Genomic DNA, 70722 nt, shown 5'->3' on the forward strand with positions numbered 1-70722 from the left:
AGCCTGCCCTGCACAAAGAGCTGTGATGCCCTCAAAGTGATGCTCCAGAAAGGGTTAAGGCATCTAAAAACTACATCCTCAATAAGCAGCTCACCAAAGTGTCCTGTCCCCAGGGTAGGATCAGTGTATGGGAATCTGCTCGGATCATGTAATGTTTGTAACTCGATTTCCTGCCGGAAAGCTTCAGTGGGGGAGTTTACTGCTGAACCAGACAGAACCAGAACTATTTCCTTCTCCAGATTGCTTGTGCATGTCCAGTCAAGCTCAACTGAATTAATAGCAACCGGCTTGTTTCCCCCACACCCCCCTTCCCATTCATCTCTTGCAGTGGAGATACGGGAAGTATGTGATAATCTCTGCTGCCAGGGCAAGTGCATTCAGGAGATGGGGTGATGCAGTAACCTTGGGCAAGCCCCGTTCTTCCTCTGCACCTCTTGGTCCATCTCTTGTTATATTCTGCAGAAAGGATGTCCTAATGACCAGCTTCCTGCCCTACCAATTTCCTACATGGCCTTTGGAAAGTCACTTAACCTCTGCCTGCCTCCACTTTCCATGGAATAAAGGCTTGCTCACCCTGCTGCCACCAACAGTGTTAAAACAGGGCCCATAAGGACTTAAAGTAAGGATGTCTCCAGTTTAAGATTAAAGACCAGTTGCTGTTGTGCCTTAGAACAGTGCAGAAACGTGGTGGAGCACCAGAAGAACTTCTCCAAGGAAATAAATGTCCTGTTACTCCCATACTCCCAATTGCAAACTGATTTACTCATCCCCTGCATCTGCCATCCCAAGAATCACGAGTTTCCTTCACATCCATCACTGAATGCAACCAAACTCTCTTGGAAAGGCCAGATCCTGCTCCAGGTGCTTGGTTTTCTAGGTTGCACCAAAGTGGTCTAAGCTAACGCCCAGCAAGATGCTTATGTCTATACTATGAGCATCCACACAGGGATGAATGCATTCTTAGCCACGTGAGATCCTAAAGGTCTTGTAGGAGAATGAATCAGAGCTGGGGCCAGAGATCTATCCCATGTACAGCTTCCGGAATCTGTGGCTTTAATAGTGCCAAGTCAAATTATTTGAGGCTCAGCTGGTAATGCAGACACTTCATTACCAAGGTTAGGATGGATGTGGGCAAGCTTCCTTTCCTCAATTGATTTTCAGCAGCACCTTTCAAACATCCTTCGCAGGATAAACAGCAAAAGCACTGCTGTTTTCTTATGGGACCAAGGAGGAATCTCCTCTGAGGTACAGAGACATTTCTGAGCTCCTTGTTTCTCACCCTCTTCCCATTGCTGCCTCCACACCAGCCTGCAAGTCACAATGCTCATCTTTGCTGGACGCCTGGAGCACACCTTTACCCCCAAACCCTGATAGTATCACTTCCTTAGGATGTGTCTACACTCCCAGGTAGAGCTGGTTACACAGAGTAGTCCTTTCCTTAGGCCTGGCTAAGTCTGGAGGCCTGGGTGTGAGATAGAAAGTAGGCAGTGCTCCTTATCATACAAAGAAGATTATGCAAGTATGTCCTCTAATGAGGAAAACGAAGGCTCTTTGAATAGGTATGTGGGATTGGCTCCAGATAACTTCTGGCTGCAAGCAGGGCTCTTGCAGCATGTACCAGCCCAGGTTTTCAGTGCCAGTGGGATAACCAGCCTGGTCCCCCCACCAACCTCCTTCAATCAAATGAGCAATTCACCTTATTTAATACAAAAGGACAGAACTTGAGGGCCATAGCATCACCGAAAGAACTGCCACCAAGACCTAAAACCCAGCATGATTATCTGTTACTCTTACTTCATCTCCTTTCTGATTGCTGGCTTGCAGGCGTGGGAATACAATGTGTATGGTTTTATTTTCCTAATTGCAATCAGTTTGCAGACCACCTTCAGGCATGCCATGGACCACCAGTAGTGCAGGGACCGCATGTGAAGAAGCCCTACCCTAGGAGACCTATCCTGCCTTCCCTGATGTGGTTAAAACACCATTCCATGTTGCAGTGCCTGCAAGGATTTAACCACGTTCTCAGCCCAGATGAAAGCCCTGGACTATGCCATGTGCTTGAGAAAGCAGGCCTGAGCTTCAGCTGTGTAGGAGGGCAAGGAGCCAGGCTATCTGCAGCACTTGTGATCCCTTTAGAGCCTCCCCCATCTCTCTTACATGCAAATGCAACCTTTCAGTCTCTGGGCCCAGCTCTTTCTGTTCTGAAGCCTTTGTTGGCTATTAATACCTGGGGAATCTGTGAAGTAGGCAAACAAGGTTTTGATGAGTGTGGGAAAAAGAAAGGCGTTACCACGTATGAGTGAACTTGAGTTTCACTCATGCTGAATTAGTCAGTGCCTTCGAGTGAATTCCAAGTGCTGGTCCAACTATTCAATGACTCTTCCTAAAGAGGGAAGTGCTCCATTTTGAGCCTCTCCTGGAGAAAAAGCTAACTTAAGGAAATAGAATAAATAAGATCTGAATTAACTATTGCATAGGGTTTGTTTGGGGGGGTTGGTTTTTCTTCTCTCTCCCAGAAAGAAAAGGTATCAATGAAAAGGAAAAGTCAGTTCACAGCAGCTTCTGGGACCTCTACAAGCTGGAGGAACCCAGGTCACTTGTAGTGCAGGTGAATATTAGAATCATAGAAGGTTAGGGTTGGAAAGGACTTTAAGATCACCTAGTTGCAACCCCCTGCCACGGAATGTGATGTCTGTGTCAGGACTGGTGACTGGAAACCTCATGCAGATGCTGAAATCCCAGAGGAACATGATGAGGTAAGTGCTTCACCAAAGGAGAATTACCAGACACAAGCTCCAGTGGCTGACAAAGTCTGTCCAGCTTAAACAGTGGATGGGAAGGAGGCATCAGTGCTGGACCATTAACACTGACATATCAAGAACTCATGTTTCACTTCCTACCCTGGAGGAATGGCTCCTCCTTTAAACTTTCCATCCCAGAATGGCTGCTTTTCTCTTGCTCCCTCTCTAACACAGCAGCAGTGAGAAGTGATATCTGCAGGTGGCAAAAAGGAGAGCAGTTTTTTCCATCAATTCAGTGTTAACGGTGTCCTGGCTTCAAAAGAAAAGCTGCTTTTGGCTGAAATGGAAATGACAGAAGGGGTAGGGGAGGAGCATGGAAAAAACGATGACGAAAACTCACACAAAGCAGGTGTATGGATTGCATTTCCATCATTTCTGTAAACACGAAGGCTGCGTGGGCTTGATCCAGGAAAGTATCCTAGCTGTAACACAAGCGCTTTGACAAACACACATTAAAACATGGCCAGGCTTTCCACTATCACTAAGGCAAACTCAGCCCTCTGGGATTAGCATCCACACACAGGTTTCAATCCTTCCACATTGCTTTTCAAGAGCATTATGCTCAAAAACATGCACAAGGATGGTAACACGCAGAGGAGATTGTCGATATGTGTGCTGAATATCCATTCAAACGCAGGAAATTACAGCTAACGTGATGCCTGTTTGATCCTCTTAAAGCAGTGACCTGATTGTGGAAACATTTCTGTCCTGATTCTCTAAAAGCATAGAATGGTTTGGGTTGGAAAGCACCTTAAGATCATCCAGTTCCAACCCCCCTGAGAAGTGAGGCAGGGCTTGACTGAAGATGGATTCAGGCTTGCCAGGAGACCTGAAGGTGTTCCTCATATCAATTTTTAATGCTTCCATTTTCTCCTCCAGCTAACAATGGACACAACAGAGCTATAAGGATGCTGGGGAGGCACTCTTCATTAGGGATTGTAGTGATAGGACAAGGGGTAATGGGTTAAAACTTAAACAGGGGAAGTTTAGATTGGGTATAAGGAAGAAGTTCTTTACTGTGAGGGTGGTGAGGCACTGGAATGGGTTGCCCAGGGAAGCTGTGAATGCTCCATCCCTGGCAGTGTTCAAGGCCAGGTTGGAGAGAGCCTTGGGTGACATGGTTTAGTGTGAGGCGTCCCTGCCCATGGCAGGGGGTTGGAACTGGATGATCTTAAGGTCCTTTCCAACCCAAACCATTCTATGATTCTAATTTCCCCTACCAAAGAGCAGCAACAAAACTGGTATGAATTTACACCCCAGGCTGAGAAGCTCCTCTCTCAGGCACAGCAAACTTCCATCTTCACCCGTGCAAGAGGGATCAAGCTGGGTTTGACAGCCCTTCTGAGGCGATGTGGTGGAGGCTCATGCTGTTGCCCCTTTTTCTCGTGCCAGAGCTGTCAAGCTGAGATTGTGCTCCATGCGACATTTGAAATGGTAAGCAAAGAACAGCTTGCCAAGCACCGCTCTCAGGTTCTCAGCTAAGCAGAAACAGATCACTGGCATTTGCTGAAACCCAAAGGCGGGTCTATCATATCCGCAAACAGTAAAGGATACAGAACAAACAAACAGATCCCAAATGCAGTTCCCCATCATGCCTGGGAATCCCCATGGAAAGGAAAGGGGTCACGCTCTTCTAACAAGAAAGGGTTTGACCAAAAATACCCAACCAACCAGAGCAGCTGCAAAGTTGTTTTTCCTTTGTGTTGGATTTTATGATGTTTGCTTCTTTCAGTTTTCAGTGGGTTTTGCTTTTAAAGAAAGCATTCACAGGCGGGTTTCTCAGTGGGTCCTACCATCCCCAGCAATAGCAGGAGGACTTCTGCCCTCCAGAGCTTTCACTAAGCTTTGCCAGCCTAATTCTAGCAGCACCGAAAGTCACGCTCTGAGTATTGCATTAGAGACATTGATGTGAATAACAGATAATTTTCTCACTCAGAAAGAAGGAGCAGAGAGGCAAATAGCAAAACCTAAATGTCAATAGCAAGGGAAGTAACAGTTTGCTTTCTGTCTTCAGCAGGCGTCTATTGCAAGGTGTGAATTTGCTGATGTCTAACTTGAGCTTGTGCTATGCCTCTGCCTCAAGAGGCGAAGGGGAAAGAGGGAGGCATGCTGATGGAAATCCCTTGCATCCAGCTGCCTGCTTTCAAACTTGCAGAAATGGAATGTCTCCAATATCCTTTAAATTGGCCAGCAGATGCAGCAGTTTTAGCCAAAGGTCCGTTGTATTTATTTACACATATACACTGGAGTTGCACAAGATCCGTCATGTTAAGAAACCTAAACTTGACTTGTTTCCTTTATTGATTTTGGAGTTTTTTTATGATGAATGAAGAAATTCTGAACCTTTTCCTCCCTTTTTTCCCTCCTCCACTTTTTTTTTTTTTTTTTCCCCTGTTGGAAACACTCACTGTGCCAAATCAGCCTTTCTCATGTTCTGATGGAGGACTTGCTGCAGGTCATGCCAGGTGACCCTTAACCAAAGAGGAGGCCTCCTGGCCCTTTTATAACAGTGTGCTCAGAAGCACAAAGCACTCTCAGATGGTTCTGGTTTAGACGGCACTGTTTTAGTGCCTTTCAGAGCACAGCAAAAAACATCCTTCAAATGCACATCTGATATTCAGCTGCTGCCCTTTCATACCTACATATCTGTGTGTGACTCCTGAGGAATCACCTCATCCCTCTGTGTCTTTCGTCACCCCAAAAGCCCTATCCTACTATTGCTTTAATGGCTGCAAAGCTGTTGGCTGACTCCACAGTGACTCCTGCTAAAAGAGTCCTCAATAAATCAGACATAAATGAAAAGAGGCAGGTGCTGTGCTCCTATTCCTTTGGATTTATGGTCGTTCTTTATGCCACAGCTCTACACAGGGATTTATAGCAGCAAAGGTTGATAACCTGGGGCAAGGAGCTTGGCCAGACAGGCTGAGCAATAGCAGCTCTTGAATCACAACAGACCCCAAGACAGTGACCCCATGGGTGACACTGCTGTGCCCAGCACTGCTCATGGTGAGATGTTAAATACATCCTTTATAGAGCCATAGGAATGAGCAGCTACTCCCTGCACTCAGCCTGGCCAGCACGGGGAAACGGGGTTCCACTGCACCAAGGTTTGTGCAGCCAGCCTGCTCTGCCATAGCCTCTAGGCCTCCTTCCTCACCTTCCTCTTTGTCTTCTTCATCTTACTCCTTGTCATCATCATCTTCTTCATCATATTCTTGTTCTTCTGCATCAGAGAATCACAGAATCATAGAATAGTTAGGGTTGGAAAGGATTCAAAGATCATCTAGTTCCAACCCCCCCTGCCATGGGCATCATCATCTTCTCCTTCATCATCTTCTTGTTCATCATCATCTTCTTCCTCTTCATCCTGCTTTTCTTCTTCCTCCTCCCATTTCCTCCTTCTCTTATTCTTCTTCCTCCCTCTTCTCTTCCTCTTCTCCTTCCCCCTCTTTCCTTCTTCATCATCTTCTTGGTCTTCATCATCACCTTCTTCTTCCTCCTCTTCGTCTTCATCATCCTCTTCATCATCTTTTTCATCATCTTCTCCGTCCTCCTCCTCCTCCCTTCCCTCCCGCTCACCTCACGCCCCCGCCTCCCTGCGCCCCCTCACCTGGCCCCGCCCAACCCCAAATATGGGCAAGACCCGTCTCTAGCCCCGCCCACCGCACAGCTCCGCCCCTCTCTCCACGCCCCTCCCTCCTTTAGCCCCGCCCCTTCACCGGCCCGGCCGTCTCTTCCCTCCCCTCCCTATTGGCTCCGCCGTACCACGTGACGCCGCGGCCGGATCGAGGGGGCGGGGCCGGGGCGGGCAGGGGGCGCGCGCGGGGCTGCAGCAGCTGCATGTGCGGGGCGCGGAGCGGGACGGAACCGAACGGGACGGGAGGGCTCGGAACGGGAACGGGACAGCGCGGAACGGGGCGGCACGGCCGGAGCCGGCGAGCAGGTCAGTGCGCGGGACGGGCGGCGAGGCGGCGGCGTGTGGGGCCGCCCGCGCAACAATGCGGGCGGGAGGGAGCCATGCGCGGAGCGAAGCGTGGGGCCGCACGGCTGCGGGGCGAGCCCTCCTTTCCTTCCTTCCTTCCTTCCTTCCTTCCTTCCTTTCTCCCTCCGCCGGGGAGGCCGGGAGCAGGGCGATCGCGGCGTGCAGGGGGAGGCCGCGCTCGGGTGCGCGATGCGGTGCCCCCCGTGCGCGGGGCGCGGTTACCCCGGTACCAGTCGGAGGGGGGGGGACACCAGGTAGAGCCGTGCGAGGCTCAGGAAGGGCACTGCGCGGTGCAGCGGGGCGGGGGTTGACGGGGACCATGCTGCGGTAGCCCCGGTGGGGAGACCACGTGCGATGCTGCGTTCGCCCCCCTCATTACAGGACAGCACCGGAGCACCCTGAAGAGCCCCGTGTCCCATTGCGATGCGCTCTGGGTGTGCTGCAGGGTGCGCATCATGGGCACTTCCATTCTCCGGGCGGCCTCAGCACGCTCTCAGCGTTTCAAGGGGCCCGGGGTAGGGGGGGGGGGGGAAGCGCAGAATATTCCCTGCTGTCCGGTCGCGCCATCCCAATGGACGTTTCCCACCTCTTTGCAGGGAAACGGCGTTAAACGCATGGGGCTGCTCTCGCTGCAGTTGCAGCAGTGACGGCCTCTCCTGTGCCATATTTGAGCGTGTTTCCGTTGTGCTAATGAGATTTAAGGGGTTTTCGGGAGGCTGGTGGGCCCCGTTGTGAAAGCAGGCGGGTCACAGAGCAGGACACCCCATGCACTGCCTTCCTCTGCCGTAGGTAAGGTGGATTTTGCATGCGACTGGAATTACTAATCCGAGCAATTAGCTGGAATCTGGCAAGTTTGTGCTGCTGCCAGTTTCCAGTTAATTCGGTTACGGCTTCATCCTTCTGCTCAAAGGAGGTGAAATGTAAACGGAGCGGCTGGGGCTGCTGAGTTGTTTTTCTGTACATACATCCTCCTTGCTAAAGGAGGATCAGCAACTGGATTAGGCCTTAATGAAGTTGTGTATTTATTGGAAGCAGTGGAAAATGAGTAGTGTGGATAAATGGGGCTGGTGACTTGTTTGCATGCTAAATCTCACGCGTCTCCCTACCCTGTTGTGAGCTGGATTTGAATTCCGTGGTTATAATGGTTGCTGATTGTTTGGTCATATCATTGCTAGTAGTGTATACTGAAAATGCTGCAGGTGTATTTAAAGCTGGGAGCTTTGTACACCCACCAATACTTACATACATCCAGGAACTTCATAGTGTGTTGTCACTAGGCTTCAGAGTTAACCACCCAGGCGCTGGCTGTTGCTGTGTTGCAGCACAGTTCCCATCATAGCCTCTGTGGGGGACATCAGATGCTAGTAGGGGCTGCCAAATCTGACACGTGGGCAAGTGAAGGAAGAGACTTTTAACCTAGTAAAAGCTCCAACCTGAAATCCATTCCTTTGGGAGGGCAATACTTAAACTTTCATGAGGCTGAAAATAGTCATGTCACTGGAGCGCTACCAACCTTCGTCCCATTGGCACTGCTGAAAGCTTTCATTATGATTGGTTTAGTTTTATTTCTGTGTGTGCTCAAAAATCACTCACTGGCTTCCATTTGAGGTGGTCCCTGATGAGAAGCATCCACTGGGATCAGCCTCTTGGATTTGACGGCAGAAGTGCCTTTAGAAATGTCAAAAAAAACACCCTGGCGTTTAGGCACGTTTCCAGCTTAATCATCCCCTGCAAGCAATGGAAATCAGTGGCTTGAAATCCAGCAGCACTTGATATTAAAATAGCAAACAGTAAACATTGGCTCCTATCAATAACTTTAATTACAGTTTGGGTTTTTGACTGGAATAGGCATAGGTTGCCATAAAGAAATACAGAATTGAGCATCCAGATGCGCTCAGCGGGGTGGTAGCACATCGTTGGACATGGCGCAACGGGTTTTTATAGCACAAATTACAATGAAAGAGGGGGTTTTAGCAGCGTAGCGTGCTGTTGTGTAAGGAAACTGCAAGCTTTTGGGCTGAGGCTGTGTGGTTTCTGGGCATTGTGTGCTGCAGCATGTTGGTGGATGGCGTTCCAAAGCGGCTTCGGACGGGGAGAGCAAGTTTGACCGCTCCAGAGCTGAACCCCATTGGGGTTTTTTGAACCATTAAACAAAATGCAGGGGAAGGTTTGAGTGTGCCACTGACAGACAAACAGAAAGCAAAAATAAACACCAAAAAAAGGGGGGTTTGGGTTTTCTTGTTTGATCAGTGACTGAGAAGGAAAGTGCCAGTCCAGAGGTGGGTGTGAAATCCCATGTTCGCTGTGCTCCAGACCTGGAAACCACAGATCATGGCACATGGTGGGGACACGCACATCTCCCCTGTGCATTTTATGTCTTCTCTTTCCCCCCTCTGACTGTACCCAAAACTAAAGGAGGGATGCAGCTCCCATTGCTCCGTTAAATGCTCATTTTTTGCCCAGTTACGCCACTTTGTGAACACGAGACGTGACCGGATTCCTGTGGCAAGGAGCCCTTAAGATTTCAACAGCTCTACCTATAAATATAGATGCCGTGAAAGGCAATCCGGCTTTAAAAAAAGAAAAACACACTCTTTTTTTAGTCCCACTGTATCTGCCTGACTTTACTGCAATGCAATGCATCTCCGGCCGGGTGGTGAAGACGAGGCAGCGTGAAGCCTTTGAGTGTCTTAATTTCTGATGCGAATTTATCTCAAGAATGGGTGCAAGCAGAGAAAAAGCATCCATTTTCATTGTCCAAAAGATTTTAGGGAACGGGATGGTGAGGTTGTATAGAGCAGCATTTGCAGAGGGATCTTTGCTTGGTCCTGGTAGGTCCCTGGGAGCTGCTGCGCCATAAGGCAATGAAGGATGGGAGAGGAATGAGCATCCTTTGGGTGCGAGCAACATCCCAGGTGAAAACTAAAGCAAATAAGCCCCTAAAATTAAATAAATAAAGAAAAAAGGCAGCTGCCACCTCGCCCTGGAGGTGTCTGGGCTCACCTGCCTGCTCTGATGCAACCAGGGCAGCTCAGGGGCCAGTTTTGGGCATGCCTAGGGTTGCCCAGGGACAGGCTGGTCCCGGGAGCAGGTACAGCGTGTTCTCTGGGTGCTCCTCCACATCAGTGCGACCCCCATCAGCCCCGTGGTGAGGTGATGGCCACTGTGCACATCCTGATGGAGAAAACCCCACTGCCTGCTAGGATATAGGTGGAAAGCCTAAAAGAGAAGGGTGGCTTTGCAGCGTAAGCAGTGCTTTATCTGCGCTTGCATGGCATGAATCCACCTTTGTGGCTGGAGCATCTTTGGCAGGAAGCCCTCAGTCACCTTGCGGTGCTTAAAGCCTGATGGAGGGGTTTAGGTGGAACACGGGGCTGGAAAACGGGTGGGAGTGGGGCGGGAGAACTGCTGCGTGTGCAGTTCGGGAAGTGCTGAGCCTGAGCGGGAGCTGCAGACGGGCTCCTCACGTGACCGTCTGAATTTCTGATGATTGCTGGACCACTTTGCCAACAGCCTCTCGGGCTCATCAGCTGCAATATCGCTTCTCCTCTTTATCCTCTGGGGTTTTATCCCCTTTTCTTCCCCACCCTGCCTTGATTTCCAAGCCGGAAAGCAGGAGGGGGTTGAACACAACACGGAGGGTGGCTGCAGCTGCGCAGGGTCTGCATCCAAATGGTTTCCTGGAAGGCAAGTTTTTATGGCTCTTTTCTTCATCTTAATATTTTTACTGTGAGTCTCTCTCTGTTTGGATGTCAGCTTCAGTTTCCCATGGCATCAAGTGGTCAGAGGAAAGGGGGGTGGGAAAGAAGGGGGTGAATGCATTTCGCATGCAGATCTCTGCAGCCGTATCGATGCTGAATGTGTTCCCTCTCTGATACTTCTCGGAGATTTCCTCTCTTGCGTCACTGCAGTTAATAAGATATTTAACGTGAGAGCTGGGGGCGATGTGGCGTGTTGCAAGGAGAAGGAATGGGGGGGGGGGAATGACAAGTTCCCGCACAGACTTGTGCTGGGGAAGATCCTATCAATGCAACCTTTCAGGCTGGGTTTGGAGTCAAACTGTTGCCTTTCGCCCTTAATGAACCTGACCTGGCTGTGTCTAATTGTTCTTGGTTTATTATGGCAATGATTTTTTCTTCTTCTAATACTGAGCCAAGCAACTCAATCCTCTGTGTCTGCTGCACTGACTGAGTCAAGGGCGCACACCTTTGTTATTTTAAGCAGATTGTACCTGCCTGGACTTTGAGTTTTAGTTTTTCCCTTTATTTTTTGGTCCCCTTTGTACTGCAGAGACTACTTGAGGGCTTTTTTGGGGTGATGTTGGGGTGACAGTGCAGATGCAGTGATTGCAGGGTCTTGTTGACTGTGTGCATTGAGTCCCTGTTGATTATGTCACCGGTTGATTATAGAGTTAATAAAGTGCCACCGTTGAGACCTTGACCAAAAGCTGTGTCCCTCCCTGCCATGGTTTGCAAGGCCAGCTTGTTGAGTTGGTCAATAAACCCTGTGAGCAGCACCCTTGGGAGTTCAGCACTGAAATGGGAACGCCTGTGTCCTTCAGCCCGCTCCTTGCCAAGTTGTTTTCCTTCTCCAGCCTGCCACTCAAACCCTTTCTGCTGTGTTTTTCCACAAGTGTCTTTCAAGCATAACAAGGAGAAGAAAGCCAGTGCAGGGCTGTGGGTGATGAGGGGAGGTTGATGCCTATCAGCCCAACACTTGCCTGTGGCTTTGGGGGCCCCCTGTGTTCCAGGTGACTTGGCTGCATGGTGCAGGTGGGTTGGCATCTGGTAGCAGTTGAGCATGGGGCTGCCTCTACCCACCACCAGAGCCATCCCATCTCTTCCAGGTCTACCATCTCCAGGGTTTGAGTCAGCTCTAAATCTACAAGATGTCCCCGTGTAGGTTTAGAGCAGAGAAGGACTCCATAACCCTCTCAGGACAATGGGATGGACAGGGGAGCACAAAGGTTTTGCAAGAGGAACAACTACAGCTGAGCTGGTGACATCTTCCAGTCTTCAAGCAGGACCTGTCACTCGCAGTCCTATTGCTACTTGGCTTGTCATCAGTGATTTTGCTCAATAACCTTTCCTTTTAGAATAAAATGCTTAAAAAGCAATGTGCCACCAGCAAGTTGGGACATTGGCTTGGTGTTTTGGAGCTCCCAGCTCTACTTTAGGTCTAGGTATGAAGCAGTGCAGTTGAGTGCAGTTTTTAGCCTTCATGGGTAAAGGGTCTTCAAAAATAACCCTTACCACATCCCAGCTAAGCAGGCTCATGCCCTTATTGCTGGATGTAGGAGGTCAGTTGTGGGCCCCTCACTACAAGAGAGACATTGAGGTGCTGGAGCAGGGCCAGAGAAGGGCAATGGAGCTGATGCAGGGCCTGGAGCACAAGTGTGATGGGGAACGGCTGAGGGACCTGGGGGGTTCAGTCTGGAGAAGAGAAGGCTCAGGGGGGACCTGATGGCTCCCTACAACTGCCTGAGAGGAGGATGGAGCCAGGAGGGACTGGGCTCTGCTCCCAAGGAACAAGGGATGGGACAAGAGGAAACGGCCTCAAGCTGCACCAGGGCAGGTTTAGATGGAGCTGAGGAACAATTCCTTCCCCAGAGGGTGCTCAGGCATTGGAACAGGCTGCCCAGGGCAGGGCTGGAGTCACCGTCCCTGCAAGTGTTTACACACTGTGGAGATGAGGCCTCAGTGCCATGGGTTAGTGGTGGCCTTGGCAGTGCTGGGGTAAAGGTTGGGTTCGATGATCTTAAAGGTCTTTTCCAACCTCGTTGATCCTATGATTCTATTTTCTCTTGTTTCTGCCATTCTCCATAGCTGCTCCGTGCTGCCCCCACAAAATGGGGCAAGGGGAAACGCGGGTGCATCTCGAGGCAGTCGCTGGCTCCAGCGCATATTCCAGAGCTGGGCGGTCGCCCAGGGCCCCCTTCATGTGAACGGGGTCAGCAGCTGGGAAATCACAAAGTGCCTCCCTGGTAATTCCCAGCTGCCGTTAAAGCGGCTTTAAAATAAATTCCCTCAAAGAGCAATTCCAAGTATTTGAGGGTTTGAACTCCTCTGGAGAAGGCTTTGGGAGCTGCCGGGTACCGCGCTGCTCGCTGGCAGAATTGCCTTGATTATCCCAACCTCTGGAATCGCTGTTTTAATGTGATTTGTGTATTATTGATTGTGATTTATATTAATGTGATAATATCTTTATTTAGTAGCTCAGTGTGCAACACAGTGGTCAGTGGGTGGGCAGGGGCTGGAGCACCTCCTGTATGGAGATAGGCTGAGAACACTGGGGCTGTTGAGCCTGGAGAAGAGAAGCTGCGTGGAGACCTCAGAGCAGCTTCCAGTGTCTGAAGGGGGCTACAAGGATGCTGGGGAGGGACTCTTCATTAGGGACTGTAGTGATAGGACAAGCGGTAACGGGTTAAAACTTAAACGGGAAGTTTAGATTGGATATAAGGCAGAAGTTCTTTACTGTGAGGGTGCTGAGGCACTGGAATGGGTTGCCCAGGGAAGCTGTGAATGCTCCATCCCTGGTGGTGTCCAAGGCCAGGTTGGACAGAGCCTTGGGTGACATGGTTTAGTGTGAGGTTCCCCCATGGCAGGGGATTGGAACTGGATGATCTTAAGGTCCTTTCCAACCCAAAGCAGTCTGTGGTTCTATGCAGTGGAGCGCTACTGGAAGCAAACCTTCTGTTAAACTGGAAAGCTGGCTCGTTGAGCACTGGGCTTGGTGCCCCTCACCATCCCATCATACCTGGCTATTAGTGCTTACCCAGGGGCACTACCCATCCGGGTGCCCCTCGCTGTGCATTCCTCTGCAGGCTGTGCTTGGTAACGTGGGCACAACAGAAAACAAACTGCAGCAAGCTTTGCTCTCCCAGAGCCCCTGAAGCTTTCTTTAAAGGGAAAAAAAAAGCCACTTTGGAGCAGTGTGGTCTCTTTTTTTTGCCTTCTCATGCTCATGAAAATTCTCATACCAAAGCAGTAACCTCCGCTGCCCCCGGCTCATTATTTCTTAAGGTGGCGTTAAGGGGGCATTTAAGGGAAAGCTTGTCCCAGCCACTGTGTCCCCTCCTTTCCTACACCCCGTCAGTGGCAAATTACAGCTTGCTTGATTGTGTGGCTGGCAGAAAAACGGGGTTTGGAAAACAAGCAGGATAATTTATGGCATGCCTAATTCCCTACCCTGAAAGGCTCTGGATGTCCTTGCGCTGGTGCTCCCCAGGGTGATGGGGGGGATGCATCCCATGGGGTGCAACCTGCTGGTCACAGGGATATCCCCATGAGGCTGGGTGCCCCGAGACAGGGACAGCCAAGCTTTTCCCTATAGGAACAGTGCTGGGCTCCTGCCAGAGTCCCCTCTCTGGGGCCCTGCCACCAGTGCAAGCGCAGCCAGGCTGAAGGCTGGTGATTAAACTCATGATCCAGGTCATCTCCTACCCCTCTCAGTGCCCCAGTGATAGGGATGCTGATAGCAGGGCCGCATCCAGGCAGGGAGCTTGCACTTTCAGAGAGGATGGGGATGAACTGAGCCAGTTTGGGGTAAAACCAACCTAGAAACCTCATGGCAGAGAGCATTTCCTCCCCATTCACCCTTTGTCGCCACTCCCAGCTCAAACTGATTTTGTTCATGGGCTCTCCTTTGCTCTGGCAGCTTCTTAATTAACTTTCTATCATTTTAAATACTATTTCTATCTACTTTAACTGCTGCTTTTTTTGCATGGACGTGATAGAGCTGCTTCCTGAGGTGGGAGACAACACATCTAAAGGGCAGGTGGGGAAACCTGCATGGGTTTGCTGTGGATGGGACAGCAATGGGTGCAGTCCCAGCCCCAAGTCGCACGCACTGGACCACACACTTAGTTCTCTCTCTCTATTTTTCTTTCCCCCTCCAAAATTAATCCCTCCAGCCCCTTAGGCTTCTTTTTTGTTGTTGTTGTTGTTGCTTCTCCCTGAATTCCTCCTAATTTGCAGGCTCACTGCCAGCATACAGCGCGCTATAAAAAGGGGGACTTGTTCTTCAAGCTTCCCTCCGGTACACAGCGCTTGCACAAATAGCAACACGCTTGACGAGTAGGTCTGATTCCTCCTGCTATTATTGAAATGCTCGTAGGGTGCTCGGGGAGTAGAGCCGCTGTCTTAAGATGAGCCAAGTGGAATTTCATGGAGGGCCCTGAGCCCAAATCCCAGCCGGTGTTTAAGCTCCTGTCAGCTGGAAAAATGGAGCTGTGCCTCTTTATTTCCCCTCCCTGTGCAGTTTCCCTTTCTCCTAGATGCTGTTTGCATCCCTCTGTACCCCACCAGCACAGGCGGGATGGAAGCTGTGGCAAAAGGCTCACATCATGATGAAACCCCAAGGCCACCACTGATTTCTGGCTGGTCTAAAGGCTGGTCCCCCCCTCTTCCTGTTACAGGCAGCTGCAATGCAACCCCCCTGCCAGCTTCCTTCTTAAAGCTAATGAGCCGTTTGACCCTGGCAAGTCCTCCGGGAAAGCTGCTGCTAGAGCCTTGCTGCTCACACGGATGCAAACTGCTCTCATTTCCAGCTTAAATTTATTTGTGGATGACTTGTACCCATTTGGCCTTGTTCTTTGTGTACTGGCTTTTAGCTCCGATGGCTTTTTTCCCTGCTCTGGTGTTTATTCTCTGGCAGGCTATACCGAGTGCCCTGGATCTGCCAACCTAAATAACCCCAGTGCTCCTGGTTGAGAATGGGTGTAAGGGCATCTAGGCTTCCCCATCCCTGCAGTGGAGAAGACAGCCCCAGTGACTCCGTTTGCAGCTTGTCCTCCCACAGACAGAGGAAAATCCATGCTGCTCCCTCTGACATCCTCACCAGGCATGGTCCCAACCTGCAGAAGGGACGTGCTGACCACCCTCCATGCTGACACAGGTTCTCAGATTCGAAGCCATCACCTAATTTTGTTAGCATTTGCAATGCAAAAGCCATGTTAGCATAGCAGAGGATGAGGTGTTTTATCCCTAATGCAGCCTTCAGTAACACCCTTCCCTCTCCTTTCATTTGACACCCTTGGGTAGCAGTGTAACCACTCACACTCCAGCCCCGTTAATCTCGTGCTAATCTCAGCCCTGGACTTCTGAAGCAGGAGTTTCCTGTGCGTGGCAGTGCCAGGCCCTTTGCTTGGATTTACAACACTTAAGTTCATCCGAGTAAAACATACACATGTGTATTTTACCACTGATCCCCTTTTGGCTGTGTTGGACCATCGAGGATGCAGTATCTTTTGATTAAAACCCTACCAAGGGGGCTTGAGGCTTGGTGCTGGTTTGCCCATCCCAATTTGGACCCCTACCTTCTCCTTGACAGGCAGAGCTCAGCTGATACCTTTGATGGAAGGAAATCACAGAACCATGGAATAGTTTGGGTTGGAAGGGGCCTTCAAAGCTCATCTAGTCCAACACTCTTTCAATAAGTAGGTACATCTTCATCTAGATCACGTTGCCCAGAACAACATCCAACCTGGCACTGAATGTCTCCAGGGATAGTGCCAAAAATATACTCTGGGTGCCATCATTCACCCGCTCCTTATTTCCTCCAAGTTTTCCTTTCGTTAAGAACCTATATTTGTTCACGTTTTTTTTCACCCTGCCCAATCTCAACTGCATCAGCGCGTGTCCATTTGAGGCAGGATTTGATATTCCCCTGCAGTGTCCTTCCGTCGTGCCATGCCCTTATTAAACCACATGTAAATTGGCATCATTGAGGAGGAGCTGGGCCCTGCGGTTATTAGCAGGATTATTCTCATCTGTCATGGTTTCCAGTGAAGCTGCTTGGCTGGTATAACACACTAACACTTGTCTCCGCTGTCAGGGAGAGCGATGCTAATGCGGTGCTGAGGATCAGCAGCAGATAACTGGGAGGGAATCAGCAGATCCCATCACATCTTGCCATATTAAGTGATTTTTGACCCTGAGCTCCTCTTCTCCAGGCCTTGGTTGTTTAACACATCACATTGGGCATTCACTTCTCATCCTTAGTGTTTTCCAAACAGCCTGTGGGCTCTTTTGCAGCCCCAGCACAGGAGTTCATTGCATCGGTGATATTGCTGGTTTTGCTCTTTGCATTGGGTTTTCTCGCTGCCTAAATCAGCATCCATGGCTTCCAGCACTTATGGTGGGTGCAGCTGGGCATTTTCTCCTTGTAGTCGATCTTCCTCATTCCTCTCGCCTCATTTATTTGATTTCCTGCTGTATTTAAAGCCAGGGGTGGCCAGTGTGTGTGTTTTGCAACCTTCTGCTCCTGTTATTCATTTCTTAGAAATGAAGGGGAAGGAACCACAAGCAATAAAGAGCCTGAGGTTTGAGGACTTGGCTGTTTATTTGTCAAAGCTAGAAATGCAGTGACTGAAGAGGACAGGAGGAAATCCTCAGTGCAAATGGGCCTCAATTAAATTCAGCCTTGCATAAGTCAGAACCCTTTGAGGGGGGCATACCCATAGCAGCTATGGGTATGAGGAGGGGGATTTCCTTCTGCTGCGGTTTCAGATGGAGGCGTCACTGCTGCTATTACTGAAAATAACATCTTAGTTTTGCCTTTTGGACCTTATTTTTCTACCCCTTCAAGCTATCTTTCCTACATCATGCCCAGCCAGCGATAGTGGAGCAGCGGTGCCCATCTCAGTGGTGTCGTGGCACCCTTTGCAGTGGGATTGCATGGGGCTGATGGTAAACCAGCCCCAGGGATGCGAGTGCAAGGAGGCTGAGGCCAGCTATTAACTGCTCTACAGAGGGGATGAGGAGCAGCAGCATGGCTCAGATGCCCAAACCAGTGATACTCGGAAGCCCCAAAGGGACAAAAATAGGTGACTGGATCATCCAAGAGGGTTTTAGGACTTTAAGATCTCCTTCCTCGGAAGCAGCAATTACCAGATGAAAGGGAATGTCTTCAACCAGGCGTTTTGGAGCATCTGGTTTGAATTGTGCACGTTCCTTTGGGGAAGCGGGGAAGGCTCTCATTGGGTTGGTGGCTGGGCAAAGCAGAGGGAGTCCTTCAGGGGATATGGCTGGTTGCTTATGAAACACATTTTGACACCAGGAGCCATTTCCACATCTCTCCTCCTTTTTTGCACTGTGTTGTCAGTAACTTCCCAAAGTGCTAAAGCCGGATTCCTGGGAGGGCAAGGGGCTGTCTCCACACAAAGTGCTGTGTGTGGGGATGCACATGTGGTTTTCTTTCTCCCTTTTGCCCCTCCTCGCTACAGAGGAGGCATTGGCATGTAATTACGGCCGGCTTTAATCCAGCCAGACCAACTGTCTTTCTGGCAAACGCAAATACAATAGGAGCCAAAGGTTATTGCACGCCCTAAATAAAACCATTACAGCCCCAGGGCCTCACCCAAGCCCAGTAAAGCCTCCAGGATCAGCTTGGTTCAGTTTTCCTCAGCCCAAAAGACTTGGTTTGATGGAAATGACCCATAACTTGGTGGGTTTTATCAGTTTCCCCCCTGTAAAGCCACCTGCATGCTTGTGGCCACTGTGGCACCTGCAGGAGCACCACATCTGGCCGATGTTAGTGAGCCCAGTGTAGGATGTGCTTGGTGCAGGGTTTTCATGCCAAAATGTTTGGTGGCTTTAATTGAACCAGGAGTGGGTGAGGGCATAGATGTGCACCACCAGCAGCCCAGCACATGGCTGTAACCAGTGTCTTCATGAGCTGCTCGTGAGATGCAAGCTGATGTCCTGCCCCCTGTGGGATGGATGGAGATGTCAGGTACTCCTGACAAGGTCCTGCTTGGCCTGGAGGAGCCACCCAGGAAGCAATGCATCCCGCTGGGCTTTTATTCCAGCTAGTGGCCTTCTTGGGCCTTGATAGACTGGAGAATTGAGCAGAGAGAAACCTAATGAGGTTCAACAAGGGCAAGTGTATGGAGGAGGAACCCCAAGTACCAGCACAGGCTGGGGCTGACCTACTAGAGAGTTCTTCAGTTGAGAAGGACCTGGGAGTATTGGTAGATAATACTCTACAAGGCTGTTCTGGGGTGCACTGGGAGGAGTGTGGCAGGAGGTTGAGGGAGGTGGTCCTAATGGTGAGGACATGTCTGGAGCACCGTTCTGGGCTCCTTAATACAAGAAAGACAAGGAGCTATTGGAGAGGGTCCAGTGGAGGGCACAGGGATCCTCAGGGGTCTGGAGCATCTCTCTGATGAGGAAGGACTGCTGGAGCTGGGCCTGTTTAGTCTGGAGAAGAGCAGACTGAGAGGGAATCTCATCAATGTAGATCAATATCTCCAAGGTGGGTGCCAAGAGGAGGGCGTCAGACTTTTCAGTGGCGCCCAGTGATGGGATGAGGAGCAGCAGCCATAAACTAAAGTACAAGTTTCACCTCACCAGAGGGGCCCTTCCACCCCTAATGATTCTATGACCCTGTAGTGCTCTGAACTGGGATTTACTCTGAAGCCTGGGGGATTTAACATTCTGTCCATGAGCAAATACAGCCCAAAGTGATGGCAATGCATGACCTCAACCCAAACCCCAAGAAGAGCTAAATATTGCATCCTACTGAGCATGCTGTACCTTTTGCTCCAGTGTCCACTGTGCTGCAGGGACCAGCCAGCTCAGGGTGGAGGTATATGGTGGGAAAGGCTTTCTCCTCACCACCCAGTTTAATTATGGGTGTCTTGGCATTCGCAATGTGATGGTCACTGGTCCTGCCCCCATCCAGGGCTGCTTTGTCCAAGGAGGAGGAATGGTGTTTCACAACCCGTCTTCCCAGGCTCCCACAAGATTACTGGAAGGAGAGGAATGTACCGGGGAAAATATCCCAACTGCTGTTAAAAGGCACAAGCTTTCTCTGCCCCTTTCCGGGTTGGCCATTCCTCCTCATTGGCAGCACCCCCTGGAGCCAGCCCCGTGTCACCTCCTTATGTCACCCTGGGGTGCCTTTGCCCTCCTGTGTGCAAATAATTGCAGTTGTGATAAGCAAGCTCTCGTATGAAGAAACTCTTTGCTTTTCCCTTACGGTGCTCCTAGGACAGAGCTCAGGCAGAGCTTTATATCTGGACAATAAATCTCCAGGCTCTCCAGAACACACCCTCCACGCGAGGCACTAATGCCTCTGAAATAATGGGCCTACCAGATGCTTGTTCTGTCTGGGTGAAGAGCGCGCCAGCCAGAGGCAGCATCTGTAAATCATTTGCCAGGAGAGCCCAGGGAGCCTCAGGCAAATCCCTTTTGGCCAAACCTTTCAAATCACGGGGAAGGTTTCTGGGCTACCTGGAGCGGAAGCATCTGTGAGATGCAGCATCCTGTGGTCCTGCGGTGGAAGTTGCATCCCACATGTGGGAGATCTTCTTCTGAAAGGCATCAAATCCTTGTCAGGCAAAGGCTAAGGTAGCCCATTTTATTGATCTTGCTCTTTGTATCTGCTGGTGCTTCAACATACTGGGAGCATTGGATGGTGAGATGTGGTTCTGCGCAGTGGAGGGCACTGGGGATGCTTGGATTGGTTTTGTATTGGGTTATTTCACCCTGGATGTGGAAAAGGCTGGAAGTGGGGATGGCTTTCTGTGGTGTGCCCTCTCTGTTGAGTCTTCTTTCGGAGCTCCATAACCCCAGTCTGTGTGTTTGCCTCCAGCAAGAATAATATCAGGTTCTCTGCAGAAGATCTTGTTTTATTTAGGGGTGATAGCTGCGCTGTTGCACTCACCCTCATTTCTCTCCCAAGCTAATTACAAGCCTCTTGGACTCTCTCAGGCAGCTTTGGCAGGTGCTTTGCTTTTCTAGCTCCAGTGCCGAGGAGCCACAACCGTGAAGCCTTTCCCCAGCTATTAGAAAGCAGTTACTGTCCTTGTGCATCTTTCCATTGCCGGAAGCTGGTAAGTGGATGGGTCCTACACAAATAAACTTCTCAAGGGCAGGGAGTCAAAATATCCCTGGGCTTGTCTGGTGGAAAAAGGTTAACCAGTGTGAAGCCTGCGAATTGCTGCTGACCTAACTTGTTGACAAAATACAGTGTTATTAACTGGAGTTGCAGGCAAACTGCTTGGGGCTGTTTAGAAGCGGCTTGTCCATCACGAGGACTGAGATCTCCATGGGAGAAGATCTGTCTGGCCTTCGGAGATGCCCCTAAGGTCTTGGCCATGGCTCTGCTTTGGGGGTTTGTTGCTGAGGATGAGCTGTGCCGGGGTCTCAGTCCCCACAGTGACCACATGAGTGTGGGGATAAGCTGGCAGTGGAGCTGTTGCAGAGAAGGACAGGAGGAGCCCTCCCTCCAAGAAGTCAGGTACCAGGTAGCTCCTTGAGAAAGAGCTGAAATGGGCTCTGTTGATGTAGTTGAGCATGTCCCTGCTCATGGCCTGGGGGTTGGAACTAGATTATATTTAAAGGTTCCTTCCCACCCAGACTGAATCGTGTCATGGCTAAGCATCATTGCCTGGGCAGGAGCAACAACTTTATGATGAAGGTGAAGTACAGGAGTGTGACTGTGTTGCTCCGAGCATGATCCTAAATCTCAGCAGCTGCTGACGGCTGCGTTGGCATTGGAGACATAGGTCAATGCAGCAGTTGGGCATATTGTGGTGCCCAGTGACAGAACGAGGAGCAGGGGCCATAAACTAGAACACAACAAGTTTAACCTCAACATGAGGAAGAACTTATTACACTGAGGGTGGCAGAGCACTGGAACAGGCTGCCCAGGGGGGTTGTGGAGTCTCCCTCTCTGCAGACATTCACAACCCTCCTAAGCACATACCTATGTAACCTGCTCTGGGTGGCCCTACCTTGGCAGGGGGGGTTGGACCTGATGACCTTCAGAGGACGAGGCTCATTGAACAGATGATCTGCAGAGGTCCCTTCCAACCCTAATGATTCTGTGACACTGTTGCCCTAGTGTGGGCAACCCTAATGATTCTGTGACACTGTTGCCCTACTGTGGGCAACAAGCCCCAGTGGCTTGTTGTAGTCTGTAGCAGGGCAGTGGTTGGTGCATGGCCATGGGTTCCATCACAGCACTTCACAGAATCATAGAATAGGTTGGGTTGGAAAGGACCTTAAGATCATCCAGTTCCAACGCCCCCTGCCATGGGCAGGGACACCTCACACTAAACCATGTCACCCAAGGCTCTGTCCAATGTGGCCTTGAACACTGCCAAGGATGGAGCATTCACAGCTTCCCTGGGCAACCCATTCCAGTGCCTCAGCACCATCACAGTAAAGAACTTCTTCCTTATCTCCAGCCTGAACTTCCCCTGTTTCAGTGGGAACCCATCACCCGTTGACCTATCACTATAGAGAAGAGCTGCTGTTGTGGTAAGCTCCAGAACCAGCTTCTCCTACCACGGCTGGAAAGCACCAGCAGCTCATGATGAGCTGCTTACTCCCCTTGACCTGGACACGAGCAGAAAGCCCTCACTGGCTCTAACCCAAGACAGAAGCTTTGGGAATGCTCCTTGACAGCACGACAGCAAACACTCATCTTGAGCATCACCAATGCTGGGAGGCTCTTGCCCAACAAGCCCGCAGTGAAGCCCATCCCATTGCAGGAAGAACTTCCCTTGGGCTGCAGAGTTTCCTCACTGGCCTGACTGAGTATGCTGGAAAGCACCCTTGGTGCGTGCCAGGATGGTGGAAATCCATCTGCCCACAAACAGACCTGCCAGTGCGTGTCCCACCATGCTTTAAGGAGGTGGATAGCACCCAGTGGAGGTAGGCAAAGGGGCTGTGCCTCAGTTTTCCTAGAGAGCTGATAATCACCTCCAAGGTAAGGTCAGCCTTGGAGTCACGTTTAGGAGAGGTACTGATAGAGGTGAGAGATGCACCTCAAGGGATGCCAGGTCCCTGTAGCCAAACAGCTGAAGTCCCCTCTCTTGGGATGCTCAGCTTGCCTAACTCAAGTTGTGCTGTGCAAACATGACCTGATGGAGTACTGCATCCAGCTCTGGAGTGCTCAGGACAGGAAAGATATGGACCTGTTGGAGAGGGTCCAGAGGTAGGCCACAGAAATGATCAGAGGGATGGAGCACCTCTCCTATGAGGAAGGCTGAGAGAGATGGGGTTGCTCAGCCTGGAGAAGGCCACTTTATTGTGGCCTTTGAGTACTTAAAAGGGGCCTATGAGAAAGATGGGGAGAGACTTTTAGCAGGGCCTGTTGTGATAGGACGAGGGGTGATGGTCTTAAACTAAAACGGGAGATTCAGCCTGGATGTGATGAAGAAATTCCTTACAATGAGAGTGGTGAAAAACTGGCACAGGTTGCCTGGAGAGGTGCTGGATGCCCCATCCCTGGAGACATTCAAGGTCAGGCTGGATGTGGTTCTTGGCATCCTGATCTAATTGAAGATGTCCCTGCTCATTACATGTGGATTGGACAAAATGAACTTTGGAGGTCCCTTCCAACCCAACCCATTCCATGATTCTGTGATCCATACACGTGTTCCTCTTGTGCAGCTTCTCAGCTGGGGTGAAGTGGCCTCAGGGATGTAGCAGTCCATGGGCAGGAGTTCGGAGCAGCTTGACCATTGCAGAGCAATCATGGCAAGCGGCCCGTGTTTCACAAGTGGGGTTTTCCCATCAGGCTCTCCAGCTGCTATAAATAACAGGAAGTGTTTTGTCATTTTCTGCTCCGGAGAAGGTCAGGAGCTGGATGCTGTGGTCTTTGGAGCTTTAATGAGGTCGAAGATTTATGTGGTATACCCAGAAGTCCCCCTGGGGCAGCCTGCCGGGGGCCATTTGGCTCCTTGGATGGAGGAGCCAGCCTTTGACAGAGTTACCTTAGCCACCCTTTAGATGTCAGGTCCTGCTAAATCCTTCACGTGCTCCTCATCTCTGAGGCTTGATGTTGCAGCAACCAACTCTTGGGTTGCTGCAGAGCCTGCTTACAAGAGGTTTGAACCATTCCCTGTCTGCAGGGAAAGCTTCTACTGTGGATGCCAGGATCGACACAGAGACACCAGCCAGTGGTAGTTGTTGGGAGCTCATCTTGCAGCTTCCCTGACTCCTCAACACTTGGTATATTCCACTTACAGTGGGCAAATGCCTTAAAGTTTCCTTTTGCCTCCTCCATCAGGGAAGCTGGTCCTTCCTGAATCCCCCCGGGGGTGATGGACCAGCTCTTTGACTCTTGGGTGGTTGGTCTCTCATGGCCAGACCATTGTATATACCATTGTCTTCCTGCACAGGGGAACAAAGAGTCCCCAACAAGTGGCACAAGACTTCGAGCAGCCCTCAGTGCAAACTGATTTTCTAGCTTTTATTCAAATGTGAGTATTGGACTTGCAGTATCCCCCCAAACCAAACAGTCAAGCTTTAGGTGAAGCTCTGCCACCTCCATTATTGGGGTATGCTCCTTGTGCTTGTCTCCTTCAGCTGGTAGGATGCTGCCAAAGCTCTTTAAGGTGGTTGCCCTCCATCTTCTTGCCAAGGACTTTGCTTAACACCGTGGTGCCATAGGTGGTTGGAAGGGTCCTAAAGCATGAAAACAGTCTCAGCAGAAACAGATTGAAATGACCTGTTTCCAGTGCAACTAATGTAGGCACACCAAGGAGTTATCCTACCGTACCTCTTAATTTAGGGAGGTGACTGCCCCATGCTTGTGTCAGAGTGAATATAAGGGATGGGGAGATACCTGCAGAAGTTGGTTTGCTCCACACACGTGGAAGCTGCCCTTTCTCTCTGCTGATTAGAGAGGAAACAAAGTGCAAAGCCTGCAGGGTACTTGTCTGGGTCTAGCTGCCATGGAAGAAAGTCATGCACACCTTCTCTGTCTGGTGGCAGCAATGGGTCCCCTTGGGGTCGTGTTATATTCCATGTTATATCCCCACTTCCTCTCCTCATGTTTTGCCTGGCTTTTGCTTGCCACAGGATGGAAACCCAACAGGTAAGTGGGAAGATCCATCCCCAGGACTTTGCTCAGACATCTCAACAGCTTTCCCAGGTCTTGGAGAGCTGCAAGCATCACATCTGTGCCGCCTGTATCCCCCGCAGCCATGCAGGGAGCAGAGCCACTGTCTGCCTCTCTGCTTCCCCAGCAGATGCAGGAATGCTTTGATGTCCCTTCCCTGGCCCTGAGCTCCTAGCACCAGGATTAACCACTAGCCGGACCCCTCCACTGCCTCCAAATACATCTAAACACAGGGAAGCCCCGCTCGGAGGAGTCCCGGCATTCCCCTTTTGTGGAATAGGGGTTAAAAATAGCTTCTCCCCTTGCACCTGCCCTTCCATAGCCAAGACTGATTTATTTTTACAGCCCCTGTGCTTGGCTCCTCTCCTGGGGCACAGAGGACAGGGACGAGTAGATAAATGACCCATATCAATGCTGCAGAGAAGGCAGGCAGCATGGGAAGTCCTCTCACTGCACATGGGTTGCCATTCCCACCCTAACCTCTCCTTCCTCTTTCTTCCCAGGCAACTGGTGGAATCGCCATCCTTGGAAGTGTTCACAAACCATGTAGGTGAGGCCCTCAGTGCCATGGGTTAGTGGTGGCCTTGGCAGTGCTGGGGAACGGTTGGAATTGATGGTCTTAAAGGTCTTTTCCAACCTGGTTGATTCTGTGATTCCATGATTCTTATAACCTCATGCTTCAAATCCAAGACAGAAATGCAGCTGCAGGGATGGCTCTTGGGAAAAATACAGGATTATGCTCCTTTTTGCGTTTTTAGATGCTCCTTCAAGGGACAAGAAGTCTGCAAGCATTGAAAATGGAATTGTGTGAGTGTTACGTCGGTTTCTAAGGGGGTTAGGGTCCAAGTTAGCATCCCCTGTGCAGGTCTGAAGCAGCAAAGGAAGCATGGCTTAGCCCTGTGTTTGTTTTTTACACATTTCATGAGCTTATTTTACTACATTTCAAACTTATTTTAACACGCATGTATTGCTTTTTATACATTTGTCTGAGGGTTTTTTTTTGTTTTTTATACATTTCATGAGCTTTTTTTTACTACATTTCAAGCTTATTTTAACACACATGTATATAAGAGCAGGCTTATTCCTAAGGCAGAATAGCCGCCCTGTGTCCTTACCTGACTTAACTGTCAAGGAAGCAGCTTTTTCTTTACTTTTCACAAGCAGAGTTTAAAATAACCCCCTGTTTTGCTGTGTGCCAGTGAATCTGCCCAAGAGGAGGTCAGGGCAAGGTCTTGTTTTCTGACTGTAAAAAGCTTATTTTGCTTGTTTATGGAGCTTCCTCTTAGCAGCCGTCATTTTAGGTTAATCTGTTAATGACAGCTATAGGTAAAAACAACCTCATTTCTATCCCCCAGAGTGCTGGCAAGGCTGCATTGCCAAAATCCCGAAGTACCCAGGCTTCCCAGCAAACAGCGTTTGGGAACTTTCCATCAGTAAAGCAGGATTTGCTGGGTGACCCATTCAGTCCAGGTTCTTGGCAAGGATTCTGGCTTCCAGTCCTCCAGGGGAATACATGAGAAAGCCTGATCTTGGCATTTTCTGCTTGCCCCAGGGGAAGGATTTCATTCTTTATTCTTGAGTTTAAGCATATGAACTGGCAACGCACCAGCCCCGTGGCAGGGAGGTGAAGCGCACCTTATGATGGTGCTGAAAGGATGCAGGTCGATGTTGAAGTATGATGAGATGTTGGAGAGGGACTCTTCATCAGGGACTGTAGTGATAGGGCAAGGGGTAATGGGTTAAAACTTAAACAGGGGAAGTTTAGATTGGGTATAAGGAAGAAGTTCTTTCCTGTAAGGGTGGTGAGGCACTGCAATGGGTTGCTTTGGGAAGTTGTGAACGCTCCATCCCTGGCAGTGTTCAAGGCCAGGTTGGACAGAGCCTTGGGTGACATGGTTTAGTGTGAGGTGTCCCTGCCCATGGCAGGGGGTTGGAACTGGATGATCTTAAGGTCCTTTCCAACCCAAACCATTCTGTGATTCTATGATCTTAATGGCAGGATGGGGAGGGTGAGGAGAGCCCCAGGGAGCTGCTAATTTGCATGAGAGCAAGGTGAAGCTTCGACTGTAGGACAGAATTCATCTTGCACAAGGCACATGGGTCTGGTGGGTATAAACATGAAGACCTAGGCGGCAGGGGGGTGAGCAGTTGCCATTTATAACCAGGAAGGAGCTGAAGCAGACGTGGGTAAGGGATGAGTTTCCACACGGAGAAGCTGTAAACCAAAACCCTGACCACTGGGGGTTATTTAAAGACTCCCACAGTGTTTCCTGCAATGGGAAGGTGCTTGGCCCATGTTCAAGCTGGGCGACTGCTCCCTGCAAAGCCAAATAAACAGCAGCCACTTGAACTTTCCACTGTGTGGGCTCGGCCAGATGCCTTGTCCCTGGGCTATGACAGTGTGCCATGCCTCAGATGGGCTTTGTGGACAAGGCTTATTGAAGCATTCAGGGCAATGACCATGTCTTGGGGTTAAAAGCTACTTTTTCTGTTGCATGAAGGACCCCAAGGGAAGAGTTTGGTGGTGCTTGGAGCTGAGAAGGGGTATCTGAGAAGGCAGATCTGTGTCTCCAGAATGGGCTGGGATGCCCTATATATGGGTCTGTGTCCTTCAGTGACCCTGGGCAGGGCAAAGACAAAGGAAATTATATCCTTTAATGCTAGACATGTACTTTAGATGCTAAGTTTCCTGAGAGGAGCACAATCCAAGTAGCCAGGACCAGGAATCTTGTCTGTCTATCAAGGCATGTCAGGGACGAGAGAGTGTGGTGATTCATCTACTGGATGTCCATGCAGGTGCCAGGGCATCAATGGTGGGATGCCCATGGTGATGCTTCCATGAAGGTGCCAAGGCATTGATGGTGGGATGTCCATGGTGATGCTTCCATGAAGATGCCAAGGCATCAATGGCAGGATGTCCATGGTGATGCTTCCATGAAGGTGCCAAGGCATCAATGGCGGGATACCCATGGTGATGTTCATTGCCTGGGGAGGTTGAGGTGGTCCTTTCCACCTTCAACCCTTCTGTGACAGTTGGTGTGAGACATTAGGCACTTGCCTATATGTATTTTAGTGCTGTTATTGAGTTGTATTTAATATGGTGCATCTCTCTCCCCATTCCTGACCCTTCCCTGGTGACCTAAGATGTTGCAGCAACTCCCATGAACCCTGCGATGGATGGATGCTCCATCCCCACATCCAGCAGCAACCCCTCAGCCTGGGAACTTTTGCAAGACTTGGCAGCGGGGCCATTGCAGGAGTATTTCACACAGGACCCAAAAATATTGCTGTCGGTACAGCATCGCTCGGCCTGAGTGCGGGGTCAGGTCCCTCAGAAATCAGACTGTTGACGAGCAAGCTTGAGCGTATTAGACCGTTTTGTCTGATTTTTCTTGGACTCCAAAGTTTCCAAGGGAGCCAAGAAGCTGACTGCTCCTCTTGTTGACTTTGCAGGCCAGAAATACAGCCGGGTTCAGTGAAAAAAGGAAGCTTGAGTTCTTGTATTGGTATAGCAGAGAAGGGAGGAAGCTCAGTTTGGGAAAGCTCACATCATAGAATCATAGTAGGTGTCCACTTCAGACATAAAAGTCTAAGGTGGTGTGCTCCAGCTCTGCCACCTGCACTTAAGATCAAGGATACTGGATGATTGGATATACAGAAGAAGTTCTTTACTGCAGGGGTAGTGAGGCACTCAAATGGGTTGCCCAAGGAAGTTGTGAATGCTCCATCCCTGGCAGTGTTCAAGGCCAGGTTGGACAGAGCCTTGGGGGACATATGAGGTGTCTCTGCCCATGGCAGGGGGGTTGGAACCAGATGATTTTAAGGTCCTTTCCAACCCAAACCATTCTGTGATGATCACTCAGGCACAGGGCAACCCACAATATCCAGCTCCAGGTCCAAAATCATTCCATGACATCCATCTGGATTTCTAGCAAAGAAGCAAATCCAGGGGTATTTCTCTCAAGCAAGGTCAACAATGGGGCCATGTGGGCATTAGGGAGTGCAGATACCATGCAGATACCATGCCAGTACACATCAGCATTGACTGGGATGAGAATGCAGACTTGAGGCAGGAGCAGAGCATGGCTTTAAACTGCAGATGAACTGTGTTTGAGATGTCAGTGAACTCGAAGCAAGCCCATGTTTCGGGCCAGGCTGGCCGTGAATCAGCTCGGGAAACTGAAAGGCGAAACTTTCTGACTTCAGTTCAAGTTATGAACTTACAAACTCCCCAGTTATCTGGTTTAATGGACACAGGCCAGAGACAAACAGTGTTCGAAGCGAGCGTATGGGGCAGCTTCCTGAAAATGAACTCATTGGAAAAGGCGGGATTTGGGGACTGAAAGTTTGACTCAGAATCTTGTGTTTTAACAGGCTGGGTTAATTCGACATGAATGTATCTTGCTGTGGATCCCTGAGCTGCTCTTGAGCATCCTCCATCCCTTTACTGCTCATTGCTAAACTGTAGGAGCGTGATAAATCACTTCTAAAAATGAAGGTTGAAGAAAGTAGCACATTTGAAGCCCATCTAAATGATGGCAAATGTGCAAAATGCTTTTGCTCAGGAAAGCCACATAGCCTTACTCTTTTTCCCTCATAACAAGCCTGGGCAAGTGATGATGGGCAAGTGCAGGCAATGGGGCAGCCCATGGCCCGACTTTGCTATTACATTTTGGAGTGGGGTTAGAATAGGGATTTCCCATGTGTGGGTGCAGTTTTTATCGGCACATCTTAGTTCTGTGGGATTTTTACAGATGCTGTTCCAAAATAAGGCTTCTTGCTCTCTGTTTCCCTTTATAACACTGATTTATTTTCTCTATTACTTTATAAATGGCTCTATGTTCCCCACAACTGTCTTCAGGCATTAAGCAAATCGGAATATATATGCCTGCAGCTCTGCTGGAGATACAAACACAGAAGAGGTGTCACACATGCAGCGGGGCAGCAGTTCCTCCCCCGAGCTGCTAAAATTGGCATCTGCTAAAGTTAGCAGAGGTCTCATTGAGCTGCTGTTGCTTTATTGAAGTGGATAGGCCAGGGACTGGGGTTTTATCAGTGCCTTGGCATCGAGGGATGCATCCATGGTCCCAGCTGCTAGGAATCGTCCTCATCCTTTTGGGGCTGTGGGTGCAAGACAGGGGGGATGCTGGCGAGTTGGTGGTACTGTCACCAGCTTTGGAGGCAGCAGTGCCCATGATGATGCTCCTGCCCAGCTCCTGCCTGCAGTTGTGCTGGTGAAGTTAATCCAGAGTTAATGTTTGTCAGTTACCAAAATCTCCTATTCCTACCCCTGTGCGAGACTCATGCCAGTCTCTTGGGTGCACACCTGTGGCTAGTGCCCCTCTGTGGTTGAGTTAGGTGAAAGCTTCACTGGTGTGTCATAGAATCATAGGATGATTCTATGGTATAGGTTGGAAAGGACTTTAAAGACCATTTAGTTCCAAACCCCCTTGTAGGGACACCTCACATTTAGACCGTGGCATCCAAGGCTTTGTCCATCCTGGCCTTGAACACTGCCAGGGATGGAGCATTTACCACTTCTCTGGGCAACCTGTTCTAGCACCTCAGCACCCTCACAATAAAGAACTTCTTCCTTATCTCCAACCTGAACTTCCCCCGTTTCAGTTTGAGCCCATCACCCCTTGTCCTATCACTACAGTCCCTGATGAAGAGTCCCTCCCCAGCATCCTTGTAGCCCCCTTCAGACACTGGAAGCTGCCCTGAGGTCTCCACACAGCTTCTCTTCTCCCGGCTGAGCAGCCCCAGTGTTCTCAGCCTGTCTCCATATGGGAGGTGCTCCAGCCCCTGATCATCCTCCTGGATGTGATGGCCTCCTGGACATCCATCCCAATGCAGATCACTGCAGTCCTGCAGGCTTGCAGAGGCTCAGCCAGGGAAGATGTGGGTCCAGCTTCACTGGAAAGGTGAGTCAATGTCTCCAAACCTTCACGGAAACCTCTTGGGAAGGTCCCCAAAGTCCTTCAGGTGCCACGGTTGGGTGGAGCAAATGCAGCAAATGAGTAGAGCTCAAGGGAAGTCCTTCTATTGTGCTTCTAGTAAATGCCTGCCCCGGGCGAGCTAATGACAGTGGAGAGGATGTACTCCATCTGATGAACAGCACTTACTGTAGATCTGGAAATGGGGTGGGAAGTGTTTTATCATTAAGCTGGTAGAAGCCAATGCCAGGGAAATTCCCACCTGGGAACATGCAGTGGAATTTCTCACCATTTCTTGGTTTTTAATTACAGCATTCATTTAGCAGCCTTGGCTGTCTGTCCCAGTCCCTGTGCTGCCCACAGGGCCATGCCAGTACTCCTCCTGTTCGCAGGAAGAGAGACTGGGAATGAATCAAGCTGGAAATGATCTTTTTTTGCTTCTTTTCTTGGTATGAATTCTCCCAAAGTGAGACCAGCCCCTGGGTGCCTTCACCAAGGTGGCTTTTGGCATCTCAATGCCCTCATGCCTTGTGCTTGACTTTGCACTGTAGTGGATGAGCCCTATGTCCTGTCTGTGCTCCCTTGGGCTGGACAGCAGTGGGACAGCCCATCCCCGGGCAGGTTTTGCTGTTGGTTGTCATGTGTGGTGCCAAATTCAAATTATTTCTGAAATAGCAAAGCATCCTTTGTGCTGGCTGCTGAGTACTTGATGCACAGCACCTATAGGGCACTGAAGAAACATAGATTCATAGAATGGTTTGGGTTGGAAGGGACCTCCAAAGTTCATTTTGTCCAATCCACATGCAATGAGCAGGGACATCTTCAATTAGATCAGGATGCCAAGAACCACATCCAGCCTGACCTTGAATGTCTCCAGGGATGGGGCATCCAGCACCTCTCCGGGCAACCTGTGCCAGTGTTTTACCACCCTCATTGTAAGGAATTTCTTCATCACATCCAGCTTGAATCTCCCCTGGTTTAGTTTAAAACCATTGCCCCTCATCCTATCACAACAGGCCCTGCTAAAAAGTCTCTCCCCATCTTTCCTACAGCCCCCTCTTAAGTACTGAAAGGCTTCAGTAAAGTCTCATGAAGTCTTCTCTTCTCTAGGCTGAGCAGTAGTCTTGTTTTTCTGCTAAGATAGTTAAAATAGCACAGATTTCAGCATGGAGCCAGGTGTATCAACAGGAATGTGCATATTTTGTTGCTTCTCCATACCACAGGAGCTTATAACAGGGGAAATGATAGAGCCCTAAATCATAGAATCAACTGGGTTGGGAAAGACCTTTAAGTTCATTAAGTCCAAATGTTGCCCCAGTACTGCCAAGGCCACCACTAACCCATGTCACTGAGGGCCTCACCTACATGATATCTGAATACTTCCATGCATGGTGACTCCATCACTGCCCTGGGCAGGCTGTTCCAGTGCCTGAGCACCTTCTCAGGGAATGAATTGTTCCTAATCTCCAATCTGAACCTCCCCTGGAAAGAGGCCATTTCCTCTTGTCCTCTCGCTTGTTACTTGGGACAAGAGACCGACCTCAACAACCCACACCAGTGCTGGGTATTTTGCGCTCCTGCCATGTGTCTATAGATCTTCCTCAGTGTTGTGTTTTCTGTTTGCTGTAGTCTGGCTTTTTAGGAAGTAGCAGGAAAAAGAAGGAGAAAAATCCTCCCCAGGTGCAGCCGGGACAGGATGCTGATGACCACTGGCTACAATGCCCCATGATGTACCTTTGTGAAGCCCACGACAGCAACTCCATCGCAGTTGAGATGCTTGGAGTACCACTGCATTGGAATGAGACTCTCTGGGTTTGCCTCTCTTGTGTCTTTGTGTGAGGAGCCTTTTTCTTGCACAGCAGCTTTGGCTTTTTCCTTGTTATTGGGGTTGCTTTTTTATTCCTCTCTTCTGCCTTTCCCCCACTGAGAGATGTGCATCCCCAGAACCATTTACTATCATCAGTAGCTGGCTGTTGGCTTCATCAGCAATGTTAAATTTGGGCTTGCAGCTTAATTTGCCATGGGAAACTTGTTTGCTTTCAGCTTGATGAGAGCCTAATCCAGCACAGCAAGGGTAGCCAGGAAATGCCACCCACACCAGGGTGTCAAAACGCTTCTGAAACCATCCTGGAGCAGGGAAACCAAGCAGAGCCGGAGCAGCTTTCGTGTCTCCAGGCCATTAAAGCTTACCCCTGGGGCTGGGGAGGATGTGCAGAGCACGGATGAAACACCGCATCCTGCCTGTCCCGTCCCTGCTGAATCCGGCCGTAGGAGCTGAGGAAGTTTTCCTGCTTAGCAGGGTGGGGAGGCTTCAGATCTCAGCCTTTATTTCATTTTCAGGTGATAAAAGCCCAGCGTGTCTGAGCAGCCAGCGCCTTCAAACGCTTCCCTTGCTGCAGGGAATTTGCATTTCCCTAAAGGTAGCACCAGCTCTATGCAAATATCCCAATGAAAGGAAGTCAAAGCCAAAGCATGTTCATGAGTAAGCGTTCCTGGGCATTTCTGGAGCAGTCAGGTGCTTTCTTGCAAACCTCTCAGTGTTTCATAGAATCACAGAATGGTTTGGGTGGGAAAGGACCTTAAGATCATCCAGTTCCAACCCCTTGCCATGGGCAGGGTCACCTCACACTAGACCATGGCACCCAAGGCTCTGTCCAACCTGGCCTTGAACACTGCCAGGGATGGAGCATTTACCACTTCTTTGAGCAACCAGCACCTCACCACCTCACAGTAAAGAACTTCTGCCTTAGATCTAACCTGAACTTCCCCTGTTTCAGTTTGAACCCATCACCCCTTGTCCTATTGCTGCAGTACCTCTCCAGCATCCTTGATAAAGATCCTTGATAATGATAAGGAGTCCCTCTCCAGCATCCTTGTAGCCCTTTTCAGTTACTGGAAGGCTGCTATGAGGTCTCCATGCAGCTTCTCCAGGCTGAACGTGATGCCAAGGCATTTGTTGGCGTTTATAAAGCCGCTGCCCAAAATCCTTCTTGTGAATGACACGAATAGGATTCGATGGCTGTTCCTCCTAGGTATCAAAGGCAGTTCATTTAAGTGAAAAGAAGCCCTGGCATCTCCGCAGTTTGCCATCAATTCTTTTTTAGCTGGTTCTGCCTCAAACAGCATCCGGGAGCAGCCTTGGCATCCAGAGCATCACTGCGTGGCAGCTGAGGCTGTGATTTAAAACGTGCTCATCCGGAGTGCCAGTAGCCTGCTTTCTGCTTCTGGTTTGCAGCCCAGAAGGAGAGCGGCTTGATTGGAATGGGGGAGCCTATTTTTGCAGTCTGGGACCACTTCCCAGGCTGCAGCTTTGTAGGAGTCTGGTGTTAAGGCATTTTCAGCCCATTTTTGTAATGCTCAGTCCTTTTCCAGCATGGTGTTTAAATCCCTTGGTTAACCTTGAATCCAGGTTGAACACCACTTGGTGAAGAGGCAGGCTGGGTGTAAGCCAGTGTGGATACCCCTTGGAAAGGGCCACAGTGCCACCCTAGCCATCGGGGAGTCGTAGAATCATAGAATAGATTGGGTTGGAAGGGACCTTTAAAACTCATCCAGTCCAAATCCCTGCCATGGGCAGGGACACCTTCCACTAGGGCAGGTTGCTCCAAGCCCTGTCCAACTTGACCTGGAATGCTTCCAGGGATGGGGCAGCCACAGCTTCTCTGGACAACCTGTGCCAGTGCCTCAGCACTCTCCTTGTGACAGATTCCCTCCGTATGTTCAACTAAACCTATCCTCTTTCAGTTTAAAACCATTCCCCTTTGTCCTGTCCCTAGCAAAAAGTCTTTGTCTTATAAGCTCCATTTGTATGTTGAAAGGATGCGATGTCCCCAGAGCCTTCTCCAGTCTGAACAACCCCAACTCTCTCATCCTTTCTTCATAGCAGAGGTGCTTCAGCCCTCAGAGCATCTTTGTGGCCTTCTCTGGACCCACTCCAACGGGTCCATAGGTCTGTCTTGTGATGGCAACCCCAGAGCTGGACCCAGGACTGCAGGTAGGGTCTCACCAGAGCAGAGGGAGGGAATCCCCTCCCTCAAGATGCTGCTCACGCTCCTTTTGATGCAGTTGGTTTTCTGGGCTCGAGTGCACATTGCCAAGTCGTATCCCATTTATCATCTACCAGCATCAGCAACTCCTTCTGTGCAGCGCTGCTCTCAGTGCATTCATAATACTGGGGATTGCCCTGTTTCACCTGCAGGACCTTGCACTTGGCCTTGTTGAACTTCGTGATGTTCACATGGCCCCACTCATCCAAGCCAATCAAAGTCCCTCTAGACGCAATCCCTTCCAGCTTATCAACCGCACCACTCAACGTGGCATTTCATCCCTTTGATCCTTTATTTGAAGGAAAACCACCTTTATTTGCTCTGTAAACCCACAGGCAGGGGACACCTCGGCACTGCCAGCTCAGTGTCCCTTTGTGATGGGGTTTGCGCAAGGGTAGCAGCAGCTCAGACCAGTTTGTCCCCATTGCTGGGGACCAGTTTGTCCAGTGCAGTGGAGTAGGAGAGGACACAGCATCAGGCCATGCCTGTAGTCCTGCATCCAAAACTGGCAGCTCGGAGGTATCCACCTTTGTCCTTAAAGCCTTGCTGATGCGTTGCTTTGCAGAGCAGTGGTCCCACTGCAACCAGAGAGCTGTGCCATGGATCTTTGCTGGAGATAAGGAGGTGTATGGAAGGGCTTTGCAAGGAAAACCTTCTCTGGAGGACTTGGATTCAGTGGGATGAACATGCCGGGGTTCTGCAGAATGGCTGGGCACTGTCAGACCTTGCAGCATCCCATGAAGGACAAGGGATTCCCATCTCCCTGTGCTTGCTCCATGGCTTTTTTAGTTATCCTGGCTGACACCCATTGTGTTTCTCCTGTTGTCTCTCTGTTGTTAGTAGCCCCTGAGAGCACTACCTGCATGCAGCATCTCTGTTCCATCCTGTCGCCATCCCCAACATGCCATGGAGCGCTATTTCAATGCTATCTGCAGGTCGAAATCCACCCCTTGGATAGACTGAGTCCCCTGGAGCCCCTTTCTTTGTCAACAAACATCCATCAAAGCCATCGCGGCCAGCTGGTGTTGGGGATTGAGCAAGACATCGATGACACAGAAAGGGTTGCAGTGCCCTTTGGTCAGTGCTACTGTTGGCTTGATGAGGAGGTAGGACCAGGCAGGGTAGGGGCATCTCATGGGGATGCAACCATTAAATGGGGATATTTCCAAATAGATCTTGTGCTGCCCATGCTCCTGGTGCTTCTCCTGAAAGGAATTGCTCCCTCACACCACATTTTGCCATTCAGGCGCTTGCCCCAAGTATTACATTTACTAAATTCATTAAATTGAAGTAAATTTAAATTCACTATATTCATTAAATGCTGCAAGAAGCCACAGGAAAAGATGAGATGTTCAGCCATAACAGAGATTTGGGATGGAAGAGTCACACAGCAGTGGTAGTCATCAGGAGGAGACCACTGCGGTCAGCTTGCCCTCCTTATGTGTGTTTTGGGGCAAGGAAAAGCTGCTTTGGGAGTTTTGTCTTTCCAAGAATGCTCTTGGACAAGGCAGGAAGCCTGGAAATACCCCATCAGATGCAGAATTGCTGCTTTTTTCCCTGATTCCTCTGGCCAAAAAGAAATCCCTGAAGGATGCAGGGAGCCAGCCCCCAGTATCTGGGGTGCTTGACATCCCTATGCATTGGGCACCGGAGCGTGGGGACCAGTTGTCCCCAAACACCCGAGCCTTTCACCCCCCCCCTAATGAAGCTCTTCTGGGGTGCTCCCTCTGCAGATCTGGCGTGTAGCCAGCCCAAAGCCTCCTATTACTTTTCCCTATGGATCTGGCCTCTCTTCCACCTCCTTCTTTCTTCCTGACCCTCCCCTTTCCCTTCAAATCCGAGCCAGGAAAAGCCTCTGACGTCTGCACCCTGTGGCTGCTGGGGGAAGGCAGCAGAGGGGATATCCCGGATCATATAACCAGGATCTCACTGTGAGTGGGGCTGCCGGTGGGGTGGGAAGGATGGGTGGGGGACTGGCTTTGGCTGAAGGGGTCCTTTTTCCCCTGTGCTGAACAACTGGTACCTTTTTGTGGGTTTTATGAGCTTTTTATGGTGGCTGACTAGGGATGGGGCAAGGAAAAGGCCCCAAGAGGTTTATATTGGATATTAGGAACAATTCCTTCCCCAGAGGGTGCTCAGGCATTGGAACAGGCTGCCCAGGGCAGTGCTGGAGTCACTGTCTCTGGAAGTGTTCAGATACCATGCAGATAATGCCCTCAGTGCCATGGGTTGGTGGTGGCTTTGGTAGTGCTGGGGAACAGTTGGATTTGATGGTCTTAAAGGTCTTTTCCAACCTGGTTGATTCTATGATTTCTATAAGCTCATGCTTCAAAACCAAGGCAGAAATGCAGCTCCAGGGATGCTCCTTAGGAAAATAACAGATTATGCTCCTTTTTGCATTTTTTAGACCTCAAATTCCAGCTGCTTGGAGGTTGCATGTGTGTGGAAAACCTAAAAACGCAGGTAAAGGGCTGTTCAAGGTGTGCCTGGAGCATCTTGCATTTCCTCTAGCACATTGCCCCATGAGCGGTGGACAGGAGAGGTAGCCCCAGCACCAGTGACCATCACAGGCATCCTTGCATCAGTGCAGGGTTGATGTCCCATCATGGTCATGGACCGCAACCGAAGCAGGTGAGGGGGAAAACAACTCCAAAAGGGCCATTTTAGGTACTTTCACACTGTGCCTCAGCCTTTCTTCAAAGAAAAAAGGTGCAAATAAGAGCTAAAAAGGGGTCACTCATGTTACCAGGGCCTCTGGTGCTTTCCCAGCTCGCACAGTGCTGGGAAGACTGCTTTTCTCTTTATCTGTCTTGCTGGCTCAACTTACCCATTCCTCCCTCTTTCTTTACCAGTCTTCTAAATGCTTCCTTCTTGCAAATCTCCACACCAACATCATCCCAGCATCTTTCCCCGCTCCCTAAATACCATCAAACTCCCTAAATCTAACTGGAGCTATAAAATCAGGGGCAGTGCAGCTCTTTTCTGCACATTCACATGTGAGCCAGCATTTACCGTGCGCCAAAAGGGATGTGGAGGAGGATGCATGACCTGGTTTATCTTGCAGGTGCCTTTTGTTGGGCTGCCAATAGGTCCCCATTGCTCTCCCTCTGCACCTCTGCAATTGTAATCCTTGTCTTGCTCAGAAAACATCCCCATGCAGCAGAAGAAACAAACAAGACAATAACCCCTTGAGGAAAAGCCCCACAGCACTTCCCTGGCAGATGGTCCTTGGTGCTGCTCCACTCTGCTGCCTCCCCCATGGTTCCCAGCACAGCTTTTCCAGCACATCCCATTCTGCTCTCTGCAGCTCTGCACCTGGAGCAGGATGTGCCGGTGGCTGCTTAAGCCTCTGCCCCCAGCTGCCGGCTCCTGTGGGGTGTTGTGTTTCTGGCACTCTCCTCCCGGATCTCTCCCGTTTCCTTCCGTGCGGATGCGGCCAGAGGAAATCCCAACACATGGGATTGTCTGTGGCCGGGTTCCGGCTGTGGTCATGGGCTGGGGATGGCTCTGTGTGCTGGGACCTGTCCTCCTTGGCAGTGGTGCTGGTGCTGGTGCTGGTGACAGTGGTAGTGAGTGGTGCTGGTGGGTCCCCTTATGTGTGCAACCAAGCCTCACAGACCTGTTCATTGTGGTCATAATTGGCAGTGGTAGTAGATATGTGCAGAGCTGATACATGGGACTACTCAGAAACTTCTGGTCTGTTTTCTACCGCTCTCCTCTGCTCTTGTGAGACCCCACTTGCAGCACTGTGTGCAGTTCTGGTGTCCTCAACATAAGAAGGACATGGAGCTGTTGGAGCAAGGCCAGAGGAGGCCACGAGGATGATCAGGGGCTGGAGCACCTCCTGTATGGAGACAGGCTGAGAACACTGGGGCTGTTCAGCCTGGAGAAGAGAAGGCTGCATGGAGACCTCATAGCAGCTTCCAGTGTCTGAAGGGGGCTACAAGGATGCTGGAGAGGGACTCTTCATCAGGGACTGTAGTGATAGGACAAGGGGTGATGGGTTCAAACTGAAACAGGGGAAGTTCATGTTAGAAATAAGAAGTTCTTTACTGTGAGGTTGTCAGAGAAGCTGAGACTGCCCCATCGCTGGCAGTGTTCAAGGCCAGGTTGGACAGGGCTTGGAGCAACCTGGTCCAGTGGAAGGTGGCTCTGCCATGGCAGGGGGTTGGAACTGGATGATCCTTTCCAACCCAAGCCATTTTATGCTTCTGTGGTTTGGGGTAATAGAAATCTGTGATGCAGAGGTGGGATTGAGAGCAGGCAGAGCAGAACGTGATCAGCCATAAGGGGGAAAGGGCTGGTCGGTGTCTTGCTGTGTCAGCTGAAAGCAGGAGAGAGGTCGAGCACACGTAACACAGATGGGTGTTCTGTTAGACTATTCTGAAGGTGAACTTTGAATGTGAGATGTGCTCACTCGGGAGATAGCTATATTTATATAGGGGTCAGGTACATATTGTTTGGGTGAGTAAGAGCCTTTGTTCCAAATCCCGCTGCTGAAGCCACGTGGAGCTTTGGCTCTGCAGAGCTTCCTTTTCCTTTGTTGCTGTGTATAGGAAAACCTGACTTCACCAGCTGCATCCCGCTAGCCCAGGGACCTGCAGCAGTAGCCATCAGATCTGCCTGCCTCTCCAGCCAACCCCTTTCATTGACTGCAGTGAAGACCTGGCCTTTAAGCAACCTGCTCTAGTGGAAGGTGTCCCTGCCTGTGGCAGGGGGTTGGAATTGGATGAGCTTTAAGGTCCCTTCCAACCCAAACCATTCTACGATTCCATGATTTATTTTGCCGTCAAGGTGCTGGGAGGAAGAGCAGCCTCATCCCTGCTGTTGTAGGCTCTGTCGCTTGACAAAGCCAAGGTATGTGTAATGATGCTGCCACGCTGCAAAGGAATACTTCAGAGAGTCCCATGATCCCCTCCACTTTGGGGTGTAGGCAGGGTTGTAATAGCTTGGTCCCCATCCCCTTCACAGCGTTCTTGCCGCACCAGAGTGCATTCACTCTGGATCCTTGCTGGGCTCTTGGCTGCAGAACTTCTTGTGGAGGAACCAGAAACTTCCACAGTCACGGCAAAAATCATCACTGTGCTCACATGGTGTGTGTGTCTTTTGGGGGCTTTGCAAGGAAGAAGCCCTCAGTGTCATATTCATACTTGGGGAGATTCAAAGGCAAGCGTTGCTGGTGAAGCTTTGAGTTGAGCTTGCTCATGTTGGGGTGGCAGTGATGGGTGCATTGTGGTGAGTGGGTCCCCATCCCTCCCTATCCTTCAGCATGGCAGGTTATCAATATTAGCAGAAAGAGGCCTTTTCCCATTGTTCTGCCATGGTTAATATGGTTTCGCTGGGGATGATTTGTGATTGAATATCCATTAGGGATTTATGGGCTTCGGGGCTCCATTGCTGGGATGTGCGTTACGAAAATACTTGAAACACATCCACTGGAGAAGAGACCATGTGGGAAAGGAGCACTCACTGATCCCGTACGCAGGCGGTTCCCACTGAGCCTCCGTTACTGGCAGCGAGCGCATCCAAGCAGTAAAACATTATATGGGATGCAGGGTGCCAATGGGGCAGGAACCGTGTGCTGGATGATGATGGGGAGCCGACCACCGCTCCTGGTGTGTGATGCTGGTAGGTTTGAGGTTGGTTGGAGGGGGGAAAGGTGGGTTTTGCTGCTTTTCCTTGTGCCCTGCAAGCGCCTCTCGTACTAGTGCATCGAGGCCAAAGGGGCAGAAGGCAAGATGTTGTTGAAGACAGCGGAAGCTGAAAGAGCCAAGAGCTGAGCCCTCCCATCCCTTTGGAGGGTTTTGACCTCTTTTTTACTCAAAGTGAATGAATAAGGAAGGAAGCAGCTTGCTGAGGGGGTTGCCAGCAGGTTTTTCTTGGGAATCATTCACTCACCAGGGTGTTGGCTCCTTTTGTGGCTGTGCTGACCCACAGCTCAGTGGCTGGACCTATAGGAGCCACACAGCCTAAACCAGCCCCAAATTGCCCTCAAGCCATGACATTTTTTACCCAGCTGTGGTGAGCTTATCTCAGGGGAGAGCAGACCCTGCAAGCAAAGTGGTGATGGGGGGGAATGTCAGTGGAAAAGCACAGAGTTCTGGGAGAACAGGTTTTCCATCTCATCTTACAGGAGCGTTGCAAGCTTTGAGCAAAGATCCTGGCTTCTGTGGTCCAAGTGGGGAGGGTGAGCTGCTCCGGGGGGTTCAACATTGCTCTGAATGAGACCTAAAATCCTGTGGGAGACAGCTCCCACCTTGCTCCCATCCCTCAGCCACGCTTCCAGTCTCCATCAGCTGCTAAAATCTGATTTTCTCAGTAGGGACTGGAAAACCACCCCTGGGATGTCCCATCCATCCCCTGCAGCCCAGGCAGAGTCTGAACTTCGCAGAGCATCCTTGCAGGGCTCTGGTATAGTGTTAGCCACTAAACCAGTCAGGAGTGATGGGATTTGATTGACAAGGGGGTTCTGTGCAACTAAGGGGGGCAGGGACATGCAAGGGTCTGCAGAGGAGGTGGGGTGAGCTCAGTGCTGAAATCCCCTTCAGTTTTGGCCCTTTCCCAGCTCCAACCCCCTCTAAGCTCCTGTCCAAAAGTCCAGCTGTAAAACCATGGGCACAGAGATGCTCTGTGCACTGGAGCATCACCAGGGCTCACACATGCTGCCAATAGCAGATAATTAGTGCCCTGCCAGGATGAAAGTCCATGATTTAAACATCCACACTGGACACATTGAGGAGAGCAGCCCTCTTCCCCCTGCCACCTCCCCCAGCTTTATTCCCCTTTGCTATTTCATCTTTTGCTATTTGCAGTTTTCATCCTGCTTGTGAAGCAGGAGGTGTTGAGCAGGTTGTAAATGATGCTCGGGCAGGTTGTAAATGATGCTCGGGCAGGTTGTAAATGATGCTCGGGCAGGTTGTAAATGATGCTTGAGCAAGTTGTAAATGATGCTTAAGCAGGTTGTATGTGATGTTCAAGCAGGTTGTAAATGATGCTCAGGCATGGAGCAGCCCAGCAACAGCACCCAGGCAGTGTGATGAGCCGGTCGGTACTCAGCACACCTCCCTGCTGCCACCTGGTCTCATTGCATCAAGGTAAAACAGCCCAGAGGGGAATGTTTCTGGGTGCCAGGGCATCAGGAGGAGAGGCGAAAGGGGTTCATGCTGGCCTGGCTCGGGTTACTTATGTGCTTATGGTCTATTTTGAGGCTCTGTCCACATGGCATTAAGCAGCTGCTGACCCAGGGAAAGGACCAGCTTCAAAACAAGAGTCTGGTATGTAACGACCCAGGGAAGCACTGGGTTTCCCTTGGCTCTGAGCAGATCTGCAGCATGCTTATCCCCCCTCTGGGCCCATCCTCTCTTGGCTTGTGCCATTCCCACAGTGAGAATTGACTTTCTTATTTAATTCTTCCCGTTGGGAAGAGCTGGAGGCAAAGATGCCCCAGGGTGTGAGGATGCTGTACTTCATAGGGAGCAATGTGCCGGCGGTGATGGGGATGCGGATGAGCAAGCAGGGAGACACATCCATCACCAGTGCTGGCAAAACTGCACACCCGCCTCCCCCTCCTCTGCTCCCCCCCTCCCCAAGAAAGCTCATTTGCAGGCAGCTTAGTTTGCCTAAGAGCATTAGAGGTGCATTTGGTGGACATTAGCTGCTCGAGCAGCACTGGGAGCATGTGGCCGATTAGCACTGCATTTGGGGCAGGAATACTCACTGTGTGTTTCAGGAATGCAAAGGTGAGGTCTGGGGGGACAGGATGGGTGCCAGGGGGGTCAGCTCGCATAGTTCAGGTGCCTAAATACACCATTGGGTGCTGATGTTGGGTGGCATGAGAGTAAGCTATGTGCTTTTCCCTTTTGCCAGGGGAAATGTGTGTTGTCCCCTATGGCTTTCCACTGCCACTTCAGCTTTCAGATGGTGTTTCAACTTTGAATACCATCTCACTTTATAGACTCCAGCAAAGATGAGGATGCTCAGGGATGCTCATGTGGGATGCGGATGCCGGTACATTTGGGGTCACCGTATCCCTCCGCGTACCAGTGATGGGATTCTCGGAGCAAGCCTGGGAAGCAGAGCACCCTCACCATCGCGTTTCCCTTTCCCTCCCTTACAGCCTCGCTGTCCGCTGGGATTTATGGAGGTGCTGAGGAGCAGCTCTGAGCCCCGCAGCCCCCACCAGCTCGCCCCATAAAGCAGCGCCCGGCCGCCTCTCCTCGTCTCCCCCAGCATCCCGACCCTCCGACTCAACCATTCAAGGCTCCTGTGCATGGATCGCCCCAGCGAGGCGCCGCTGCCGGACGCCGCCGACGCCGCCCCGTAGGCTCCCGGCCCCCCGTGCCGCCCCCAAGTACTCCACATACCCCGATGGGGTAACGTGACGGGGGTCACCCTCCCGCCACCTCCAACACCCCCCATATGCAGAGGCCTTTCTAGAGCGCCCGGGAGCGCGCGGCAGCCGCTCGCCGTCGCACACGCACCGAGGACGCCGACACTACAGCAAAGGGATTCTTGGTTTTGGTTTGGTTTTGGGTTTCTTTTTTTAATTATTATTATTATTATCATTAATATTATTTTTTGCCCGTCTGGCTTTTCCCCCCTTCCCACCCCGGGGAGCTTGCGGTGTTGTTGAGGAAGCCGGCGCGCTCCCAAGAGCTGGGATTATTTGCACAACGTCTGTATATTGAGTTCTCGATCCTCTTTTGGGGTTATTTTTGAAGTGCAGAGGGGTCATTGGGGCTTTTTTGTTTCCCCCCCCCCACGCCACGCTTTCTCCTGGGTTTTTTGCCCCCACCACCATCAGCATCACCTCACCCTCCTCCTGTCCTAGCATGGCTCGGATGAACCGCCCTGCACCGGTGGAGGTCTGCTACAAAAACATGAGGTTCCTCATCACACACAACCCCACCAATGCCACGCTCAACACCTTCTTGGAGGTAAGGAGAGGATGGAAGTGGGGGACTGGGGCCCTGCTGTGTATTTTGGGGCTAAAATCCGATGTTGAGATGCAACAGGGATCAACCCTGTGTAGGATGAGGCAGCAGCACATCCCCTTTGGTACCATGGACCCAGGGTGGTGAGGTCCAATCACTACTGGTGACAGGATCTTTTGGAGGACCCCAAGTGGGGTGTTTGGACGTGGTAGAGATAGTTTCCCCATTCCTGTTGCATCCCTTCCAGCTCCACCACATCACATCAAAGGGCTTTGCTGTGATGCATAAGGATGCACACAACATCCCCTGCATCTCCTGGCACCTCAATAAGGACTTCTCATCCCAAATATCTCAATGTCTTTCAATGCCCAGAGTGTGTTGGGTAGTTTAGAAGGACCTGGAGGGCTCAATGTTGCATGAGCTAGCAATGGTATCCTGCCAGGAAACACTGGCTGCAGCAGGGAGTTAGGGGGGAAATAGTGGATGCATATCCATGGTCCAAGGTAAAAGGCTTCAACTTGCTCATCTTATCAATGCCTGGAGGAAACACCATGTCCTGCAGGCTCAGTCAAGCCAGCACAAGCAGCTTCTGCTCATGAGGAATCGTTTTGGAATGCTGTGTATTCCCAGGAGGACCTGAGGCTGCACATGCGCCTGGTGAAGGATTTTTGCCTTAGATCTAAACCACGTTGAGGTCCAGTGTGCTGGCACCAGTGACATCCTCTGAGTTCAAGGAAAACCCCTTCAATGCACACCCAAAACCCCACGTGTGAGCACCACCAGCTCAAAGAGCTGCAGGAAGGTGGTTGCAGTTTGGGAACAGCCACCACATACCCTGCACACTGTGCACAAGGCAGTGGGGACACCACCAGTGGGAATGGGGAGAAATTCACTTCCCTCCAGCCTGTTGGATTTTAGGCTGAGCTGCCAAGCATGGGGGGCTTTGTCTGGCAAATGCATGTGGGGAATGAAGGAGATGGATCCACTGAAGGGGATGATCTCACATGTGCCGGTGTGCTGGCATGTAATCCAGGGGCAATCCTCGCAGCAGGTGACAAGCCAGGCTGGAAGCAGCCCAAATCCCACACCCCAGCCTGCAGCACATTGGAATGATGATGGGATATGGCAGCGAGGATGAGCAGGAGCCCCTGAGCAGTGTACAAGATGCTGAGTGTAGTTTGTGGGATGCACTGTGACCCCCCCCAGCCACCTCCATGCATTCTGCAGCAGGAGTTGCCACCTCCCTGGGCACAAATGATTTCTCTTTTGGGGGACATGAGCCCGTATCAGGGATGTTTCTTTGCATGCAGTGTAAAGGCCTTGGTGGTGTGGCTGTCAGAGCTTACAAATAGATGGCCCTGTTGGCACTCATGACTCCAAGGAGCCGTGAAGGTGTTGAGTGAAGATCCTGCATTGATTTGGTGCCCTGAGATTTCATGTTTCCTTGTGTTTCCCAGGGTGGATGAGCTACGGGGGTGTTGTTGCTTAGTGTCCAGAGATGGGGCACGGTGCTGTTGTATTAGGGACTGTGGTGGTCCTGTGGTGATAGCAGGGTTTTGGATGTGTTTGGTTTAAGTGGTGTGCAATTGGCAGGGTTTTTAGACCCCTCTTTCTCCTTCCCTCCCAAGGACCTGAAGAAATACGGTGCCACCACGGTTGTGCGAGTGTGCGAAGTGACCTATGACAAGACCCCCCTGGAGAAGGATGGCATCACCGTCATGGTAGGTGGGCAGCAGGATAGGTTCAGGGTGGGTTGCTTTTAAATACCCCCATCCCTCCTGTCTGCCAACGCCCTGCATGTCACACAGACCAAAGCAGCATCGCTCTTACCCACGAGGAGGGTTTGAAGCCCAAATTCATCCTCGGGGCAACACGGATGAGTTCTGAGATGGGGCTGGTGCTATAGAAAAAGCAAGTGCTGCCTACACACCGAAACTGTGACTCATGTGGTTGAGTCGGCAGCTGCCTCCCCTGCCTGTCGCTCGGGCTCTAAAGCATCCTGGGGGTGAGAGCGCCTGATCCCACATGGAAGCTGCGCATGGTTCCTGTTACCCGCGGTGTTGTCTTACCCAGGGTGGGCTGTGTGGGCTTTTTGCTCTTCCAGCAGCCGGTGCAGCTCATGGGGATGAAAGGCAGCAGGCAGCAAGCAGGGAAAGGCAAAGGGGCAGAGCAGGCAGCTGCCTGGGCTGCATCCCGGCTGATAAGTAATTGGAGATGATGTCAGGCGTGATTGCCCTGCCAAGGAGCTCAGCTCCAGCTGGAAAGGGAGGCTTTGCTCATTTAGGGAAGGGTTTGGAAGTGCCTCGTGTCTCCTGGGGTGGTCCTCTGTGTGTAGGCCCTCTCTCTATAGCTCTCTCTGTGTAATGTATATCCTACAGAGATAGCTAGCTATATCCTAGATCCTCTGGGATGTAGATAGTAGATCCTATGTCTCTCTAGATAGAGTTCCTTCAGATGCATAACTCTTCAGGTATAAATGCTGTGTCTCTGTAGGGTAGGTATGTCTTACAGAGAAAGATAGCTGTATCCTGCATATGGAATCTGTATGTAGGATATCGTATCTGTTCACTTACACACCAAATTCTGCCTTTTATCCTGGAGTCCTCCAGTCTCTGTTTCTCTGTCTAGGCAATACAGACCTCTAAATATCTAGAGAGATCTATATCTAGGATACTTTTTTGATAGGGAGGTATCAATATCCTAGATACAGAAACTCTTTAAGACACTATGGAAACTATATAGCTTCTATATGTATTTCTGTAACTTTCTGTATATAGAAACTATATGAGTTATATAGAGAGATATCTATATCCTATATATCTATGGATAGATGTACCCATGCAGATAGATAGATATCTCTACATATACCTATATCAAATAAATAGACTGTATCTACATATCCTACCCCTTTCTTTGAGGAGCAGACACAAGTCAGTTGAGGTCTGAGTCCGGTGTACTGTGCGTGGGTGCCAGCATCCACAGCCACAGTGGCCACACGTACAGTGGTCCTATCCTGGGTATGCTCCATGGGTGTTTTGGACACCCCTTCTGCTTTTGGCTCCTGTGTGTGCCACAGGGGATCCCAAGCAATCTCTAGAGCTGATCGCAGTTACCAAGTTGTGCCAGATGCAGGTGATCCATGCCATGAACATCTACTTGGCAACACTTCCAGCAGGTCAGAGATGGGGCAGAAAGTCTGTAGGACTAATATTGTATGGGTTTCTCTATAGGAAGGTTTATGGTGCAGGATGGATATACCAGTAGTGCTTAATATCCTCATCAGTGACACAGACAGTGGGATTGAGTGCACCCTCAGCAAGTTGGCAGATGAAACCAAGCTGAGTGGTGTGGTTGATATCTAGAGGGAAGGGATGCAATCCAAAGAGACCTGGACACACTGGAAATGGAAACCTCCATGTGAACCTCATGAAATTCAACAAGGCCAAGTGCAAGGTTCTATACCTGGGCCAGGGCAGTCCCCAGTATCAGTGGAGACTGGGTGATAAATACATTCAGAGCAGCCCTGCAGAGAAGGATGTGGGGGTACTGATGCATGAAAAATGGGATGTGAGCCAGCAGTGTGCGCTTACAGCCCATAAAGCCAACTGTATCCAGAGCAGCATTGAAAGGAGCATGACCAGAGGTCAAGGGAGATGATTCTCCCCATGTACTGTTTCACCTGAAGTACTGCATTCAGCTCTGGGGTCCTCAGCACAGGGAAATCATGGACCTGTTGTAGGAGGTCCAGAGGACAGAAATGATCAGAGGACTGAAGCCCAGTGTGCTTCTTTCCTGGCACATCCCAAGTGCAATCACATTGCCTGTTCAGACACTTAAGTAAAGCAGCTTCTTTTGCCATCTGACCCCCAGGATGACTGCAGCTTAGTGACTCACTGCTCAAACACAAGGATTATGGCCTGTGCTTCCCTCCCACTGGGGCTCACCATACTGCGTACAGTCCAAGTGATGCTGCCTTGCCTGTGTCCCTCTTTCCCACTGCTGCATAAGCAGTGGCCATGCTCCTCCTTCCAGACCCATTTCCAGAGAGAAATCCACATTTTGGGAGAGCCTTGCAGCCTCGACTGGCTGCCAGTGCCCATGGGCTGAGACCATTCTTTCCCCAAAATGCTGCAGCAGTCACTACAAGGAGGGGAACCCTTTTCCCTCATAGCAGAGCCCAAGGCTGGGGATGCTTAATGCAACATCCGTTTTACCCACATTATTGTAGATGTTGAGTCCATACCGCTTGAGGATGAAGCTCAAAAGAAGACGGGCTTTGTTTTCGTCCCTTAAGAGCCTTTCCTGAAGGATGCTGTTTAAATGGCCCTGTTTGGAGGGGTCTCCCTTCATTTCTCTATAGGGCTGTGTTGGGGGATCCCCCAGAGGATCCTTTCAGGACTTGGTTGTTCACTGTCCCTTCCATTTGTTGCAGATGCTGAATTTCAGCACAGCATCAGACCCTGAGATTTCAGCCATCTCCAAAACACCTTTGCTCAAATATTCATAGACTCATAGAATGGTTTGGATTGGGAAGGACCTTAAAATCACCCAGTTCCAACCTCCTGCCATGGGCAGGGACGCCTCCCATTAAACCATGTCACCCAAATTCCTACAAAGTGGCTCAGCAGCTCCCAAAGCTCAGTGTGGTCACTGAATGGGAAGGGGGCAGCCAGTGGCCACCCTGGTCTACATAGGAGGACATGGGGACCATGTCACAGATCCTGTAGGCACTCCTGGAGGCTGAACCTGTCCATAGGAAATGGGAGGACCCCAGACCTAGACTTGAAAGGCATCAAACAGCATCACCCCAAGTGAAAATCAATCCCTGCGTTTTCATCCATGGCCTTAAGAGCATTTCTCTCTTCCCTGACTTTTCCCTGCTCCCTGCAGGATTGGCCATTTGATGATGGAGCGCCTCCTCCCAGCAAGATAGTGGAAGATTGGCTCAACTTGTTGAAGACCAAGTTCTGCGAAGACCCCGGCTGCTGCGTGGCCGTGCACTGCGTGGCCGGCCTGGGGCGGTGAGTCAGAGCCCAGCACCCCATATTGCACCCTCCCCATGAAAGGAGGAGAGGGAAAGCCGTGTCCACTCCTCCTTCCCTTCCCTAGTTCCACTTAGAAAAGGGGTTTTGCATGCAGTAAAACCTTAGTGGGAATAGGCGTTGATGGCAGGGTCTGCAAGGAGAAGCCTGTGCTTCAACTTGCACTGCCTATGGCCAGCTCCTGGGCCCTGGGGTAGACCCCGGTGCCTTGGTGCTGCCCTGTGTTCCTTTGTTCCTTGTTTGCCATCGCTGTTTTCCTTTTGCTAAGAGCTCATCATGGAAATACTTGCAAAATGCCTCCTGCTCCAATAGGCAACTGATGCTCTTCGAGAGCTGCTGCATTATGTTACTCCCCCTGCCATAAGTCAGGTTTTGCATGTGTATTTGCATCCATATTTCCTTTAGATTTGCCTCCAAAATCCTCCTGCTCACTAGGCAAGGAGCAAACAGCTGCCCTGTTATCCCAGAATGCTCCTTGGGCCATTGCTTGCAGCCAAATGGCAAGAAGTGATGAACTGAAAGCCACCGCTGCCCATAGCACCACTATTACAGCCCATGCATGTCCCCTTGTGCCGGGATGGGATGTCACTCTCCAAGCTCCATGGCTGGGGAGTGACCACCACTGCTGTTGCCTTTCAGTGCTCCCGTCCTTGTCGCACTGGCCTTGATCGAGAGCGGGATGAAGTATGAAGATGCCATCCAGTTCATCCGACAGTAAGTCAAGTGGTGTTCCGGTGTCAGGGGAGAAAGCAGCCCCTCTCCAAGGCAATGGAGAGATTTGGCGTGTCCAAGGGACTTTGCAGGGTGCTGGGTTGCTTTTCGTAGAATCATAGAATCAGCTGGGTTGGAAAAGAGCTTTAAGATCATTGGATCCAACCTCAATGCCTCCCTTGTAGTGAGGGGCCCAGAACTGAACCTAGGATTTGAGGTGGAGCCTCACCAGTGCCCAGTGCAGAGGCACAGCCACTGCCCTGGTCCTGCTGCCACACTGGTGTTGATACAGGCCAGGATGCTCCTTGCCTTCTTGGCTGCCTGGGCACGAGCTGCTCATGTTCAGCTCCATCAGTCAGCACCCCCAGGTCCTTTCCCACCGGGCAGCTTTGCAGCTTCTCTGAGAAAAAGGGAGGTGCTGCCATCAAGCACCTTTGCATCAAGAGGCTGTAGCAGCAGCTGGGAGCATCCCTGAGGGGCTTTGCACCCTGCTTCTGGCAGCTACCCCAGTTTTCCTTCCCAGTTCTCCATATCCTGAGAGTCAGAGGGTAGATGAGCAAGATGGGGTCAGTCCCTGGAGGATGCGCATAGCCACAGCTTCCAAAATCCATTCCCGCTCCAGACAGGGGGGTTCAGCACCCAGCAGGGTGGGTTTGGGATGGGAATGCCACCCCACTGACTGCGCTGACCCCTCTGTCCCCGCAGGAAGCGCAGAGGAGCCATCAACAGCAAGCAGCTGACGTACTTGGAAAAATACCGACCAAAGCAGAGACTCCGATTTAAGGACCCTCATAACCACAAGAACAAATGCTGCATCATGTAACCTCAATGACCTCTTGCCAAAACCCGTGCACACAGACATCCGGGCACTCACACACATCCCAGCCCCTTCACCTCCTCGCCCAGCCCTGCGCATCCCCACACGCTGCCCCACTGCCAGGGCTGGGGTAGGGGGGTACATGGAGCACCACCAATATGTGCCAGCACCCACAGCACCATCATCTTGGACCCCTGAAAAGGGCTGCTCTCTCCAGCTATAGCTCAAGGAGGGAAGGCAATGCTTTCCTTTGTTTCTTGGCATTAGCAGTGAGCTCATGATGGTTCTTCATCGCCTTCCTCCTCCTCCTCCCTTTCCCTTCCCGTTGCACTTAGAGGGATGGTCGAAGGGTGCTTGGTTTGGGGTGATGCAGGCAGGACGGTGCCAGCTGAGAAGGGATGGGGAGCAGGAGGGCTGGAGCACCCCCATCAAAACCCTTTCCCACCTCTTCTCTATAAATAAGGGCTGCAGCAGCAGGGACAGAGGTGGGGATGGCCCAATGGCCTCAGGGGGAAGATGGTAGCAGGGAGAGGTGAAGGGGGCTCAGCTTGGTGCTGGCCTTGTGGCCGTGGGAAGGGATAAGCCAAGTCCTCCCCCTGCACCATTCCCTTTCTCCTGGCTCCTTTACCACTTCACCATCTCCCCATTACCTCGATGCCATCCGGGATGCTGCACATGGGGCTTGCTGCATGAGGCGACCATGGCAGGGCTGTAAGGCACCCACTTTGCCAGGGTGCAGGCTCAGCACTGATGCCTTCCAAAGTCTGGGTGCTCTTACAGCTTCGAGATTCAATGCACAGAGTGGTGGGTTCTCTTCCACTGTGTCCCCACCACTGATCCATGGCGCAAGCCCCAGTTCTGCCTGCAATACCCATGGGGATGTGCCTCTTGGAGCACATCCGTGTCCTCCACCGCTGTGTCTGCTGGCCAAGGGCCTGTGCTGCAGCTTCCCTGGGGGATTTTGCGTGCTCCTGGCAAGAGCACATCACCAAACTTGGCTCCTGCCTTTTCCACAGCTCTAACACAGCATATGGCACCCCAGACTCCCCCAGTATGTGCCCTGGTGGGGTGGACTCAGAGCTGCCCCTTAGCCCAGACATTAGACATCTCTTCCACTCTCTGCCTTTGAACGCTTGCAGCGGCTGGAGCAATGGGCACGTAGGGGCAGGGGTGGGTTTTCTTTTGATGAGGATAAGAAGAAATTTGCTAATTAAAGGTAAAAAAACCTGAAGAAAATAAGCTGTGTTCCGCACGTCCTCTGGCCTTTCTTTCTCCCATCTGAGATCCATGGCACTGGGTCGCAACTGGGTACCATCTACTGTCAACTGTGGCCCAGTGGATTCTCTGGGTGTCCCTTGGGCTCGCTGCTGCTCACCCCTCAGCTGTAGAGCATTGCAGTTTTGGGGACAAGGAGGGCTAGATACCCAGTGTCTCGTGGTTTTAGGCTGCCCAATTTGAGGTGCCTTCAGTGCCCTGTGTTGGGTATCTCCAAAGGTTTGTGTGCCTTCCAAAACATAGGTTACCCAGAGACATTGGCTTCAGAGGGTTCATCTATTGGGATAAAGGGTGAGGAAGGCTGGTTAGACACCTACAGTACCTGCAGAAGGGCAGGGGATGGCTTTGTGCCACCACACGTAGGCAGAGGAGGAGCTTGGAGCCATTCCCAGTGTGACTCCTCTAAATGGGAATGAGTCCCACTCTACAGCAGAAATGGCTGTCTGATGGGACAGGCTATGGTGCTGAGTGAGGTGGGACCATAATGCACGGCTCCAAGGTTGTCATTCCACACACCTTGGCCTGTCCAAGCCTCCATACTGTGGGACACCCCTTGGTCCTTTGGCCTTCTCCTGCCCCATTCCAGACTGTCGAGTCCTGTGTCCCATGGTTGAAGGGTCTGCATTGGTTGGGAAGGGTGAGTGATTGTGCTGATAAAAGCCTGATCCTGTATTACAGCAGTTGTTAGGTGGTCACCACCCCTTCCTGCCTTGGTATGTCCTCCTGCTGCTACAATAGGTGCTGCTTTGTCCCCAGGGGCAATAGGAGGTGGCTTGGCAATGAGGTGGGAAGAGCCCCAGTCCCTGTTATCTGGGAGACTTCACAGTCCCATAAGCTTCCTGGTCACAACAGGCTGTGCCATTGACTTGCAAAGAGTGAGGATAAAGCCTTGGGAACACTTGCTTTGAAGGGTTGGAGATGTTTCTGCCCTGGTAAGAGGAGAAGAAGTGTTTTCCTCGCCCATGCTTATGGGTCCATCCCATAGCGAATGGTCCAGGGCTTCAGACATGATGCTTTTGAGTTGGGGTCAGGATAGGGACAGAGGAGCTTGAATTCAGCCTCCTTGAGCCATGGGGACTCTTCACCTCCTCCATGCAGGGTTTGATGGTGGAAGTGCTCAGTGCTGAGCTCTGATTGTACACTCATATCTCAGCTTGGTGGGCTTGTTTGGAGGGAACACAGAGGGGAGAGGAGGCTTTGCAGTGCTCCTTCACTTTATGTAGCATCAACCCAACCACCTTAAAAACGGAGCTTCCAGTTCTGGACCTGGTGCAATCCATGTGGCCAAATCCTGACCACCCCTGGCTGGCAGAGCAGCATCTTCATCCCCTTAGGAGTCACTGCAAAAAGAGAGAAAATAATGATGGTTTAATTGTCCTTTTTTTTCTCTTTTTTTTTTAACGGGCATCTTCCCCCTGTCCTGGGACTTGCTGTCACCTCCTAGGTGTGGAGATGGACACAGAAACATTGACGATAGGTTTCCCACCCAGGTTTGGGGTTATAAACCTCAAAGAGCCAAGTTCTGTCAAGTTCTGTCACTAAGATCATAGCATAGTTGGGGAAGAGGGAAAGTTGGAGCTCAGTAGACACGCAGCACCAGAGCAAGGCCTAAGTGGCCAATGGCTCATGGTTTGGGCTGGTTTTGGGGTCTCCTTGTACTCTGATCCCTGTTTCACCTCAGATGCCAAGATATTGAAAGGAGAGCCTTGAAAATCTGCCAACTTATTTGCTAATTCTGTTATGGCTCCGGTTGTCTCCATTGGGTCCTGGCACATGTCATTGGCTGGCTTTGGCTACATGAGACTGGCTTCGGCTACAAACCAGCCACCTTATCCTGCCCTTTTCTGCAGAAGCAAAGGCACGAACTGGGTGTTACATATATCTGCCTTCCTTACCCTCTGCATGGAAAGCTTCCATCTTTCCATAGTTCACAGGGACAGGGCTTCAGACTGGTGGCAGGAGATCCAGAGACCCAAGGGGTGGCGAAGCAGAGGTGCCCGATCCATCAAACCAAGAGCTCGTAGGCTCATTTAGGAATCCTGGCTGAATCATGGTATAAATCTGAGCAGGAACTGATAGCTGTGTCCTCACCAGTGGCACTGTGTGCGTTTCTGATACAAGGCTCATGCGTCCCTTCTGTTCTCCCTGTTTGCCAGTGGGATGGAGCGGGTGTTGGGAGCAGTGGGAAGGCAATGGGAATGGCCAGCTCTATTTAACCAAGGTCTGGTGATGCTCATTTAGACTTCACATCTGTAAGTTCATGGAATGAGTCTTGCAATGAGGTTGATACCGTGGTGCTTGGGCTGAGAGCTTTGGGTGAGGAGCCTTTATGAGTAACACATCACCCGAGGAAGCAGAGTCTTGCTCTATCTACAATAGAAAGAGTTGGGGTTGGTTTAATTTTGTCCCTGGGTTCGTTTGGTTTCTGTTAGTCCCAGTGGGAAAAACTCCCAGGGAGATCCGTGACTTCCATGCAGTTTCCAGCCTCTTCCATCCCCTTTGCTTCCAGCGGGCTGGGAAGGTGCAGTTTGCCAGTGGATTTCAGTGGGATGCTGTCTGCTGGGAGGAAAATGCTGCTGCTTTCTTTGTGCAGGGTGTTGGGGGTCACGGGCTGGCTGTGGTCCTGCAGACATTCCTGGGAATGGGGGGGGCATTCCAACAACGATCTCCCAATGAACTCTCCACTTCCCTGCTGTGTCTTTCTGTGCAACAAAGAGCTGCATATTTTCCTTTCTAACTCCATGGGCAACCCTAGTAGTATGTAGATTAAGCCCAGATGACTTATTGGGGGGGGGGGGGGGGAAGTATTTTGTTTCTTCTGGTCTGAGCCATAGCTAAGTTATTATACCCAATGCTTTTTGTATCGGATGGGGCATCACTTTGAATATGCAGATGAGGTATAGGATCTTGACACTTTATAACCTTTTTAAGAAAGAAACTTGTCTGTTTACTTACATCTTGTGTAAAAAAGGAGTAAAAAACCAGCCCTGTATGCCTTTGAGTAATCACTTTTTGTTGTTGTAATGAAATGATGGTGGTTACACTCCAGCAGCGAAATAAACAGCGTTCACTGTTTTGTACATCCCTGCGTGCTGCTAATGGGGGAGTTACCATGGGGAGGCAAAGGCAGCGCCAAACTCTGGCCAAGGGATGGTAAAGGGATGCATGGAGGGGGGTGTTGGGGTCCTGCTGCTGCCCCTTAGCTGGAGACCTCAGCCCACATCCCAAATGTGTCATCCCATCCCAATGGTTGTCATCCCAGTCCTCTTTTCTGGGAGCTCGCAGGCAGACAACGGAGGTGGTTGGCAAGGGTTGGACCTATTGCAATTAGATGGATGGGCTGCAGCCAGATTACATAAAGTGGAGCCCAAGCCAGAGGGTGATTTGCCCAGTGCCAGGGCAGGTTCTAAGGGTGCACCCAGGGTTCCAAGTGATCACATAAAGCCCTTTTCCCTATGGGCTGCTCTCTGTCTCAACCAACATAGTTAAATTTAACCCCGCAGAGCATGAGAGCTCACACCACCACCATATTCCTACAAGACCAAGGAAAACAGCAGCTGTAGGAAAGACCTAAGTGGTATGGCCTACCCAAGTATCCATACCCTATGGTACGGGTACCCAAGAGTCCACCCGGAGGAGACATAACACACACCCTACTATTGGACATCTCAGTGCTTCACCACTGGACACAAAACATGCTTCCCTCATGAAACCAGTTGGGGTTTAACTCTGCTCCTATGACCAAGGCAAAGAACAGAGTCTCCATGGAGGCTGAGGAGCAGGAGCTTGCATGAACAGGCTGGTTAGCAGGAAAAGCTGATGTTAACTGTGTGAGCTCTGGAATAACTGCAAAGGGTTGGGTGGGATAAGCAGGGAAGTGGGGAGGAAACTCCCCTCGTGCTGCTGTAGGCTCAGGAAGGCTTTTAAGTGAGATACCAGCTTGGAAAAGGGTGATGCTGCAGTAGGACAGCATGGCCAGCGCTGTCCTTGGATTGCCCTAGAGCTCCCCAAGGCAGATCCTTATCTCCTCACAGGCTTTGAACCGCACAGCTGCGAGGGGCACAGCCTCCATGGTTGTGCAATGAGCGAGCGGGGCTCCAATCAGACTAATTGCTGCCTCACCTCTCAGCGAGGAGGCCAGGGGGACTTCTGAGCACTGGAGCAACACCCGCGCGCTCTCCTGCCCGGACACGCTGCCTCCTACCTGCCCACATTCCTCCTGGATCTCCGTCACCAGAAACATGCACCCCTGTGCATCCTGAATCCCTGTGTTAGGCTGATGCTGCTCCATGAGCAAGTCCTTGCCTTCCCTAAGAGAAGCACTGTGAAAGTCCATGATTTGGGATTTATGGAAAGGTCTAAGTTGGGCTCTCAGGTGTCTTCTGAATGAGTGCCACGGTCTGTGGTGCCTTAGCCCATACCCGTTTGAGGTGGGTACCTACCATCATGGCCACGCATTGCAGTGCCTTCAGTCCTGCCAATGCCAAAATCAGTGAGATCCACTCAAAGTGGGTGTCCACAGTGTGGTCTCATCCCTGGCTCCCCCTTCCAGTCAGCAGGGATCAAGTGAAGAGTTAACTGGAGATTCAGGAGGGACCAATCTCATCCTGGCATGGACACTTCTTTCAGAGCTCCACCTCCACAGAGGGGCCCCAGATGCTCAGCTCACATAGAGACATCCATGCTGCAGACGCCCAAAGCCTTGGGAGCCAAACCCATGGCTCAGAGCTGACCCTGCCAATATTAACAACTCACCTCTCTGCTCTGCAGAGACAGAGGCAGAGGTTGCAGGGCCTTCAATGGTCTTCAGTAAAGTCTGGACCAGCAATGGTCCAGGCTCATGGGACTGGATAACAGCACTTTGTGAGGGCCACCTTGCTCCCTATTTGCTGTGTGATGAAGCCTTCCCTTGCTTGTTTTGGACCGCTGCAGGCTGCCACAGCCAGCACCAGCTCTTGTTGGGCACAGCTCTCATCACTGCTCCTACTTGGGATCAGCCCTTTTGCAACATCTCCACCTGAGATGCAGTCTTCAAGGGATCTTCCAGCTCCCCTCCGTGACCAGGGACATATGGACCATCAGGGATAGGATGTGCAGTGATGGGAGGCTGCAGGCATAAAGGTCTCAGCAACTATGGCATCCTATGGGTCTGGGCAGGAGGCAGAGGAGGTGCTGCCCTGCTCGCACTGCGGTATCTGGAAACTCCCATGCTTGTAGGTATGAAAATGTAGGGCAGAGCTTGGGTTGGGAAGAAAATTAAGATGTTTTCAACAAACGCAGCTGAAAAGTCAAGCGGGGAATGAGGCTCTGCTTGGCAAAGGCGCAGCAATGCGATTGCCAGGGGTGGGTTTTGTCCTGGGAGCTTTCCCTGCAAGCAGGGCAAGGAGGGGAGAAGGCGAAACTCCTCACCCAGACTTGCATGACCATCCCCATGGCTCAGAACAGGGGCTCTCCGTGCCGTGACCACAGCAAGGAGCTGCTCATTGGGCAGGAATTTGCTTTACGCGTTGGAGAGAACAAGTACTTGAGGGGCAGGAGGGGAAGAGGCTCGCACAGAGCCTGGAATGGGCTGAGTCACTCGCTGCCGGCGTCAGCAGCGGAGGGGGAAGATGCCAAGCAGCCACCTGGAGCTGTGTCAGCGCATCCTTAAGGAGAAAAAGGAAAAGGAGGGAAGAAAATCAACCGTCGGCTTCTCCTGCACCCCGTTGGAGAGCTCTATGTGCTGCAGGCACGCAGGGAGCTCCCTGGCTTGGAAAATGCCCTTCCCTGGCTGCAGGTGCTGGTTTCTATTGCAACATCTCCCTTCGGGCTCACGGAGCAGAGCATCATCTCCCGCAGCAACCAGGCAGCCTCCAGGGACGTGTCACAGCCAAGCTGGGGCTCGATCCAAGGACTGGGGGTGGGAGATGATTACAGACCTGATGGGAGAAGCAGGATGCGAGAGCTGCCTCCGCCTGGCAGAGATAACCGGCTGCAGCCAGGGACTGACTCACTTCAGCCGGGGCATCTCGTCTGGGTATCAGGTAGAGACAGGGAGAAGCAATGCATTTAAATGAGCTCTGATCTTTAAAGCAAACAGCACCAGCTTGTTTTTGCAGCACTCAGGTGGCTGTGGGTGACAGAGATGGGTGGGCAGACGCGTTTTGGGTGCATGGTTCAAGGCATGGATGCTCAGCACTCCAAAGCAGGGGGCTGGAACTGGATGATCTTCAGGTCCTTTCCAACCCAAACCATTCCATGATTCTATGATTCTATGTCTGCAACTATCCCAGCCAAATGACAGGCTTGGGAAGTGAAACTGAGTCCTGCTTGCAGCTCCTCAATTTCTTCTCCCTGCAGTCTCCATCCCAAGAGGGTTTCAGGACAAAGCCATAAGCAACAGGACTGACCCCCATTGCTGACCGTGCTTTGAGCAGGAGACCCCCTGAGATCCCTTCCAGCCTGCATTATCTTGTAGTCTCATGATGCTCCCAGAGAAGAGAAGAGTATCTCATAGGGTGTAACACTGGGTCACTGAAAAAGACTCCAGAGAGATGCTCCCCTTGGGGCACATTCATTCCCCTGGCACTGCAACTGTGTCCTCCAGCTCCTTATGGACCAACTCCAGCTCCTTCTGTTAGGGTTAAGATATCCATAGCTGTAAAGGGTATAATGTCCAGACCGCATGCTCCCCACACAGACAAGTCAGTATTCTCTCTACAGTGTGAACACAAGGACTGTATGTTGTACCCGATTTCAGACTGCATCTAAAGCAGTTAAATCACTTCCCTACATGCACCCCTCACTCAACCTGTCGCCTGTTTCCTATTGGGAATGTTTCTGTTATGGGATGCACGTTTGCCAAATGCAAAGCCCCGCAGAGAGATGTCTCTCGCTCCCTCAGCTGTCACCATGCATGTCATACCATGAAAAGGTTGAGCTCCAGCCCATTGCACTTCCATCCCTAAGCCCACCAGTGGGGTCCTTTTCCATCTTGATGGGCTAAATGGAATGGAATGAATAAGTCTGAATGCAAACAGCTTCATACCAAGAAGGACTGACCAGTCCCTGTGTCTGTCCTCATCCACCTCCTTTTTCTCCTCTCTCAGCTTCTTCAGGAGCTATTTTGCCTTCATTTCCAGCTCACGGGTGGGGAAGGCTGCATGGCTTTGGGCCTAGGATTTTCCACTGAAGAAACAGATCCAGTCACTAGCAATTTCCCATTGATCACCACTTCTTGAGATCTGTCATTCAGCCAACTCTTAGCTCATTCAACATGTGCTCGACTGATGTGTGGTGCTTTTTTCTCCCCACTGGAATGCCACACTGTACAAATCTCACCCTTTACAAGCACGTTGCATATGCAGTTATGTTTATGAACCAATTTTAAGATCTAACAGAATGAAATCAAGTTGGTACAAGACCCCTTTTCCATAAAACCACATTGACTGGCATTTATTATTTCTCTTCTTTACGCTTTCATGAATCAGATTAGAGATCAGACTGTTATTATTAACCATCAGCCTGTTATTATTAGCCTGACATCACCCCTCGATATGTCTGGCCTACAAAGGCAGTTGAGCTGCTCAACAGGCTCCTGAGGCTTAGAACAATATTAGTATGGGTACTGGTGACCAGAAGAAGATGTTGGCCCATGCATCAAAGCCTTTCCATCTTCCAAAGAAACAAGCTCTAATCTTGCTTTGATTGAGCCTGAAATAGCTGCTGTACATCCAACAACCAGTTTCCTTGTTGCATTCTAAAGCTCAGGTAGATGATAGATGTAATGACAGCTTCTAAGTCCACATGGACTCACTGCATCTCCCTATGGCCTTGTGCTGTGGCCAAGGGGAGGAAGTGGTTGCATGGAGCCCGGCAGGATACCCCAAGGAGCTTAACTCACCTCTCTGAGCTGCTGGAGATGCACAGTGATGGTGATCCTGCAACCCTCTTTGTGTGTGAGAGCAGCATGTTGAGGTCCTTGTCCCTGCAGGACAGCAGGGATCAGGCTGGGTGTGAGGCTGTCCCTGCCCTGAGAAGTTTAGGAAGCAACGGCACCATTTCTAGAACATCAAACCCATACCAAAATCAAGGGGTGAAGTAGAATTAAACTTAGCTAGAGGTATTAAAGATAACAGGAAGGGATTCTACAAGTACATAGCAAATAAAAAACAGACTAGGGAGAATGTAGGCTCCCTCAGGAAGCTCTTGGCAGAACTGGCTACACAGGATTTGGAGAAGGCTGAGGTTCTGAATGACTTCTTTGCCTCTGTCTTCACTGGCAAAGGCTCTGACCAAACCACCCAAGTCTTGGAAGGCAGATGCAGGGACTGTGAGAATGAAGACCTTGGGCCCACTGTAGGAGAGGATCTGGTTCGAGACCATCTTAAAAATCTGAACGTGCACAAGTCCATGGGTCCTGATGAGATCCATCCGCGGGTCCTGAAGGAGCTGGTGAATGAAGTTGCTAAGCCACTGGCCATCATATTTGAGAAATCCTGGCAGTCAGGTGAAGTTCCTGACGACGGGAAAAAGGGAAATATAACCCCCATTTTCAAGAAGGGGAAAATGGATGAGCCAGGGAATTACAGAGCAGTCAGTCTCACCTCTGTGCCTGGCAAAATCCAGGAGCAGATTCTCCTGGAAGGAGTGCTAAGGCACATGAAAATCAACAAGGTGCTTGGTGACAGACAGCCAGCTTCACTAAGGGGAAATCCTGCCTGACCGACTTGGTGGCCTTCTATGATGGGGCTACAGAACTGATGGACAGGGGTAGAGCAGTTGATGTCATCTACCTGGACTTGTGTAAAGCGTTCGACACTGTCCCACACAACATCCTTGTCTCTAAATTGGAGAGACATCAATTTGATGGATGGACCACTCAGTGGATAAAGAACTGGCTGGATGGCCGCACACAAAGAGTTGTGGTCAATGGCTCCATGTCCAGCTGGAGACCAGTAACGAGTGGTGTCCCTCAGGGATCGGTGTTGGGACCGGTCTTGTTCAACATCTTTGTCGCTAACATGGACAGTGGGATTGAGTGCGCCCTCAGCAAGTTTGCCGATGACACCAAGCTGTGTGGTTCGGTTGATACCCTGGAGGGAAGGAATGCCATCCAGAGGGACCTCGACGTGCTTGTGAGGTGGGCTGATGCCAACCTCATGAAGTTTAACCATGCCAAGTGCAAGATCCTACATCTGGGTCAGAGCAGTCCCAGGCACAGCTACAGGTTGGGCAGAGAAGAGATTCAGAGCAGCCCTGCAGAGAAGGACTTGGGGGTGCTGGTTGATGAGAAAATGAACATGAGCCAGCTGCAGTGTGCGCTTGCAGCCCAGAAAGCCAATCGTATCCTGGGCTGCATCAAAAGGAGCGTGACCAGCAGGTCGAAGGAGGTGATCCTGCCCCTCTACTCTGCTCTTGTGAGACCTCACCTGGAGTATTGTGTGCAGTTCTGGTGTCCTCAACATAAAAAGCACATGGAACTGTTGGAACAAGTCCAGAGGAGGCCACGAGGATGATCAGGGACTGGAGCACCTCCTGTATGGAGCCAGGCTGAGAAAGTTGGGGCTGTTCAACCTGGAGAAGAGAAGGCTGCGTGGAGACCTCAGAGCAGCTTCCAGTATCTGAAGGGGGCCTATAGGGATGCTAGGGAGGGACTCTTCATTAGAGACTGTAGTGACAGGACAAGGGGTAACGGGTTAAAACTTAAACAGGGGAAGTTTAGACTGGATATAAGGAGGAAATTCTTTCCTGCTAGGGTGCTGAGGCACTGGAATGGGTTGCCCAGGGAGGTTGTGAATGCTCTATCCCTGGCAGTGTTCAAGACCAGGCTGGATGAGGCCTTGGGTGATATGATTTAGCATAAGGTGTCCCTGCCCATGGCAGGGGGTTTGGAACCTGATGATCTTAAGGTCCTTTCCAACCCTAACTATTCTATGATTCTATGATCTGCTGAGACCACACCATCAAACCCTACCTGACTGCTTCCATACGGACCCTCAGGTTGCCCCATCCTAGGCTCTGTTTGAAAAGGAGCTACCCTTATTTTATCCCATGTGTGCAGCTTAATCCACAACACACGTTTGAATCCCTGATCCACTGGGTCCCCTGGAAATGCCTTAAACTCCAGTGTAAAAGAGAAAAGGACCTGGTACAAAGCCATATCCCGGTGCTCAGTTCCATCACCTTCTTGCTCTGAGCTCACACCCACCCCAGTCTTTTCCTCTCGCAGCCTGTGCTCGCATAAAGCATTTGCATGCTACAAACCCCGCCAGCACAAAGAGCCAGCTGCCCACCCATGCTCTCAGCCACCAGCATAGAGAATCCCTGTCCTTAAGGACGCAGCCTTGAACAGAAGCCAGGGAAATAAAAGAGCACAAAACAAGCTCCTCTGCAGCCTGACCTTTCATTGTCTGTCAGGGGCTGCCAAACCAAACTGCGCCGCGGGTCCTTCCCACTCCCTGTATCGCATCCGAGATTGCGGCTCAGGCGGTCGCAAACCCGGCTGTGTCATTGAGTGTCCCCAGGATGATAATGGGGGGGATCCTCGGGGCAGTGTGGCTGGCTTCCTCTGCCTTCATCCAGGGAAAGGGGCCCTGGGTGGGAATGACACCAGTGTGAGCTGCGGTGCAGGGTGGGATCTGCAGTTTCTGGTATATAGGGATGGGATCCTGGCATATAGGGCAGAGAGCGAAGGTTGGAAAGCATCCACAGCCCTTCAGGGTTGAGCACATTGGAAGGACCATGGGGTTTAATCATCTTCTCTCCTCCAGGACCCATTTGTGCCACTTCAGGAGGAAAAGAAAAGGAAATAATCCCCCTGTGAATGTCTGGTGCCAGCTGCCAGAAGAAAAGCTTGGCTCAGTCTGTGCTTGCTTTTCTTTTGCTGCCCTCTGCATTTCCCCCCACTAAGCCTGAGAGCTCCTGAGGACACGAGCTGAGTTCCAGCATCCAAGAGCCCTTCTCCTGGACCTGGAGAGCTGTGTCCTCCCTGCCTGCGAGCACACAGCCAGGGCCTGTCCACATCAGACAGAGCTGGCTGCCTGTAATTAGCAGTGGGTGATAAATCCGGAGGGGAGATGACAACCCTGCAGGATGAATCCAAGCATCCTGCCCTTTCAATTCTCTTCCTCCCATCACACACAGCCAGCCTTGCCAGTCCTATCATCTCTTGTGGCAATAAGCCATCCCTCCAGGATGGGGAATGAACACGATGCCTGTGTGTGCAGCCCCATCTGATGGACTAAGTGAATGGGGCATTTGCTTTGTGCACTCCTGTTGGGAAGCAGAGGATATCCTGGCCTTCCTGTGCTGCTGATGGTGGAAGGAGGTGCCATGAGGCCTTCCCTGTTTGGCCATGGAGAGGTTCAAACACATTGGCCAGCACAAACATGCAGGGCTAACTGGCCTGGGACCCTACACCAACCACTGCTTTGGGCAGACAGCTTGGGTGAAGAGCCATCCCCCTCATGTGTCCCCTACAAAACAGGCCGTTGCAGCTGGGATTTGTGGAAATGCATGTTGTGCTGTGGACAGCCAGGAGAGGTGATTCCTGGTTTCCATCCCTCTATAGCCCAGCCCAGCACAGAGACTGGGAAGGGGTTTTAATGCTAGTGTGCCACGCATGAGGCTGCATGGAGACGCCAGAACCAAGAGCTGGGGTATGTCAGTGCAAGCCCTAGCGCTAGTGTAACACACTAGTGGAAAGGGACTAGGAACATCAAGAAGAGGGGGGTGAAGCCAAGGAGATTTGGAGCAGGACAATGGCAGAATACAGGGTTGTCTGGTCTTTCTGCCATCCTTCTTCTCCACAGTACAAGGGGACAGACCATGCCTGCAGACTGATGCATCAGCTGGGTGGCACATCATGCCCAAAGCTGTGGTCTGCTTTGCCACCCATCCCAACCCATCCCAATGTCTCCTGCTCACTGTGCATCCATGCCCTTGCCCCAGTGTCCCCACCCAGGGTAAGGCCCTGATGACCCAAAATGCCACCTCTGCACATTTCCACCTGGGAGAGCTGCTGGTTTGGGACCTTTTATGTCAGGGTTGGATGGGCAGAGGCAGGCACCAGTGTAAAGGAGCTCCCACAGACACAGCTCATCCCATTTTTCACCCATGATTTCAGCGAGGCTCTGCCCTGCATCCTGCCAAACACAGGGAGGGCCCCCTCAGTGCTACTGCCCAAGGGCAGTGGCTGCTTTTGCCCTGCAAATCTGGAGGGAACATAATGTCCTTGAGGGCTCTTCTACTCAGCATCGCTGGGGTTGAAGCTGCCTGGGATGATTCACATAAATCTTGCTTCTTTAAAGAAAACAAGGGGAAGAAGCTGGGGTGTGGTGTAAAAGCTCTGCCAAGAGCATCCCTGCTGCGTTTGCAAAGCTTTCCCTGGTGTCTTGCAACCCTGCTTGGCGACTGGCACTATTGGGAGACCATAAACCATCACTGGTTTTGGGGACCGCCAGCCCCCAGGGGTGATGGAGAACAGTGTCTGCTCTGCAGACCTACACAGGCTGCTCTGAACCCAGCCCTGCTGCTGGCTGGGATGGATGAGTTGTGAATTCATCCCCTTCTGAGGAACAGAACAGACTCACAACTGTTTGTCAGCTCTGCACCCCTGAAAGGGAAGCATGGACCTCACCGGGGAGTTTCTTCACAGCCTTCTGCAGTTGTGCTTTTGGTTTGTGCTGCATTTCCCATTGCATCAGGTTTCCTTGCAAGGGAACTAAAAAATGAGAGAGGATGTAGGAAGATGCAAGCTTCAGTTTGGGCTCAGGTGAGGTGGGATGCATGCTGGAGAGAGGAGGAAAGGAAGAGCTGCAAGATGCAGTTTCATAGGGATGCCTGGTTGCATGCAGGGACACCTAACTCAGAGCTGGAAGCTTGTGGAGGCATTTCAGATCCTACTAGCAACCTGGGGACGCAAACATCACTGTTAGTTGTAGGAGGAGGCAGTAGGTGAGGGTATGGATGCAGAGCTGGTGAAGTCTGGAGACTTGGGGTGTTGTACATCCTTGACTCATCCACTGCTCTGCTGGTAAATCAGTTCTCCTCTATTGGAGCAGCCTGACTCACTCCCTCATGTCTGCAGGCATAGATGCTTCCTCATGTCTGTGTTCTGCTCTATACAAGGGTCTCTTGGAACCTGGAGGAGAGCAGATTTGCTAGGGATGGTGGAAGGACCCTGTGCATACCAGGATTATTGTTGTGTCTCAGCTCTGAGAGAACCAAGGCAGCACATATCTCTGTAAGGTCTCACCATATGGTATTGGAGGCACTGTTACCTTGGAGGTAAAGAAGACAAGTTTAGCAAGCTGGGAATGTCCCATCTCATCTGCGAGTGCCCCAGGACCAGAGGAAATATTGCCCAGCACTGTCAAAGACTCACTATAGACTCACTACATCCCTGTCCCTCAGCCCCATGCTGAGTGCCAGGAGCAAGCAGCTACAGGAGCTTCTTCCTGAAGTAACTTTGCTGCTGCCTTTAGAGCTGCTGGACCAAACCCTCCCTGGATGAAATCGGTCAGGACCAGCCCAAGCAATTACTCCTGGATACTGGATGCTGGCTGTTGAGCAGTCTATCAGTCTCCAGATCAGGGGTCCTAGAAGGATGCACAAGTGAGACTGCTCTTCCAAAGATCCTCCAAGAGGAACCCCACACCACCTTGAGAACACATTACTTTCACTGAAGCCACACATCTCACCATCTGAGATAAAGTATTCCTCATGGAGTGCAAAGGCTGGGGAGTTAGGAGCTGTCTCCCAATGGGTACTTATTAGTAGTAATGTACCGAACGTGGTTTCCTAGACTTGGATCAAACACCATAGGCAATGTGCACTCCAAATGAACAGCAGTCGAGCAAAATGTCCAACTACCCTTTCAGTTTGCAATGGATGTTTAGGTGGTACCCAAACCAAATTGGATAATGGGAGCTGAAACCCATGAGCTACCTCATGAGCTTTGACTCAGGTCTGTTTCTTCTGTAAGTCATTTGGACTCATTTCTATGTGTCATTATTTGAGGAGCTGACATTGAAAATATGGTCCCAGATAGATGTGAGTAAAGATCTTTGATTTTTGGGGCCTTTATCTTAAGTACACAATTTGAATGCTCTTGGGAGTTTTTCTCTGCTTTCTTCCATTGTAAATGGAATGGATAATACTGTGTTCATAGGCAGCCATATGAGGTGCTGGCTTATTGGGCTAATAATTACCCTGAAAAGATTAACAAAGGGCAGATATTTGAATGGTTGTTTGAAGTCCTATTTCTGGTTAAAAGCAGAAAGGGTCGAGTGCCTTGACTTGTGCACCAGCCACTCATTGGATCCATAGGATTTGCGTTCCCTGTGTTCTTGGACCAAGTTAACAAATATTTACAGGCTGAGGCTCTGATTCAGCAGAGCCATGTGCTTAAATCTCCTTGGCCTCAGCAGCACTTAAATGCAGCCTTGTGCAACTTGAAAAATTTGAGGACCTTGGATTTTGTTGGATAACAAAGACAACGTGTGTCATTGCCAAACTAAGGGTCAGCGAGTCACATTGCTGGCTGGCACAGAGATCGTTGTCCCTTTTTTCTCTCTTAAATGGTGAAATAGAATCATAGAATCATGGGATGGTTTGGGTTGGAAAGGACCTTAAGATCATCCAGTTCCAACCCCCTGCCATGGACAAGGACACCTCACACTAAACCAGGGCACCCAAGGCTCTGTCCACCCTGGCCTTGAACACTGCCAGGGATGGAGCATTCACAGCTTCCTTGGGAGCCGTGCCAGCTCCTCACCATCCTCACAGTAAAGAACTTCTTCCTTATGTCTAACCTGAACTTCCCCTGTTTCAGTTTGAACCCATATAGTAGTTGATCAGGTGTTTTTCACATGTGTTTGCTGGTTTTGTGCACCAATATTGTTGATTTTGTATGAAAATCTTTCAGCCTGGATTCCGAGTTTGCAGAGTTCACACTTTCTGATTTGCTTTGTTGCAGCAATTGGGAGATTTTCTCACATCCACCAGGCGAAGACAGATTGGTGAGAATGTCCTTTTTGTGAGTGAAAATGCAGAGGGACTCACTCAGAAGGTGGTCGGGAGTCACTTCTCCCCAGGACTGGTTCACATCTCATAAAGCACCTCAGGAGATCAAACTCCCCCTCATATTGTGTGTGCATTTCTTTTTTCCTTGCTCTTGCGCTCCCTCTGCTGCTCCAAGCGATCTATTGGAACAGAGAAGTGCTGCTGCCAGAGCTAAACAAATACAGGGTGAAAGTTGTATAGCAAAAAAATGCACCAGCTCATCCCAGACGGAAATTACCTGCAGTTCAGGGGTTAGAAGGCCCAAAAACATAGCGAGAAGTGGAGATGTGGCAAACAAAGTCCGAAAGGCAGTCCCAGCCTGTGCGTTACCTTCTTCAAACCCCAAATGCCTCCCCTTTAAAGCTCCCATCTCAGGACAAGCTCGAAAGTGGTACCAGCTTCTTCAGGGGGCCAGAAGAGTGTTGTCTGAGGTAGACCTGAGCTCCCTCTTCACTCCAGCAGTGGCCAGTGTGGAGGTCATAGGACTGATGGGATGATTCAGGCTAGGAGGGACCTCAGAACGTTTCTAGTCCAAACTTCACTCAAAGCAGAGCCAGCTTCAGCAATCAGCCCGGGTTGTTCAGAGCTTTCCTCCAGTCCTGGAAACCTCCAACAATGAGGACCACAAATTCCATCCCAGTGTTTGACATCTTCACAGTCCAAGACGACACCAGAGTCTTGAGCTGACACAGCCAAGGCTGTATTGCGTGGACACTTCTTCGCATCAGCCTTTGTCACCACTAAAATTAAGTCTTAGGTGCAGAAGAGCAGCTCAGCTGAACCTTTGGGAACAATCAGGTGCCTGGGTTTATAAAGCAAAGCTGCCAAGCCCCTTTCCTTGGAGCACTCACAAACCAAACCAGTGGTGTCCAGAACTGGAAAACCAGACCTCCAGCAGTTTTAAGACGTTTTGGCCACGGCTGGTACTGTCTCACCTTAGCAAATCAGGCCCATAAGAGCCATTTCCCACCACTGATAGATGCACCATAAGCAGAGAAAGGAGGTGAAGACTCATATCAGTGTCAGCAGCTTTCCCTTGCAGCTTGAAGCTTGAGGGACCCTTTGCATGGTATCACAGAATCATAGAATCACAGAATGGTTTGGGTTGGGAAGGACCTCGAGGTCACACAGTTCCAACCCCCTGCCATGGGCAGGGATGCCTCACAGTAGATCATGTCACCCAAGGCTCTGTGCAACAGGGTGAGATGTGGACAAGAGTCAGCTGTCCACTTCACCATCTCTTCACAGAACAAAGCTGTCCACTGCTCCCTTTTCCTCCTCCAGCTCTGGTAATGGTGGCTCTTTGCAGCCCAAAATACCTGGGAGAAGATGAGGTAGCAAGGGATTCACCTTCCTACACCCTCTCCAAACCAAGACAAAGAATACATAGAATCATAGAGTCATTAAGTTTGGAAAGGACCTTAAGATCATCCAGTTCCAACCCATGTCCGTCACTCACCCTCCTTTGTGGATGCATCTTGGTCCTTTGGGGTGAACTGGCTCTTCACTGGGTACCTACCTCTCAAAACAACAAACCCCAAATAAGAAGCCTCATTGTATTGTTCAGCTTTGGAGCCAAGCTCTGTAGGCCAGAAGAAACATAACCCACATGGGCTCATTCAGCCTTCCCTCAAACCGCTTTGCCTTTCATAAGCCTAAGAGATAGATAAGAACTAATGGGGAAGCAGGGGAGAAGTAGAGAATTGCTCCATGTGTCCTTTTGAAGGTCCCCAAAGGAAAAGGTCTCTGACAAGGAGTTTATTTTCATTAGAAATGACAGGCCCAGCTCAACCAGTCAAATAAACAAAGCAAGTCTGTAGAACAGCAAGTGCAAAAGGTCCCGGGTTATTTATAAAGGGCTTTTAAATATATTAGGCCTAACACCAAGATAAATCAACCCTGCCAGGATTCCAGAGGCGTATCACATGTGGCTCTAGCTGTTGTCAGCTTTGTGCTGGAATATATTTAGTGCCCTGTTATCTTCCAAACCTTCCCTGCTTTTTCCCTAGTGACTGCCCTTTGAAAACGAATACATTGAGACCAGACACAGGGTCCTGTCTCCTGTCACATATTGACCAGCTCAGAGCCTACAGAAGTGTTTGAAGTGCTTAAATCCTATTGCATTCAACAGGTATTTTGCTGCCCAACACAAATCTCTTCAAGACCATGTTTGCTCAAGCCAGCAGGGTTTTATTCTGAGACAATTCAATGCAGAAGGTCACCAACTTCTACCATTGTGAACTCCAAGTAAATCTGAGGGATTACTTCTGAGCTGGTCAGAAGGAAGATGAGGATGTTTGGGACTTGTTCACACGGCCAGTTGAAGACCCTGCAGTCCAACTGAATAAAACACGAGTGATTTGTGAAAGGGACAGCAGGGGTTGGCTCTGTTGCCACTGGCCTTTGGGATGTAGGACTCTGGGAATCAAGGCAAGCAAGGTTGATGAGAGGAAGGCTCAGGGTAAAAGCTGGCTCCTTCTCTTTAAGAGCTGGCCTAAAGTTCATAGAGAAGCTGGAAGAAAATAAAGGGTCTAGTTCACCTAAGACACAGAAACACCTTATTTGCTGGCAACCAGTTTTTGGGGCCTATAAGGATGCTGGGGAGGGACTCTTCATTAGGGACTGTAGTGATAGGACAAGGGGTGACGGGTTCAAACTGAAACAGGGGAAGTTTAGATTGGATATAAGGAAGAAGTTCTTTACTGTGAGGGTGGTGAGGCACTGGAATGGGTTGCCCAGGGAAGTTGTGAATGCTCCATCCCTCGCAGTGTCCAAGGCCAGGCTGGACAAAGGTCTAGTGTGACCGGGTGACATGGTCTAGTGTGAGGTGTCCCCGTCCATGGCGGGAGGTTGGAACTGGATGATCATAAGGTCCTTTCCAACCCAAACCATTCTGTGATTCTATGTTCAGATCCTGGGCAAAGCCAGTGCTGGGAAATAGCCATGAGTTCATAGAATCATAGAATGGTTTGGGTTGGAAAGGACCTTATGATCACCTAGTTCAGTCTGGTGCTGCCAGCTCAACCTCTGCATTTCAGATCATTCCTTGCAGTAACATGGGCATAGAAGAGCTTCTCTAGCGCTTTCTTCTCCAGTCCCACCAGCACAACTCTGTACGTTCCCAGAGCCAGGGTCCAGCCCAAGTCCAGTAGGATGTGGCATATCCAAGGTGGCACAGAGTGGAAGAGGACTGCAGTTGGACATTAGATATAGAGGTGTCGACATGTTGAAGTTTAATGCATAATAGCTTAATACCCCATAATACCATATGGGGTATTCCTACTGACCTCCAACTGCCACAGCACCGGGATGTGTGTGTCCTATGGGTCTATATGGCTTTTCCTACATATCTTTCAGGTATTCTGAGGCATCTCAAACAGTACCAGATGTTTAGGTAACTGCATTGCTCTCTGTATGTCCCCAGAAACTTGGGGTAAACTTGTCCTGTTTAGTGTCCTTCAAACTAGGGATAGTCCAATTCCTAAGTCTGATTTCTGGTTTCTATTGCTCCAGCTCTTGTTTGGAAAGGATGCCAACTGAGGGGAGGGTAGGAAATGTTCTATGCTCAGATGGGTGCCCATCCTTGGGATCTCAGATCACCCACCAAGTGACTTGGCTGATTGTGCATCCCTGCTGGAGCAATCTGGACAACTGGGTTTGCTTCTCCCAGAGAGGATTCAGGACAGGCTTTTTGTCTTCATTTTCTAATGAGGTCAGATGCCTCTGGGTGCCACTGCCTGGAAAGGTGAGGACGTTCCTTCCTCAGCACACAGCCAAGGTCATAGGCAAGGTTTCAGAAAGGGAGGGCCGAAAGGGAAGTACCTGATTTGGGGAATCCTTTGGATTTGCTTTTTGATGCCCAATGCCTCAGCTCTTTTCCATTATTGAAATTAACTCTGATTCAGTAACACCCAATAAGTGCCTGCTTGGTTTGAACTAAGTGACTACATACAGCCCAGAGGATGCCAGCTGGTGACCCCCTGCCTCTCGGGAAAGGCTGTGGGAATTGTCTGCAGGAACAATTGCTCAGCGGGACAAGCCGGTTTTGCAAACTTGAGCTTCACTGTGAGAAAAAGCTGTGGTTTTGCTCCAGTAATTCCATTTTGTGCGCATTTGTTTGTTTTTCTTCCCGGAAAACTCAAATGAAATATCTTCACTGGGGTTAGTTCCGTGCCAGACATTTGCTTTTAACTCTGTACCATGACACACAGAGCCCCAGCAAACTCCTTGCTTCAGCTGAGCTCCGCTGGGGATGCCTCCCCATTCCCTTTAAAC

The 70722-nt window shown here is 50.7% G+C and overlaps 1 protein-coding gene across 2 annotated transcripts; it reads left to right on the top strand.

Annotated features, from left to right (window-relative positions):
• Positions 1 to 6641: 6641 nt before the first annotated feature.
• Positions 6642 to 51366, top strand: PTP4A3 (protein tyrosine phosphatase 4A3). 2 transcript variants are annotated; one of them, XM_057429760.1, is made up of 6 exons: positions 6642 to 6744; positions 42741 to 43560; positions 45186 to 45278; positions 48448 to 48578; positions 49239 to 49313; positions 50016 to 51366. In XM_057429760.1, the coding sequence occupies exons 2-6, from the start codon at positions 43456 to 43458 to the stop codon at positions 50131 to 50133; spliced, it is 522 nt and encodes a 173-aa protein (XP_057285743.1). In that variant the 5' UTR covers positions 6642 to 6744; positions 42741 to 43455; the 3' UTR covers positions 50134 to 51366. The 2 variants fall into 2 exon arrangements, with proteins under 2 accessions (XP_057285743.1, XP_057285744.1); XM_057429761.1 differs by lacking the exon at positions 6642 to 6744 and adding an exon at positions 19838 to 20135.
• The last annotated feature ends 19356 nt before the right edge of the window (positions 51367 to 70722 follow it).

This window comes from Pezoporus wallicus, unplaced genomic scaffold (assembly GCF_028554395.1).
Source record: "Pezoporus wallicus isolate ANWC-B61680 ecotype Strahan unplaced genomic scaffold, APGP_CSIRO_Pwel_v1 contig_7545, whole genome shotgun sequence".
Classification (NCBI taxonomy): domain Eukaryota; kingdom Metazoa; phylum Chordata; class Aves; order Psittaciformes; family Psittacidae; genus Pezoporus; species Pezoporus wallicus.

Coding starts and splice junctions, on each gene's coding strand:
- PTP4A3 (XM_057429760.1), top strand. CDS start 43,456: ATGGCTCGGATGAACCGCCCTGCACCGGTGGAGGTCTGCTACAAAAAC. Junction 45,279..48,447: donor AGGATGGCATCACCGTCATG/GTAGGTGGGCAG, acceptor TGCTCCCTGCAG/GATTGGCCATTTGATGATGG. Junction 49,314..50,015: donor GCCATCCAGTTCATCCGACA/GTAAGTCAAGTG, acceptor CTGTCCCCGCAG/GAAGCGCAGAGGAGCCATCA.